This window comes from Mustela putorius, unplaced genomic scaffold, assembly GCF_011764305.1.
Source record: "Mustela putorius furo isolate JIRA1106 unplaced genomic scaffold, ASM1176430v1.1 tig00000929_pilon_pilon_pilon, whole genome shotgun sequence".
NCBI classification, from domain to species: Eukaryota; Metazoa; Chordata; class Mammalia; order Carnivora; family Mustelidae; genus Mustela; species Mustela putorius.
The window spans coordinates 6,551,715-6,622,944 of NW_025421520.1; the positions used below are offsets into that span (position 1 = coordinate 6,551,715).

The 71,230-nt window shown below is 45.0% G+C and overlaps 3 protein-coding genes across 6 annotated transcripts in view; 2 read left to right on the plus strand and 1 right to left on the minus strand.

Moving 5' to 3' along the window:
- Window positions 1-5,548: 5,548 nt before the first annotated feature.
- On the minus strand, window positions 5,549-34,514 carry ZNF398 (zinc finger protein 398). Its single transcript, XM_004765902.3, is given in 8 exon segments — window positions 5,549-9,709; window positions 11,005-11,118; window positions 21,076-21,189; window positions 21,730-21,856; window positions 30,611-30,639; window positions 30,642-30,907; window positions 30,909-30,988; window positions 34,193-34,514. Coding segments are annotated over 8 exon segments (1,902 nt in total). The 5' UTR covers window positions 34,217-34,514; the 3' UTR covers window positions 5,549-8,561.
- An 18,667-nt stretch (window positions 34,515-53,181) lies between these two features.
- ZNF425 (zinc finger protein 425) lies at window positions 53,182-62,012 on the plus strand. The gene is made up of 4 exons (XM_004765901.3): window positions 53,182-53,298; window positions 54,230-54,356; window positions 55,874-56,029; window positions 58,825-62,012. Exons 1-4 carry the CDS (start codon window positions 53,281-53,283, stop codon window positions 60,777-60,779), a joined length of 2,256 nt encoding a protein of 751 aa, XP_004765958.1. The 5' UTR covers window positions 53,182-53,280; the 3' UTR covers window positions 60,780-62,012.
- A 7,128-nt stretch (window positions 62,013-69,140) lies between these two features.
- ZNF786 (zinc finger protein 786) overlaps window positions 69,141-71,230 on the plus strand; it is a 13,717-nt gene continuing 11,627 nt past the window's right edge. Inside the window, exons 1-2 of one of the 4 annotated variants that reach the window (XM_004765898.3) lie at window positions 69,145-69,260; window positions 70,273-70,393. Coding sequence is in view for 1 of the 4 variants with exons in the window: in XM_004765897.2 (XP_004765954.1) it covers window positions 69,243-69,260 (18 nt within the window). In the remaining 3 variants the exon portion in view is untranslated. Of the gene's footprint in view, window positions 69,261-69,331; window positions 69,676-70,272; window positions 70,394-71,230 lie in introns of those variants that run through there. The other 3 variants (XM_004765899.3, XM_004765897.2, XM_004765900.3) reach the window with 3 other exon arrangements.

Here is a 71,230-nt window from a genome sequence, read left to right on the forward strand (position 1 = left end):
TAGGATTCTAGAGCTAGTGCTCTAGACAGGGAATTCGAAGCGATAGATGCTGAACCAGAGTATGCGGGAGAGGCCAAAGGAGAGGGAATACTTGAATTCCTGAAGGTTTATGGGTCGCGATGGCTAATTTTATGCATCAGTTTGACTGGGCCAATGATGACCAGATAGCTGGTAAAACGTTTTTCTGGGTGTGCCCGTGAGGGTGTTTCCTGAAGAAATTAGCATTTGAATCCAAAGACCAGAGAAGAGGCACTCAAAAAAGTGACATCCAATCCACTGAGGGCCCGAGTAGAAAAAGGCAGAGGGGATGCAGATTAGCTGAGACATCCGCCGCCTCCTGCCTCTGGACATTCACTGTCCTGGTTCTTGGGCCTTTGCACTCAGAATGAATTCCACCCCTGGCTTGCCTGGTTACCCAGCTTGCAAATGGTAGATCATGGAACTTCTTGACCTCCCTAATTACAAGAGCTAATTCCTAGAGTAAATGTCAACTCATAGGTGGCTGCATATCCTTTTAGTTCCGTTTCTCTGGAGAACCCCAATACACGTGTCCGTCGTTACCTAAGTCTTCCTGCTGCTCCCGTGCGCTCCAAGCCCCACCAACAGCTCCAAGCTTCATTTCAGAAAGGAAACCTCCAGATTCACGCAGCTAAGTGAACAGTGTAACCAGATTTGCACTGCTGTCTTGCTGTCTCCTCAGGCCTAATTTAACAAGCCAGCTTAGTGACAATAATCCATGGGAAGAGAAAAGCAGAGCAGCTTCAGCTCCCCTCACCCACTGACCTATCTGTGGTTACAACTTGCTGTCTTCACTTGAGGATCTAGTTATGCCAACCTCCAAAGGAAGGGGAACCGGTAGGCGTCCAAGCCATCGGCATCCTAAGTGTGATTAAGAGTCAGAGGCAGGGCTTATAGAGGGGAGGGCACTATTTAGACAAGGGAGAAAGTGTTGATGTGGGGATCACAGTAAAATATTTTGTATCACAGGGGTGCCTGGGTGGCTCAATAGGTTAAAGCCTCTGCTTTCAGCTCAGGTCATGATCCCAGGGTCCTGGATCAAGCCCCGCATCAGGCTCTCTGCTCAGCAGGGAGCCTGCTTCCCCCTCTCTCTCTGCCTGCCTCTCTGCCTACTTGTGATCTGTCTGTCAAATAAATTTAAAAATATATATATTTTGTATCACACAGTTTTTAGGTCTGCTTGCTCTCACTGATGAGTTTTCAACATGCTTGCCTTTTCAGATCCGCCTTTTACCAACATTTTTTATTCAAACTTAAGTTTGCCCATGCACGTGCACATACACACACTTTTTCCCTCTTTCTCACTAACTTCTGAAAATTCCTGCTTTTCAGAAAGTTTAGAGAAATTACTTTTTCTTTCCTGAGTTTATTCTCAGCCTACTTCCAATAGGCATTTCATCACCTTTTTTTACAAGTCTTGACACAGTAGACAAGTGAAGTTTGTTGGCTTTTCTTTGGTTCTTAATGACTGTGTGGTACTTTGCTCCGTTGTAATAAACATGTAATTGTTCGGGTGACTAAGTGAGTTAGCTGCTCAAGGGTTCTATCCCAACAGTACCTAGGGCTTAGAAACCCTGCATAGGCAGGACACAGGTTTCGTGCTGGGAATTAAAAACTGTAGTATGTTCTCTCGAATCTTCTCAATGGGTATCTCTTCAATTTTTGAGTGTGGATTTGATTACTAAAAATGGCCAAAATTCATTCAAAATCAAGACCGGAGCACATACAGAATAATACTGGTTTTTCTAAATGCAACAAAAAGGGTGTGAAACCACGCGTTATTGTTAAATCCGAGCTGGTAATGACATCACCATGGTCCTTCTTCATTCTTCAGCAATCTGCCAGCGTCACCACAACAGAAGTCAGGGTACAGTGCAGGCCCCCGTGCAGTTCCCGGTTTCCGGTTCCCATGTGTGCTCAGGTGGGATCCCACCAGTGTTTCATAGACCAGGTCTCCGGACAGCACGAGTAGTGGGCACGGCTGAAGTGAATGCTGCTTTTCCCACGGCCTCTAGAGGTCCTAACTTAACTATAGAGATCAGTCAGAACTTTTTCCACAGCAATTCTCATAGCCTGATTTCCTACTAAATTACGACGTCCCAAACTGGATTCATCTGCCCTTTATTAATCTGCAGTCCACAGCCCCCCACAGTCCACAGCCTCCAGTTAAGCTGGCTAAGTGGTCACTTCCAGTCCAAGAACTCACTTTCTATGATCTTCTCAACTTGCAGGCACATTAGAATCATGTGGGGGAACTCAAACAAAACACTCAGGCTCTGCCCCAGGCAAATTAGATCCTGCCAGGGTGGGCCCTGGCATAAATATTTTTAAGTTTCCCGATGATTCTAATGTTCAACCAAGAACAAACCAGTGTAACAGTCTCCCTCCCCATGTGCTTGTCCCAGCCTCATGGGCTCACCATGCAGAAATGAACATCCTGAATTATTACTTAGTGGTTATTAAATGTAGGATTGATTTAATTATCGTCCATTGTTTTTATCCTGCTGTTTACTCGGTGAGGTTGGCTTGTAGATACTGTTTCTCTTACACAATTTTTTAAAACTGTAATTCAAAGCCAAGAACTGACTTATATGTACTGCTTTCTGCTTGCTTAACCCAATCTCTCCAGTAACATGCCTGCCTTCCTAACTCGTTATAATTCCTCAGGTCCGTAAACCAGTTATATTGCACAAGTTGCTGTTACAAGTCAACATGTTAAATAGGGCAACCCAACATTTTCTGGAGCACTTAGATTTTAATCTCTCCTCACATGTACTGCTTTTGTCCCATTGCTCCCCAGATTGTAACCTCGGGCTAGCTTCTCCCCAGCACAGGCGAGCAAACTGGGAGTAAAGGAACGATCACTGCCCGGTCTTGAATGAAGAGAAGCATCAGAAACATCCAGGAAATTGTTAAACTGCTCGACAAGTAATTCTGCATCGACTACATCAACACTTTCACTGGCCTGGAATGTTTCAAAGCACTTCTGAAGACCTTTCCTCATTTGAGCATCCCAACACCTACGTAAAGTTGGTCGAGCGGGTATTGTCCTCATGCTAGGAATGAGAAAACGGATGCACAATTAAAACTCTGGCCTCCTGAGTTCGTTTCCAAGAACTTTTCCATTCCAATAATCCTTGTTCTTGTAAAGTACTACAAATGCTGTATAAAAAACATTTCACATTATAAACATGGGAAAAATAACCACCGAATGACCCCAGTACCCTAGAACAATCATTATTTTTTGGTAGGTCTTTTTATTTTCCTATGCTTTAAACAAATGCAATGAAATGCATATTGCGTATTTAAAACAACATTTTATAGTTTCGCTAGAACTTTGTCAGTTTGTGTGGCTTTGGAGTACTGATAAGATTCTAGGGATCATAACTTTCCAAGGCATTTATTCTGCTGCGTCAAAGCAATCTCAATAGGGCAGAAGGTGGGGAGAAACCAGACAAGGAACACAGGACTCAGACATAAAATCTTAAATTCTGTGATTTTAGAGCTGGAAGGGATTGGATATTACCATAGTGTTCCATCTGAATTAGGAAAATGAGATCTACACAAATTCAGTGGCTTGCTCGGTATCAAGTAGGCAGTTAGTGTTCGACAAGGACCGGAACCCAGTTCTTCACTCCCACCCTGGGGGGTCTTCCCACTGGGCGATCATGTGTTGAGCACCCACGTCCCCCCAGCACGGGGCCCAGGAGGGATACAAAACAAGACGTGGCCTCTGTTCTTGGGTAGCTTACTTTTCAGAATAAGATTGTACGGTAAATACTGGCTTCGCTGATAAACAAACACAAAGCCACATAGCTCAATGAGATTTTGTCAGATATTTGAAATGGACCTGGCGATGTCTGAGAGCATGGCAGTGACAGCACACTGCTTTTGAGGTCTCTTGGACTGTGCTCTGTCAATCTGCCTTCTTTAGCAGTTGATTGGTCCCAACGTTTATTACTTTTTTGTTTTGAAGAGGCAACTCGACCAAGTTGACGAAAGTCCTTGTGGATATGTGTTATGATTATGACCAGAGTTACACGCTCAAAAAGAAAACTAGAGAAGGGTCATAAAGGGAGGAGGAACCCTCTAGAAAGTGAGAGATTGCTCTTTTTGCAAGATACATAAATAGTACCTTCCAGGTCCTTTACGCTAAGGACAAGAAGCACTGGTCTCTGAGAGTCCGAATGAAGTAGAAGTCTTTGGAGGAACCCTCTCACAGGCGAAACGAAGACTCTCGCCTATCCTAGTAATACTAGAAGTGCAGTCTGGGCCACCATTTGCTATTCCCAAGTGATTCTACCGGGCCCACGGACGCTGGTGGCGGGAACACAGGCCCTTTCCTCCTTACTATAGTGGACTGAACCAAGGTGCACCTGTAACCAAGGGCAGCCAACCCAAGTGTTGGCTAGAAACTTGTGTGACTTGGTAGAGGAGGAACTGGGCTAGCTCCCTGCTTCAGAATCTGAAGAACAACAAAAGAACCAGAGCCACATGGTGTCCCGGTACACGGGACCTTGTGGGACCCAGCAGGCACAGAGAAGACAGGTTAAACACCAAAGAAGATGGCAGGCAGAAAGCTGAGACATCCGGCAATGGCGTACACGCTTCGGTAGAGCGGTCCGGACCTGGCCGTCTGTCCGGTCGGTCCTGGACACCTTTGGTGACAGCTGCCGTAGTGACACCTTCTGTGGCAGGCTCTGTGCTGAGGACTTCACACTGGCTTCCTTTCCCTCTGAGACACAGACCTTGTTCTCACTTTACAGATAAGGAAACTAGGCTCCTGACGGTTAAGTAACATATGTTACTTGTGATGATGCCAGGACCCGAGAACAGGTCTGACTCAGCGTCTAGGCCCATTTCGCTGTACTCGCCCACGTGTGTCCTCAAGTTAAGTGTCTGTGCACTCCCCCACCCTCCTCCACTCCCTGCCAGTCTGACCTCACTCGAGGTCTTTTAACTGCTAAGAGCCCGACACTTCCCTGGTCTAAGACCGTCTTGTACACAGACCCTGTGAGGAGCGAGTGCTTCCTTTGTAAAGTGAACAGAGCAAATCCACCAAACACACAGGAAAAAACAAATCTGATGGTAAGAGTTCCTCCCCTGTAAGCCATTTGGGGAAAGGCTGGCTTTTAGGCATTGCCACTGAGCAGCGCCCAGATAGCTTTTTGTTGTCCAAGCAGCTGCGACATGGTGACAGGTGGGGAGCAGGCCTGGGCTACCTGACTCTCCTGAGACACAATGTGAGCAGAAACTGGGTTTTCCATCCCGTTTGGAATGGCTAAAGGAACTGCTACTGTGAACATTTATTATTCCTCAGTAAGCCATAGAGTCTGATCCTGGTTGAGCTAGGCATAGGTCATCCAAGTCTCTCCAAAATGCGCCAAAAAGAAGCCCAGAAGAGGCTCCCACCGGGAACTCTGCAGTTATTATTAATGTTGAGAAAGTCATGTAAAGCACTGCTCTAGCCAGAGCCCAGCTATGGTATTTCTAGTATCAAATATCCAGCAAAAAGGATCAGAGACTTCTCTCACTTTCTAGACAGGCAATCAACTTCCATTTATTTTCACATTTGTGGCTGAAACAGAGGCTCATCTAATGGCGAGTGAATCTGGTCATAGTGACATCTTGATCTACTCTGAGGAGAGAGGCCTATTGTGTGAGATGGGCTTCCTTGCTTGGGGGGGGGACACACGATGAGGGGCACGTTTCTGGGTTCTCCTCTCTCCTGTCTCGTCCTGACAACCAACCCTCAATACTTCAACTACAATTAAGCGCACCCGTTCTCCCAGGAGTCCTTGCCGGAACAAGCGTCTCCACACACTGAAACCTTTCCATTGGACTTAACTTTCCCACCGAGCGCATTTTATGTATCTGCCCTTGAATCTGAAGCAAACAAACTCGCGAGCCGGCCTGGAGTTCTACCGGGTGGAGGACGGGTGCAGGAAAAGGAGACCGGAATGCACAGCTGAAAACCCCTGGGGTGCGTGGGGCTGAGGTCTAGAACGCCCACTTCCATCCTTCTGGCCTGGCCCTGCCCATTCCCTTTCACTCAGCTTCACGGCTCTTGCCTCATTGGTATGTGAACCGTGTTCACAGCCTGCCGAAGTCTGGGTCCCTGCTGGCTACAGTTCCTCGCAGAAAGGACTGTGGGATCCATCTGCAGCATTTTAACCCACAGGTCTTTTTCATTAACAAGCTCCATGTCCTCATTCAATCTTCGAGTAAAAAAGAATTTCTGATATTATCTAGACCAACATCACACCTAACATAGGAGCCCTTTTCAAGCATACCCTGGCAAATGTTTACATGCCTCCAGAAAAGGGAGCTCACCACCTAAAGATAGCACTTTGATTCTTCTCCCTTTTAATTAGGAGACCAAGGTGCAATCCAGAGCTGGGTCGCACACCAAGTTCCTAGTGGGTCAGCAGTGAAGCTGGAACCCTGGTTTTGGGAACCCCAGAACCCCCACATTTATGCATGGCATGGGTCCGGATTCTAGCTCTTAATCCCAATATGCCAGGGTTCTGTTCATCAGTCATCTTGAGGGGATATAGCTCAGGAAAGAGCATTTGACTGCATCAGTCATCTTGATTTGCTCTATATTATTTTTTTGTGTTTTTTTGTTTTATGTTGTTTTTATCACCTTTAAACTATAAATTACAGCAGCAGACTAGGTCTCACACCCATTTCTTAGGCCTCCCAGACCCCTGGTGCTGTGACTGTCCCAAGCAGATGTTCCATAAATGTGGTCATTCTAAAGAGCTGCGTGTTCAGACAGAGCCTTCCCAGGAGCAAAGCTAGCTAGGGTAACACTTTTTCTTAGTGTGCTTCGGCAGAGGTAGGCCCGGTGAAGGCTGAGCTAGGTGATAAGGAACAAATGGGTCTCTCCCTTATCATTTCATCAAGAAAGTGTTCTAAGTACTTGTAGACCCGTTTCCAGGCATCTTGGAAGGATCCAGGGGAAACAGAGTATAGGAATAAACAGCTTTACTGCCCAAGACTTAGGGCCATCTCTGTCTCCCAACCCAGGCTCCCAGCAAGTAAAACAAATCTAGTTCAATCAAGTTTCAACAAGAATGTCTCTGCTCTGATTTGGGGGGTCTTATTTGGCTTTGCCTGGATAGAAGCCAGAGATAGAGAATTTTGGCAGAAGAAATGTGTCACGAGTTTTATGATTTTTTTTTTTTTTTTTAAATTTCTAGCAGCTCACTTTAATCCTTCCACCGGCCTCATTATGCAGATGAAAATCTGCAATCTCTAAAGGGAAAGGGACTTATGCCCCACTGCAAAGCCACTGAGGAGGAGGACCACACTCAGATGCTCTCCTCTGACTGAACGTTCCCAACAAAAGAACACATGGTCGCCAAGATCCGTAAAAGCAGAACAAGCAGCAAGAGGCTATCCTTGTCTGTATGTAGTGCTTAGTGCTCAGGGATCTAGAGAGTTCCTCAATCTGCCCAATGCCAATGGGGAGAGTCAGAAGGGGTGAACACATGCCCTGCTGGCTCAGGAAAGCTGCATTATAACACCATCTCACAAATGGGGGAATGAAAGCTGAGAGCCACTGGCATTTTCTGAAGCTCCATCATGCTTCCGGAAAGTGCTGTGATCTTTTCTGCTAAGGACTGTCAAGAACATGAGACACCAGGAACGGAAAAATCAGCTTATTAGCTTGCAAATACAGAAAAATTGGACATAAATGACTCCTTATAAGAAACATGGTTCAGGCACACATTTTAGGCTGATCTGAAATTTCTCTGGGCTCCCTAGATTTTAAAGCTAGTTCGGAGAACACTGCTCCCACTTTTTAAACCAGAACCTCGGAAAATGTTCCCAGTAGTTTAAATGCCAGTAAAAGCCTGAATTCTGCAAATCAAACTATTCGAAGACCTGTTCTCCTTAAGAAGCTTTAAAAGTCAGACTTCTTGCTCTCCACCCAAATTAAACAAAGTGTATCAGAAGAATTAATCTAGGAAACCTAGGAAGGCAGTCTTGCATCACCATTCCGGGAGAGACAGCGCTTGAGCACAGGAGTCGACTTTAAGCTGCTACCAGGGAGAAGCGGTACCACTGCCCGAGGGTCCAACACTCTCTTCTAACCACCATCTTATCATCAGGGAATCAATGAGGTTCAATGAAACACCCTCACGCCTCATGCTGGGCTTCCAAATCTGGAGGCTCCTCCCATGCACCTGTCTCTACCGAGAGCCACAGTCAGTATCAACTTATCACCCTGGGATGGACTAACCCGGGCCAAATCTCGCTTTCCAACCTCTCTGTACCCCTCTTACATAACTTCTGCTTAGGTAATACTTCTGTAAAGATCGGGATGCCGGGCTCCCTTCCAGGTCTTTCCGGATTTCGAAATGTGTTCTTGGGATGTTGTGAAGTTCCAAACTTCCAGCATGTCTCTAGTCAAGTGTCTGCGATCCCCAGTCGCCGGGGAGCCGCAGAGCGATCGCTGCAGGGGGTGGAGGGCGTGGAGGGGCTCTCGGGCGCGGGAAACAGCGGAGCACCGCCAGCCCCCGGAGGAGCGAGGCTCACAGAACGCTCCCTCCGCTCCCGTCGTACCACTGACTGGCCTCCAGCCCCTCGGTGCTCGCGGCCAGGCCCGGAGCCTCGAGCGCCGGGAGGAGGGGTCCCGGGGGGCCAGGCGGCTGCCCGGAGGGGTCGCTGTCGGCCCCGCAGCCCGCGCCATGGCCCGACCGCAGGTGGTCTTTGAGCGTCTGCTTGTAGCGGAAGCTCTTGCCGCAGTCGGCGCAGGGGTAGGGCCGCTCGCCTGTGTGGATGCGCTGGTGCTTCATGAGGTGGTGCTTGCGGATGAAGCTCTTGCCGCAGTGCGCGCAGCTGAAGGGCCGCTCGCCCGTGTGCAGCCGCCGGTGGTTGAGCAGGTGCTCCTTGCGCATGAAGCTCTTGCTGCAGTCCGGGCACGGGTACGGCCGCTCGCCCGTGTGGATCATCTGGTGGCGGATCAGGGCCGAGTGGCCGTTGAAGTCAATGCCGCACTGCGGGCAGGAGAAGGGCCGCTCCTGCGCGTGGCCCCGCTGGTGCAGCAGGAGGCTGATCTTCAGGCTGAAGCTGCGGCCGCACTGCGCGCAGCGGAACGGCCTCTCGCTGGCGTGCGCGCGCCGGTGGCTGCTGAGCCGCGCCTGGTCGGCGAAGCGCTTGGGGCAGTCGGGGCAGGGGAAGGGGCGCTCGGCGCTGTTGTGGACGCGCAGGTGGTAGGTGAGTCTCGACGGGTGCGTGAACGTTCTGGCGCAGTGCGGGCAGGTGGGGGGCGTCTCGCTGGCGTGGGGCTGGGAGCTGCCACCGAGCTCGGCCTGCGGGGGAAAGTGCTTGGGGCACGGGGCGCAGGCTAGGGGGTGCTCCCCGGTGTGGCCGCACTGGTGGGTCAGCAGCATGTCTTGGCTGAGGCTCTTGCCGCACTGGTGGCACGAGAACACCTGCTCCCCGGCGGGAGGGGGCAGGGGGTAGCTGCCCAGCTGAGTAAAGGTCACTTGGCCCTCGGAGGCTTCGGCCAGGTCCGTGGCCGGACGTCCAAAAGGCGCCATGGAGGCGGACGGCTGGCTTTTGAAAGCCACATCCGGAAAAGGATCCTTCGCGGCCGGTGGTGAAGAGAAGGTGACTGGGACCTCTGGGCACAAGGAGGCTCTGGCGAGGCTTTCGGCTTTGATGACGAGATCTTCATCTGAAAGAAAGGACTCAGAGTCACACCTGCTAGCAGCGGTCAGGGCCTCGTGGCGGCTCCCCGCAATGCTACCCGGCTGCCGCAGGCCGCTCTGAGCTGTAAGGGGCCCAGAGAGGAAGTCGGTGGCGATCTGAGACAAGCATCAAGGCCTGGACGGTCCCTGCGGCAAATCATCAGAGAGCTCTCCGCGGTGCCTGTTCCGGCCCGCGCTCGGAAAGGGAGAAACGCCCGCTTCCGCCCTGCCAGCGCTCCTCTCGCTAGGTTTCTCCTCTGCTCCCGGCCTTTGACTCTGTTCCCTTTTGTGACAAGGCCTAAAATTCCGCATTCACCCACTCCTACTCCCCTCGGGTCTGCCAGATAACTCCTTCCTGTGAGCGCTCCCTGCTTTCCCTGAAAACGAAGTCCCTGTTTCTGCCTCTGCATCTCTGCTCAGGCTGCCCTCCCTTTTGTAGCCCGCACCCCTGTCTTCCCGACTTCCCGAAGTACGCCCAGCCTTATCACACCAATCTTGTAGGGCCCAATTCTGGCTTCGCAGCCTGCTGTGGGCCTTATCTGGACATCCAAACTAAAACTGACGTATGTTCTCCAAACTCCTCATTTCTTTTATAGAAGTCACCCGGCCCACTCACCGCGGACACTTAACAGTAGGCATGCCCAGGACTGATGTGTGTGTGCCCGATAAAAATACCCGAGGAACAGAAACAGTTATTTATTTCTGTTTCCTAGAGTCTAAAAGAACATAGGGAATAGATCTTTAAAAATAGCTTCCGTTAAGTCATATAACGGGTTCCTTCTGGCCTCAAGAGTCTCTTCTACAATTCAGAAGGCAAAATTTTGCTGAAGTTCAGGCTCTTAGAAAGAAGCGATTTGCTGCTTCTGCCACCACCGTCTGTCCCGAGGGACAGCACTTCGGCGACACTTGCGCCTCTCCAAGGACACTCTTGCTGCTCTGGCTGGTCTCCTCCCGTTTTGGTTCTTTTCTACATGATCTCCCATGTTCTTGCGTCTTTCCCCGTTCTCGTGCGGTTGGTCCCTCTCAGTGCACTTCTTTTTCTTCCTCTAACAAATCTACTTTGTTTTTATACTTAAAAGAGTGTGTTTTCTCATTTAAAATTCATCTTAGTTTGATTTCATTTTCATCTCTAAATTCCTAGAGCATTTCCCCTGCCCCCATTCTTTTTCCACTTCCTGGCCTCCACAACCCCCCCTCCCACAAGCTCATGACCTGAGCTTCCCCAGCTGGTCCTGGCCACCGAGCAGAGGCTGGGTGTGGGCATCTCAGATTCCTCACTCACCAGCATAGGCGCCCTTGTGCATGTCGCTCTCCTTGGTCTCCTGTGGGGCCCCAACCTGGGGCTCTTCCTCTTGTTTGATCCAAGACAGAATATCTGATGTTGAAATGCCAGGCTCTGTTTGGGGGGAAGAGAATGGCCTTCAGGGCTCGACTCGGAAAGTGAAAATGATCATGTTGGCTTACTGAACACTGTCTTGCCCAAATATTTATCTCTGATTACAAAACCAAAACTGCACCAGCCTTTAAAAAAAAGGCATCCAGCAACTGGAGAACCAGTTCGAAATGAAGACACATGTATGTATTTTTACAGGATATACTCAACTTCAGTGACTATTTTCAGTTTAAAAAAATCATAGGTTTTATTTTGGAGAGGACACCTTGATATACTTCTAGAATCAGTAGTGCCTTCCATTTTGTTAGCACTCTCACTTCCAAAATGTTTTCAATTCCTCTCACAGCTTCAGTTATGAAATTATGAAGCAGGGTCTATTTTCTCCATTTTGGTAGAGAGGGCCCCTAGAGGTTAATACATTGCCAGTAAGGTAGTATTTATGATGAAATGCCACATTATCAAAGGTTTGCTTTAAAATATACAGGAAAGGGGTGCCTGGGTGGCTCAGTGGGTTAAAGCCTCTGCCTTCGGCTCAGGCCATGATCCCAAGGTCCTGGGATCGAGCCCTGCATTGGGCTCTCTGCTCAGTAGGGAGAGCTTGCCTCCTCCTCTCTCTCTGCCTGCCTCTCTGCCTACTTGTGATCTCTGTCTGTCAAATAAATAAATAAAATCTTAAAAAACTTATAAAAAAATAAATAAAAATAAAATATAGAGGAAAAAGGCAGAAGAAACCAAGATTGACCAAAAAGGTTTTCCTTAGATGTTAATTAAAAAAACAAAGGCATCCCCAGAATTACAAAGTCAGGTCTGTTTAAACACAGATCTGACTCCTTAAACATACTTTCCAGGTTCCCAATTCTGGGCTCTAAAAGATTGTATTACTTCTGCCTATTAAGTGATACAGCTCATTGTTTCCTAATCCCCAGGAGAGAGGAGAATAGTCTCCGTGAGTCCCTCCAGCCTGGTGGGGGAAGAGGGGGCGTTCTTTTGGAAAGAAAAAAGAACAGCCTCTAAAAGCTTTGCACATAACATGGCTCATTTGGTCAGTACAGAAACAGCTGTGCGTCTTATCCCAGCGAAGGCCTATTTAGCCTTTTTTGGCCAGAAAGGACAAGCTGGCAAGCTGACAAGGTGCAGAGAGTAAATTCAAACTAGACTATTTCTCCAAAGAGCCTTGTAGGCAGGTTCTGGTTTTATGTGTAACAAGTAGGCAGAACTCACTATTTTTGCCCAGTGCCTTTTAAATCAGAGACCACGGAAATCTAAAGGTGTGTCCAAAGCAGAAATACGAGGTTGACGAGACTGAGGCCCAAAAGACTGGCAGTTGTGTGGCGACACTGGGGGGACGCAGGTTTTGGCGCACGCAGCCAGGCTGCCCTTCCAGCTCCCTCTTTAAACTACAAGATGAAATGTATTAAACACAGTCCAACCTTATTTTTCTTTTCTCCCAGATTTTATACCCACACATGGAGAAAGAGAAAAGCAGGAGAGGACGGACAGGGTTTAAGGAAGAGGATCTTTTTGCAGCTATCCAGAGGAAGAACTTTCTTATTCATCAAAACTATAAGACTTTTAAAATGCACAATTGTTTCTCTTCATTAATTTTCTGAGTGAGTTAGCACACTAAAAACCTTCCAATGTTGGGGTGCCTGGGTGGCTCAGTGGGTTAAAGTCTCTGCTTTCGGCTCATGATCCCAGGGTCCTGGGATTGAGCCCCCATCCAGCTCTCTGCTCCAAGGACAGCCTGCTTCCTCCTCTCTTTGCCTGCCTCTCTGCCTACTTGTGATGTTTGTCTGTTAAATAAATAAACAAAATCTTTAAAAAAAAAAAAAAAAGTAAAAACCTCCCAATGTCATTCAAATGATTTTGACTTTTTTTCTTTTATTGGTTTAGCATTATGAACTCGTAGAATGTTATCTGTTTGATGAGTTTCTTCTTCTTTTTTTTTTTTTTAACATTTTTATTTACTTATTTGACAGAGAGAGATCACAAGTAGGCAGAGAGGCAGGCAGAGAGAGAGGAGAAGGCAGGCTCCCCGCTGAGCAGAGAGCCTGATGCGGGGCTCAATCCCAGGACCCTGGGATCATGACCTGAGCTGAAGGCAGAGGTTTTAATCCACTGAGCCACCCAGGTGCCCCTGTTTGATGAGTTTCAATTCATCGCTCCAATTGTCCCTTCTTTGGCCAGCAGGAGCCTCTTCAGAGCAGCTCTGTCTTTTCACATATCAAACATCTAGTTTCCTTCATTTCTGATGTCACAGACTATCCCAGGTGCATTCTGTACATTTCCGGCTCCATCCACACAATCGCTGATCTGCGAAGTGGAATTTAGAGACTGCGATCTGGATGAGAAGGGTGCTAACTGCTCATAGTTTGCTGTTGCTTCTAGCTTCTTTCCACGGACAGAGCTATTAAAATACGTTATCTTGTAGAAAAAAGTTCATGAATTTATCTTAAAATTTATGATTCATATTTATAGTTACAGGGTTTTAATTAAGTCCTTTTACTTTGTTTTAATTAATTAATAAATTAACTTATTTAAAGATTTTCTTTCTTTATTTGACAGAGAGAGGGGCAGCGAGAGAAGGAATACAAGCAGGGAAGTGAGAGCAGGAGAAGCAGGCTTCCCGCTGAGCATGGAGGCTGATGTGCGGCTCGATCCCAGGACCCTGGGTTCATGACCTGAGCTGAAGGCAGTTGATTAACGACTGAGCCACCCAGGCACCCTTAGAAAAAAGTTCATGAATTTATGTTAAAATTTATGATTCCATATTTAAGATTACAGGGTTTTAAGTCCTTTTACTTTATTTAAATTAATTAACTTAAAGATTTTATTTATTTGACAGAGAGAGAGAGGCAGCAAGAGAGGGAACACAAGCAGGGGGTTTGGGGGAAGGAGAAGCAGGCTCTGCCCTGAGCAGGGAGCCCAATGCGGGGCTTGATTCCAAGTCTCTGGGATCATGACCGGAGCCAAAGGCAGACGCTTAACGACTGAGCCACCCACGTGCCCCAAGTCCTTTGATTTTATATTTGTATATTATCTCCCTTACCCTGAGAGTTTTGGTTTCTCATGACATTACCATAATCTTTGCTTTATCTGAATACTTGTGTCAAAATAATACCAATATGGGCGCCTGGGTGGCTCAGTTGGTTGGACGACTGCCTTTAGCTCAAGTCATGATCCTGGAGTCCCGGGATCGAGTCCCACATTGGGCTCCCAGCTCCATGGGGAGTCTGCTTCTCCCTCTGATCTCCTCACTCATGTTCTCTCTCACTGTCTCTCTCTCAAATAAATAAATAAAATCTTAAAAAAAAAAACAATACCAATATATCAACAAAAATATGAACTCAATTTAAGATTATTTTGTGACCCTTAGTCTTCAGGATCTATCCCTCTAGGGATATACAGTTAAAATATTGTTTTAGTCATTTGAAAGAAATCTGTTCTACATATGTATGTCATGCACATATCATATGGTAATTATTTCAGCCTGTGCCTGATTTTTTTTAATTTTTTAAAATTTTATAAAATATTTATAAGATTCTGAAATCAAAACTATAAAATACAATCAGAGAGGACTAGCTTCCATCTCAAATCTCTCTCTCCTTGTATAGAAGTAACTCTTACTGCTTTTTGTTTTAATTTTCCATTGTTTCTTTGTAAAAATATAAGCAAATATCTATACATCTTCATTTTTTCCCCCCTTTCTATGGCATACTGCTCAAACTGTTCTGTACCCGTTTTTTACTTGACAATATATTCTGGGCATCCGTGCGTAGCAGTACACAGAGATCTTTCTCATTCCTTTTACAGCCGCACTATGTAACAGTCCCATTGTTTCTTCAAGAGTCCCTTACTGATGGGTATTTGGATTCTTTCCAATCTTTTGTTACATTAGTCAGCAGTCAACCATAAAAACTATGGAAGGGTAAAAAAAGTAACTCAGTTCTCCAGAAACGGGTAAACGGCTGTTGTTATTAGAACCGACTGGCTAAGTATATCTTCACCGAACATGAGAACCCCACGAAGCTAACCCTTCCTGTTGAATGATGCTGAAATTTCCTTTGCTCATTTAACTAGATCAGCACAACTAAGGAAATACTGATTTGATAAAATAATTGGGGCTTGGCACTACCGTCACAGAACGCACAGCATACTGTAGTGGCTCCTGTAATTTGGTGGGAGGATAGCGTTAGGACCTTTTGGAAGTGAGAAGAAAGGAGCAGGAGAACTTGAGTACTGTGATGGCCTCCTACAGACACCTGCATGGCGACAGGATACGGCCACTGCTGGTCAGGCCACACAGCAGCTCTCAAACCACAACCCTCACAGGCCTGAGGAACCCCAACAGTGAAGATGTACAGAAACATAGGACGAAAGTAAAATCATTGGTTCACGCCAACAGCAGGCTTTGGAGAAAGCCAGAGAACAGAGAAAAACTGAATACTCATCAGGTAGGAGGAAATGGAAAAATGCTGAGGTTCTAGTTTTGAGAGGAAGTTAATAGTAGAAAAGCTGAGAGGCGTTTGAGTGGCGCCATCAGTTGAGCTTCCACCTCTTGGTTTTGGCCCGGGTCATGACCTCAGGTTTGAGAGATCAAGCCTTGTGTAGGGCTCTGCACTCAGTGGGGAGTCTGCTTGAGATTCTCTCCCTTAGCCGCTTCCCCTGCTCGCACGCTTTCTCTAAAATAAATAAAAACTAAAAAAATAAATAAAAATAGAAAAGCTGATCCCGAGAAAACATAAAAATTTAACGTCCATACTGTTTGAATGTCATTTTAACTATGAGGAAATCTGATGGTGTGTGCTTGTGTGTGTGTCTGTGTATGTGTGTGTAAGGACCCATGCTATCTGCAAAGAAGCTAGAATCTTGAGGTTCTGGGGTATGGACGAAAGTATAAACCAGGTTAAAATGGGGGTGAGATCGGACTTTTTAAGCAGACAACAAACAATACTTGACACGTGAAACAACCACTGGTAAAAATACAGCAACTTTCTTTTAAAACTTTCTGTGAAACAGATGTGGGACTAAAACGCTGCCAGGTGAATGTGTTAAATGTTGGTGTAATAAGTTAAAACCTCCAAGTTCAGGCCGCCTGGGTGGCTCAGTTGGTTGAGTGGCTGCCTTCAGCTCAGGTCATGATCCCAGCGTCCCGGGATCGAGTCCCACATCCTGCTCCTTGCTCAGCGGGAGGCCTGCTTCTCCCTCTGCTTCTGCCTGCCACTCTGTCTGCCTGTGTTCTCTCTCTCTGACAAAAAACAAACAAACAGACAAAAACCCACTTCCAAGTTCTATCATTCCCAGAATGATTCTTGTTCTCCAATACAATAAACTAAAATAAAAGAATTATCTTATTGGGATGTGCCTTAGTCACTGATTTTGTTTAGGAAAAGACAGCCTTGGTGGACCAGAATGAACAGACGCAGACAGGACAGACAGGATCATCGCCATGTACCCGAAACAATGACCCACAAAGTCTCCCCACAGCTGCAAGATTTAGAAATGAATTCACTCTCCTTTTGGGTCATGCTACAGTCTTGGCAGGAGTTCATGGCTTCTGAACCAGAAGAAAGGCAAAGATAAAGGACTTTCAGTAATTATTCCATTTGAACTTCCTGGGTCAAGTATTTCTCCAAAAAATTCTAAAAACTTGGTAGTTCAATATTCAAGTTGTAAGTCACCAAATAGGGGCGCCTGGGTGGTTCAGTGGGTTAAAGCCTCTGCCTTCGGCTCAGGTCATGATCCCAGTGTCCTCGGATCGAGCCCCGCATCAGGCTCTTTGCTCTGCAGGGAGCCTGCTTCCCTTCCTCTCTCTCTGCCTGCCTCTCTGCCTACTTGTGATCTCTGTCAAATAAATAAATAAAATCTTAAAAAAAAAAAAAAGTCACCAAATAATGGCCACACACACACACAGCTGGTCTGCACGTGGCCCTAGTAATACATACAGTTGAAGAAGAATTGCAGAAAACCTCAAGATTATATTTTTCTGCACCCTCCCACTCACTACTGTTCTCCACTAATTATATGCAATTTTATCCAAGACACCAGGCATCAATGACTACTCCTTAGGGAGATATGATAATTTTTCTTTCTCTTCATCAAATTCAGATGATGGGGACAGAGACAGAATGTAAAACTAATTCCAAGATATTTGGACATAAAAGGGAAGGGCTGTCACATTTTACCATCACTATCGTCAAATCCCTCCTACCATTCTACCTATAAACTTAATTATAATGCACAGCTCTTCTAAAGCTCCAAAATGAAATACAATAATAAATTATGAGCTTTATAAGAAATATGGATAAAATCCAAATGTATTTTAGAAAATTAAGGTTTGTTTGTTTGTTTTAAATTAATGTTTCTAGGGGCCCCCGGGTGGCTTCCTTCGGCTCAGGTCATGATCCCAGGGTCCTAGGATCAAGCCCCGCATCAGGCTCCCTGCTTGGCAGGAAGCCTGATTCTCCCTCTGCCCACTCCCTCTGCTCGTATTCCCTCTCTCACGGTCTCTCTCTCTGTCAAATAAATAAAATCTGAGGGGCACCTGGGTGGCTCAGTGGGTTAAGCCTTTGCCTTCAGCTCAGGTCATGATCCCAGGGTCCTGGGATCAAGCCCCACATCAGGCTCTTGGCTCAGCAGTGAGCTTGCCTCCCCACCCCCCACCCCCCGCTTGCCTCTCTGCCTACTTGTGATCTCTGTCAAATAAATACATAAAATCTTAAAAAAATAATAATAATAAGGTTTCTAAAAGTACATCAATATTCCAATATAAACACGCCAGTCTAACAACAAATTACACAGTATGTGAAAATTGATTTTTAAAAACTATGTTATAGAAAAGAGGCTGCTTGCCGAAAAGAAAAAAAAAATTGATTCTTTGGGTAAAGCAATTACTTAAAAAAAGAACCCTAAGTGGAGAACAATCAAAAAGATATTTTATTAGTTATATCACTAACGTGGCCTCGAATTAGTACCTCTACTTAGTATTTGTGTGTGACAATCTATTAGGAACCCTAATAAGCAGACAGTTTATTACTATTCTCCATGGAAAGGAATTGGGAGTTTTTCTGTGTGTTAGGAGAAAGAAAATCTGTAAGAGGCAGCCTGAGACTGCCTATTCTCAAAAGGGCCTGCCTGTAAGGTTTACATCCCTGTGCAGATAGAAAACTTGCCCGCAGTGTTAGGAGTGCTGCACCAGGCCTGACCTGTTTGTGCACTGTCGCTGAAGCTGAGCATCTATCTGTCTGCCTTCCGGAGTCTAGAATTCTGGTGTGAGGCAGAGGAGGCCTACGTGACCAGCTCACGGTGAAACCCCTGGATGCCGAGGCTCTAATGAGCTTCTCTGGGAGAAAACACTCTGCATGTGTTGTCACAACTCATTGCTAGAGGGACAGCAAGTGTCCTGTGAGACTCTATGGCGAGAGGCCTCTGGAAGGTTGCCCTTGGTTCCCTCCAAACTTTGCCCTGAGCGCCTTTTATCTTTGCTGGTTTTCTCTGGGTCCTTTTGTTGTAATAAACGTTAACCCTACGCATGACTTTATGCTGAATCCTGTGTGTCCTCCTAGTAAAGGACCAAACCTGGGGGTGGCCTTGGGGACCCCCAGCACAGCCTAGAGCATGTATATATATATTTAGATTTTATTTTTTTGAGAGAGAAAGAGGGATCATAAGCAGGGGGAGGGGCAGAGTTAGAAGGAGAAGCAGGCTCCCTGCTGAGCAGAGTCCCAGGACCCCAGGATCATGACCTGAGCCAAAGGTAGACGCTTAACTGACCGAGCCACCCAGGTGCCCCTGGAGCATATCTTCAAAGAAAACAAGTACTGAGGCGCCTGGGTGGCACAGTCCGTTAAGTGCCTGACTCTTGATTTTGGCTCAGTTTGTGATTTCAGGGTCATAAGATCGAGCCCTGCGTCAGGCTCCACGCTCAGTGGGGAGTCTGCTTGGGATTCTCTTTCTCCCTCTCCCCCTGCCCCTCACTTATACACACTTTCTCTCCCAAATAAATAAATAAATCTTTAAGAAAAAAAAAAGGGGCACCTGGGTGGCTCAGTCAGTTAAGCATCTGACTCTGGATTTTGGCTCAGGTCGTGATCTTGGACTCATGGGATTGAGCCCCGCATCCGGCTCCCTGCTCAGTGCAGTGTCTGCTTGTCCTTCTGCTCCTCCCCCTACTCTCTTTCTCTCTCTCAAATAAGTAAATAAGTAAATAAAATCTTTTAAAAAATGCTATATATTGATCAGTCCCAATCATTTGAATCCTATCCTCAAGTTCTAGTAAATATCTAGATTGATAATCAGCAATGTAAGCTAAAACTGCACAGAATCTAACCAAAGCATTAAAGAAATCCAATGCTTACACTGTTTGGTTTAATTTTATGTAAATCTGTGCTAACATATATGGTTGACTGCCCAAATGGAGTCTTAACCACGGTAAAAATAAACTGACAAGACGGCAGCTAACTAAAACTTTCACACATCATTACAAAACCAAGTTACACCTCTGCCATTTGTTCCCCAAAATAAAATGACACACTGATTTATACTAGCTGAAAACTGTCAGAGAACTAATAATGTAAACTAAGGAGTAATTTCTAATAATTACTGTAATCAAGTCACCCACCTTTTTGATATGATTTCAGATTATTTATATCTATGACATAAAGTTAATCAAATTCAACCTGTTACATTGCTTAATATAATCACTCACACATTCTTTTCTGTTTGTTTGTTTTTTTTTAAGATTTTATTTATTCATTAGAGAGAAAGCACAAGCTGGGGGAGTAGCAGGCAGAAGGAGAGGGAGAAGCAGGTTCCCCGTCAAGCAGGGAGCCCCACACAGGGCTTGATCCCAAGACCCCAGGATCATGACCTGATTTGAAGGCAGATGCTTAACCAACTGAGCCACCCAGGCGCCCTCACCCATACATTCTTAAAAAGAATATGTGTGGCAGATACATGCATTCCTCAAAAATCAGAGAATGTTAAGATCTGAGCAGTTCACTGTATGTAAAATTTACCAACAAAGAAAAAAAATATTGAACTCTAGGTTAATGATATTCATCCTGAACTATTTATGGGGAAATGTGTTAATGTCTTTATTGATTTGGAAATACATTGAAAATAGGATGGATTGACAGAGATGCAGAGATGGATAAATACTGCTAATGAAGAAAAGTAAAATATTAGCGGCAGAACCTAGGTAGTAGGTATCTAGGTGTTCACTGCAAAATTATTTCAACTTTTCTGTTTGGAAAGTTTCATAATAAGATGTTAGAAAAAAATAACAGTGTATGGGAGAGGGAGTAGGTGGTAAGAAAAGTTCATCTAATAGAGATGTCTGAAGGGTGAACTTTCTATGCAGCAAAGAACGAAACGATGAGCTTTTGCTGACAGCAGAGGCGGGACGTGAGAGAAAGAAAACCGCTGGACTGGGCTGAGCAGTCCTTCCCGCCCAGTGTCAGCCCATGGCCGCCGAATAAACTAGGGAGCGTTCAGCAGCGCTAGCCTCCCCAGCCAAGCGAAATCCACTTGGCCCAGGTGGACATCCTCGGGCTCTGCAGGCTCCGTGCGTCTCCCAGGGACCGGACGGACGCCCAGCCCGCCCCCAGCATTTCTGAACAACTGGGTGTACACTCACTGAAGCCACTTCCCCTCACATGAGCACAACTACTTTCCCTGCCATCTAAGGACATGTTTATTGTACTAAATAATTAGGTCTCAGGACTTTGTCGTGGGATACCATTAATAGCCCCAGATTCGTGGTACTCACGGCAGAAGGCAAAGGACCCGCCGTGTCTAAGTGCTCGCTCCTATTTAAATGCCTGAGGATCCATTCATGGTCTAGCTGCTTTGGCGTGGGAAGCCCCTGGAAGCCCCAAGCCCTGCTTACTCGGCTCCGAGCCGCACGGTCTCGGACCAGAAAAGGCAAACAAGGAGGAGACCATGTCTTCTGCTACTTACCTTCACTGGGGTCTGTGGCGATCTCACTTTCCTCTGGTCCTGGCTGCTCCTCTGTATTGTGTTCTCCTTCCGGCTGAATCTGAGATAAGACATCAGGTTGATTCATGGCATAATCTAGGAGACGAAGGGAAAGGGGGGATGACCAAGAGATCAATGAGGACGACAACGAGTTGCCATTAAGCCTGAGCTACAGGCTCTGAGGTCCATGGTCCCGGGGGATTCCTTCCCCAATCTGTATCACTTGGCCCCACTGATCTACCTCCTGTATGGATGCTATCTCGTTGGAAAGCACGTAAGAGGGGTAGTAACGTGTGGGCAGGTACGCATACCACGTCAGCACTGGCCGCCTGCTGCTTTCACTGAGGGACAGGGACAATGTGCCTCAAGGCGGAGAACAAGCCCCTTTCAAAGTGAAGGACACCCATGGAAACCACCCTGCGGCCCAGCCAGAACCCTGAGCTGCACCCTCCATCCCGCAAATCGGCAGAAGGAGAGCTCGTGATCTCCCACTTAGCAAGGGCAAACTGGAAATCTCTGGTTTGCTATCAAGTGTGAAGTGTGTGAGGACAGAGTGGAAATGAGGACTGCTGGGGACAAGGGCCTGTTCAAAGCCGCCTTGGAGTCACCATTCAAAAGGTGACAGCTCGGCCTCACCCATGGAGATGAGAGACTCGTAGTTGCCCTTCATGATATTCTTGTAAAGTTCTTTCTGCCGTTCTTCCAGTTTGTCCCACTCTGGAGTGGAGAACTGGATGGAGATATCATCAAATGTCACCGGCACCTGGAATGATAATCGCACTGGGCTTAGGTCCCCCCACTGCAGTTCAGTCATTGGGTATCTCGCGGAGTCCCTCCTCGTCACAAAACACTGTGTGAGTCGCTGGAAGGATACAGGAAAAATGTAAGGCACAGACTCAGCCTCCAGAAGTCCAAGAGGTTTTCAGGGAGAAAGGTGATAGATCAGGGCTCCGAGTTTTGGGAGGCTGGAGGACATTACTGTAAACAGTCCCTCACAGAGACAGGCACAAATGCAGAGCAGCTATTAAGTTCTCACAATACAGCATATTCTGAATATCCACTAAGTACAAGGCCTATCCTAATTATCAAGATCATAAAAAATGGTTTCTGCCCAAAACAAGCATATGATTATGTTCAAACTAAAGACATGGACCAGAAATTTTAGGTATTAAGCTACAATGGGTATGGGATGAGTCTAGAAGAGGTGGGGCTCTGGTTAGTCCTAAAAGACGGACAGGTTATAGACAGGCCTGACGGGAACGGGAAAACACGGAAGCACAGAAGACTGCAGAGAACTTTCAGAGGAGAATTCTGAAGCCTGCCTGGCTGGAGTTCAGGCTTCATGTAGGGAATGGTCATTTGCAGAACAGAATCCCCCCATCCTCCGGCATAGTTTTTTCTAAAAAGAGAGGCACTTTCTCCTGGACAAAAAGTGCAAGGTTCTCCTGGAAAGAAATACAAGAGTTGCCTCTCCAGGTACCCAGTGTGGACACTATCACCTCGCACAACGCTTCCCCGTTCTGCTGTTTAGCCGCTCGTCATGAGGCGAGCTCACCCTCCCATCACTGGAGCTTCCTGTCGTTAAACTCTGAAATACAAGCTAAGTACGAAGTCTCAAGGACCAGTTAGGACAGCCTGCCACATGAACAGCAAATGAGGGAGGAGGGATGCCTGCGTAGCTCAGGTCATGATCCCAGGGTCCAGGGTTCGAGTCCTGCATTGGGCTCCTTGCTCAGCGGGGAGCCCGTTTCTCCCCCTGCCTGCCGTGCCCCCTGCTTGTGCTCAGGCTCTTTCTCTCTGACAAATAAATAAAATCTTAAAAATTTTTTTAAAATGAAGGGATAAAATGTGTAAAGAACAGAAATGCCTAGGCAACAGAATTTAAAAAACAAAACCACACTACTGCTACCTCCTAAGTAGTATCCCCACAAAGATCTGAGAGATATTATACCACCCATAAAATAAAACAGGATGCTATGAGAAAAGGAAAATCAGAGAACAAGAAAGACTCCTGGTAACTACTACTACTACTACTACTACAACACACACACGTTTTCTCAAGATTAAAAAATTCAACAAAAAGAATACATACTCGGGGCACCTGGGTGGCTCGGTCAGTTACGCCTCTGCCTTCAGCTCAGGTCATGATCCCAAGGTCCTGGGATCAAGCCCACAACAGGCTCCCTGCTCATTGGAGAGCCTGCTTCTCCCTCTCCTTATACTGCTCCCCCTGCTTGTTCTGTCTCACTCTCTCAAATAAATAAAATCTTAAAAAAAACCTCAGGGTCCTGGGATCAAGCCCTGAATCAGGCTCTCTGCTCAGCAGGGAGCCTGCTTCCCCCACTCTCTCTGCCTGCCTCTCTGCCTACTTGTGATCTCTCTCTCTCTGTCAAATAAATAAAATCTTAAAAAAAAAAAAAAAGAAAAAGAAACAATGGTCTATACAATACTATGAGGCAACTGGCTTTATTTTCCAATTGCTTCATTTGTGGATTTTCCCCCCCAACTAGAAATTTTGTTCTTAGGGACTAGAACGATAATTTGTCATTTTATACTTTGCTCAGCATCTAAAGCCAGGGTGGGGACAAGTATAGATACTCAATAGCATATTTTCATCTAACATCACTACACAAGAGATTTGACAGTACAAGAGAAACATATACAATAAAATCATGATAAAAATAAAGGGTCAGGATGGGCTTCTGGGTCAAGACTATGAACTAAGTGGGGCACCTGGGTGGCTCAGTGGTTTAGGCTGCTGCCTTTGGCTCGGGTCATGATCTCAGGGTCCTGGGATCGAGCCCCGCATCGGGCTCCCTGCTCCGCAGGAAGCCTGCTTCCCTCTCTCTCTCTCTCTCCCTGCCTGCCTCTCTGCCTGCTTGTGATCTCTGTCTGTCAAATAAATAAATAAAATCTTTAAAAAAAAAAAAAAAGACTATGAACTAAGCCCATACGTATTTCCCTTCCCTCCCAGAGCACTCCTGAAATGCCAGTAAATTAGATCAGCAGGGCCCAAATCTAAAGCAATGCCAAGAATGGGGAGAAGCCATCGTCCAGCCAGAGTTTTTGAAGAGCTTCTCACTGTGACACAGAGGACAGGCATGTGCTGGGCCCCAAGGTGCTCGAGGGAGTTGCCACTCTGACCACGCACAGGAAGGCCTACAGTTGAGGAATCCAGAGAATTCCAAGCTCAAAGCTCACAGAGACACGGAGCAGGAATGAAGGCGATTAGAGACTGCAGTTTGAAGGTCTGTCTTCAGAATAGCAGGGACCCTTCCCCTGCCATCTTGGCAGGCCTAGCAGAGTGACCGAGCAGCAGCACTGACCCTGAAGCCGACACCGCAGATATCACCTCTAAGGAAATGGAACAGCACGCCTGGAGTCGGCCACTGCCTTACTCCTGGCCTCTGGGTGGTCCTCGCACTCCCTATCTGCTCCTTGCCACAGCACCTCAAAGCGAAGTCCACCGAGCTCTAGCATCAGTGGAGATAGTTCTCTCCTGTAAAAGAAAGATCTTTTGGCTAAAGAGACTCACATGGGGGTGGCTAGGTCGCTCAGTTGGTTAAGTGTCTGCCTTTGGCTCAGGTCATGATCGCAGGGTCCTGGGATCGAGCCCCTGCTCAGGGGGGAGTCTGCTTCTCCCTCTCCTGTTCCCCCTGCTTGTGCTCTCTGTCTGATAAATAAATAAATAAAATCTTTACAAAAATAAAACCTTTTAAACAGACTCACGTGGTGGCAGAGAAAACAGGCCAGCTTCCTATAGTTAACCTATTAATCAGTCAAATCCTTACACATATACAACCTAGCATCATTCAATATTTAAAAAAAAAAATACAGCACAAGGATGAACAAACACTAAGAACTATCCTAGAAGAAAAAAAATACCAACAAATCAAACAAACCTCTAACACGTATTTCCAGGGAAATTCATATATTGCATTCATTTAAGAAAATTCAGGTTGGGGCGCCTGGGTGGCTCAGTTGTTAAGTGTCTGCCTTCGGCTCAGGTCATGATCCCGGGGTCCTGGGATCGAGCCCCGCATCAGGTTCCCTGCTCAGCAGGAAGTCTGCTTCTCCCTCTCCCTGTCCCCCTGCTTGTGTTCCCTCTCTCACTGTCTCTCTCTGTCAAATTAAAAAAAAAAATAAAAATTCAGGTTGCTTCCAAAAAAGGAGCTAGAAATAAATATCCTTGAAAATTAAGTTGTTAAAATAAAAATGAGAAGGGCTGGAAAAAATGGTCAGGGAATTCCACTAATCATGAAGAAGAAGAAGAGAAACTCCGAGACAAAGATGATGATCCATCCTTCCTGAAAGAACAGGAGAAATGGGGATGAGATGATATAAAAATAGAATTATGGAAGAAAAGTTTCCAGAGCTGTAAAGACACCCATTTTCTGACTAAAAGCTCATACCAATTGCCTGACACAAATATTAAAAGACCTACCTCAGACACAATTCCAACACACTATAGAAAAACAAGTACAAATGGACGATGAAAACTTCTAGAGAGAAGAAAATACATTTCTTACACATGGATTTTGTATTTATTCGGAATACCAAAATACTAATTTGGAATTGATTTGACACTATAGTTTTCATCAATGGCATTTGATGTTGAGACAAAGGACCAATGCCTTTAAAGTTCTGAGAGAAATGGAGTGTTACTCAGCCTTAAAAAGGAAATGCTGGGGCGCCTGGGTGGCTCAGTTAAGCGTCTGCCTTCGGCCCAGGTCATGATCCCAGGCTCCTGGGGTTGAGCCCTGCATCGGGCTCCCTGCTCATTGGGGAGCCTGCTTCTCCTTCTCCCTTTGCTGCTCTACCTGCTTGTGCTCTCTCACTTTCTCTGTCAAACAAATAAATTTTAAAATCTTAAAAAAAAAAAAAAAAAGGGGAACACTGACACAGTATAACATGGGTGAACCTGGAAGGTGTTATGCTGTGTGAAATAAGCCAGTCACGAAAGGACCAAGAGTGGATGATTTCACTCATATGAGATCCCCAGAATAGTCAAATTCACAGAGACAGAAAGCAGAATGGTGGGTGCCAGGGGTAGGACAGGAGGGCTGGGGTGTTTAATGGGGATAGAGTTCCAGTTTGGAAGGTTCTAGAGATGGACGGTAGCGAAGATCACACAGTAATGTGAATGTACTTAATGCCACTAAACTACATTAAACATGGTTAAAATGGTAAATTTTATGTTGTATTTATTTCATCATGATTTTTTTTTAAGGATTTTATTTATTTATTTGACAGAGAGAGAGAGAGCACAAATAGGCAGAGCAGCAGGCAGAGGGAAAGGGAGAAGCAGGCTCTCTGCTGAGCAGGGAGCCCAATGTGGGACTCTATCCCAGGACCCTGGGATCATGACCTGAGCCAAAGGCAGCCGCTTAACTGACTGAGCCACTAAGGCGCCCCTATTCACAAATTTTTTTTTTTAAAGATTTTATTTATTTGACAGAGAGAAATTACAAGTACACTGAGAGGCAGGCAGAGAGAGAGAGAGAAGGAAGCAGGCTCCCTGCTGAGCAGAGAGCCCGATGCGGGACTCGATCCCAGGACCCTGAGATCATGACCTGAGCCGAAGGCAGCGGCTTAACCCACTGAGCCACCCAGGCACCCCAATTCACGAATTTTTTTAAAGCTTTTATTTACTTGAGAGAGAGAGAGCAGGAGCAACAGAAGGGGGGGTGGTGGCAGGCAGAGGGAAAGGGAGAAGCAGACTCCTCACTGAGCAGGGAGCCTGATATGGGGCTCAATCCCAGGACCGTGGGATCATGGCCTGAGCGAAAGGTAGACACTAAACCAATGGAGTCACCCAGGTGCCCCTATTTTACCACAATTAAAAAAATTGAAACTAAGAAGAACACCATGGGAAAATTATTCTGAACTCAGGGGCCCTCAAAAGTAAGGACAGAATAAGAGCATTTTCAACAAAGACAGATTTTATTTCCCGTATTTAAAGCTAGTAAATCAACAGTATATTCTAATTTCATGAAGAAATCTTTAAGAAAAATCCCATTATTTTATGTATGATTTTGGAGTTTAAGATGGAGAGTTCACATTTTTTTTTAAAAGATTTTATTTATTTGGGGAGGGAGGGGCAGCGAGGGTGGGAACTCAAGCAGACTCCCTGCTGTGCACGGCCCTGACATGGGGCTCCACCTCACAACCCTGAGATCATGACCTAAGCCAAAGCCAAGTCATGTGCCACCCAGGCACCCTAAGAGTTTAACTGTTACCCATTTCTCCAGGTAAGACAACGGATATACACTTTAACTTAGCTTTTCTGCTAATCTCCAGGAGAGGCTGTGGACACACATGTGAACCACAGTGGGGAAGGCTCTCTGTCAGATGTGGACTGATGTCCCTCTCTGCAAGCTTGCACAGAGGCATTGGTCATCAGTCTCTCTTCCCCACTCACTCTTCAACCGGCCCCCTTTCAGATTTCTATCCCTCCCCCAAATCCCACCCCCAACACATGCACGGGGCCAAGAGAACTCTTGGCAAGGCCACGGGTTAGGTCTGTGTTGCCAAAGCATACTCTGTCATGGTCTTTCTGGACCTCTCGGTCACATGCAACCCAAAGGACCCTGGAATGGGTCCTCCTGGAATGGGTCCTCCTGGAATGCCTGTTCTCCTTGTCCTGTGACCCCACAGACTTTCCCCTCTTGTTCCCACCTCACTGGCCCCTCCTCTTCAGCCTCCTCTGCTGGCTCTGCTGCTCCTGGAGATGATCCTGGGTCTCTTCTCCCTGCTTCTCCACTTTCTCTCCTGAGGCAATGACCTCCAGCCTCATGACTTACAGTGTGATCTGTGCACCAGTGACTGCCAAATACTCCTCATCTTTGAGCCGCAGAGACCACTTAACATCTCTCCTGAATGCGTCACGAGCGTCTCAAACCCAGTATTGCCAGAAGTCCTCATTCCTTCCCACCTCTCAAGATAGTCCCCATCTCAGTAAAGGCCACCACCTCCCATCCGGGAGCCTACGGGTCAGTGAACCTACGGTGGGTCAGAGCACATGCTCTGGAGCCACCTGGGTTACGATATCACTCTATTATTTGCATTTCCCACCTATGTGATCTTGCACAAGTTAGGGTTGTTCTAAGTGCTTCAATAATTTTCATAAGAACCCCAGGGGCTCCTGGGTGGCTCAGTCAGTTAAGCGGCTGCCTTCAGATCAGGTCATGAACCCAGGGTCCTGGGATCGAGCCCCTCATCAGGCTCCCCGCGCACTGGGGAGTCTGCTTCTCCCCCTGCCTCTCCCTGGCCACACGTGTGCACTCTCCCTTTTTCTCTCTCTCGAAAAATAAATTAAATCTTTAAAATAAAAAAACCCAAGTTCTAAGTGCATTATCACCCAGCAAATTAACAATGATCACTGTTCTTCACTCCTCATTCCCAATTCCCATCAGTGACCCCCACCCATCAATTCCACCAAACATCCTGCATCTGTCCACTGTCCATCTCCCCCACTGCTACCTTTGCCCAAGCCATGCTCATCGCCCCCCCCCCCCGTTACAGCTGCCTACTGTGTTTCTCCCTGCTTCTGTTCCTACCACCCTGACCCGTCCTCCACAGAGGAGCCAAAGCGATTCGTTCAAAATATAAACAGATATAACTCCTCTGCTTAAAACCCTCAATTTCTTTCCATTACACCCAAGATAAAACCAGTTCCTTACCTTGGTCTCCAGACCCCTATGTCAGTGACTCATAGTCCCAGTTGCATATTAGACTCCACTAATGGAGCTGTAAGAATTATTAATGTCGGGGCACTTGGATGGCTCAGTTGGTTAAGTGTCTGCCTTCAGCTCAGGTCATGGTCCCAGAGTCCTGGGATCCAGCCCTGCATCAGGCTCCCTGCTCAGCGGGGAGTCTGCTTCTCCCCCCGCCCCCCCCCCACCCATGTCTCATGCTTGGGGCGCTCTCTCTCTCTCTGAAATCAATTAATCAGTTAAAAAAAAAAAAAAGCAAGCAAGCATTATTAATGTTTAGGCCCTATCTGGGACCCACTCAATCAGAATCTCTAGCTGTGGTGTCCACAAAATGTAAGAAGTCAGGGCTGAAAAACTGCCCTGCATGACCTGACTGAGCCCTACATCCCCCTCCAGTCACCACACACCTGCTGATGGGCCTTTTCCCTTGCCCCGAGTGCTCCTCGTTTGTCCGTGTCTCTGGGACTCCGCACTGGGCACTCTCCCCGCCTAGACAGCGCTTCCTCAGACCTTCACAGCCAGGTCCTTCCTGTCGTTCAGTCTCAGCCTAAACATCAGCACCTTTACGAGGGCTTCTCTGAAAATCCCATCTAAAATAAGTCACCAATGGGGCTCCTGGGTGGCTCAGGTCATGATCCCAGGGTCCTGGGATCGAGCCCTGCATCGGGCTCTCTGCTTGGCAGGGAGCCTGCTTCCTCTCTCTCTCTCTGCCTACTTGTGATCTCTGTCTGTCAAATAAATAAAATCTTTAAAAATAAATAAAAAAATAAAATAAGCCACCAAACAGCACTTTTATTTTTATCTATGCACTTAAATGGATTTATTTTCTTGTTTGTTTATATTCTTTTTCTTTCTCCACTAATATTTAAGCTCCAGAGACCCTTACATGAATTGTTCAATGCTGTGCCTTCAGGATATAGATATGGAGCAAACAGTTCTTCCTCCAGGAAACTAGCCACCTCAAGGCTGTAGTCCGTGGCTTATTAAGAAGGATGTTCATCTTCTTTTGCTTTATGGGCTACTCCCTCCAGCAGGGCTGGTCCTAACACAGCACACTTCTGTAAAGGATGCTAAAGGTCCAACCTCTGTAAGTCCAGACCTAGAGGGCCTCGAACCCTTATATTAACCATTTACCCTACAGCTCTTCCCTCAGCCTCTTTTTCGCCAGAACCACCAACAGATTCAAACAGGCTGATTTAAATAATTAATTAATTAATTTTTTAAAAAGATTTTATTTCTTTATGTATTTGTCAGAGAGGAAGAAAGAGAGAGAGCACAAGCAGGTAGAGGCAGAGAGAGAAGTAGACGCTCTGCTGAGCAAGGAGCCTGATGTGGGACTTGATCCCAGGACCCTGGGATTATGACCTGAGCCAAAGGCAGCGGCTTAACCAACTGAGCCACCAGGCATCCCTTAAATATTTAATTTAGTTTCCACACCAAGTTTGAGGCAAACGGGTAAACAAAAAGAAAAGAAAAGAAAGTGAGTCAGAAAGAGAGGGTAGGAAAAAGCATAAGAGAAAAAAAAAATCTATCTGCCAAGTAGTCAACTGTGAACTGGAAAGAGTTTGCCAATCCTTAAGTTTGACACTTCAAATCACTGCTAAATAGGACATAAAATGCTTCCCAAATATATTATATGTTTATAAAAAATAAAAAATTTTAAAAAATCATTAAAAAAAAATGCTTCTCAAAGGGATAAACAAAGAAAATCTTCATCTTTCCTTTAGCCTGATTGGCCAACAGGCTTCCTCCTTGTCAATGGACCAGGGGCCCCACTTTCCATCTAGAAGGGAGGGCATTACCTTTGGGATATCTCCTTTAATGCCCGGGGCAGCCGCAGGATCCAGAAGTTCCTGTTCCTCAGCAGGTTCTCCAGGTTCTCCAGCCGCCTCTGCAGCAGCCCGTACTCCTGCAGCAGGGTCCCCAGCACGGCCCACTTGCCCTCCAGCTGGTTCCCAAGGTCAGCCACTGTTTTTTCACAGCTGGCTAGCTTCTTCTCTGCTGTCCCTGTCCGTCCTTCTAGGTGTAGGAGTCGCCGGCTGTGGACCTCCACCTTTCTCTCGATGGCCTGCACGGCTGCCACCACCGTCCACAGGGAGATGCGCCTCATTTGCTGCTGGGGGCGTGGGAAGAGGAAGGGGCTGCAGGGATGTAAGGCATTCAGAGTCCCATTCAGAAGTCTACATGCAGTGGAGAGACGAGACAAGACATTGAGTGTTGGAAGGAGCCCTGCGCCAAACTGAAATCAAAGGACTGGTTAACTGGCTGACCAGCTGATATGAATCTAGATCTCGTTTTCACACTGTCTGCATAAGCCTCATCTTTGTGGAGCTCATCAGCATCGAAAGCCAAGAGAATTGCTTTGGTGGGTCAGAGATGAATTAAGTAAGACAGTGAATGAGTGAAACCAGGTGGAGAACCAACTTGGCATATTACCTGGGACGCTAGGCCCTACAGCCAACCGTCCAGAGCTCAGGTTGCTGATGTACCCTCTATTTCTGGAAAAGGCCTAAGTGCATCAGATCTCTCCAGCTTTCACTGAACTCACTGCCTTCTGATAAACCCTTTACTGACATGCTCTGGCCCTGCCCATCACCCTGCTTACAAATCACAACCATACCATTCAGTAATAGCTAATTAAAGCTGAGAATGTGAGCATAGAGAAAACATGATGGCTACTGTCAAATATTTGATGGCTATAAAACAGAAGGCAGAACACACTTGTTCAATATTATACTGCATTCACACCAGAGGGCAGAACTAGAACCAACGTGGAATTCTTAGGCAGGCAAACCCTGGCCTATATGAATAATTTTTGAAACTAGATCTCTCCAAGAAAATAACAGGCTGCCTAGTCACTGAAAATGCTGCAAGACCAAAAGTGTCAAAAAAAAAACAAACATGCTGACAACAAATAGGAGTGGACCAGAACGACCTCTACAAAGCCCTCCAACTCCATGAATCTGATAATGCCCTCCCCGGCCACAACCTCCCAACTCTCCAGCTCACTGGCTACTTGCTCTTCAATCCTACTAACCCCCTGACCATGCCTTTTGCTCCTGGCTTACTAGCCTGTTCCTGTCTTTGTTTTTTTTCCTCGGTTGGTCATTTCAACCACGTCCAACCCTTTCTCTGCCTCACCGGCTCCAGCTCTGAATCTGTCTAATTGTTCCTTCTCTCTTCCTATAAGCAAGCTGGTAAACCCGACTAAAGGAAGTCACACAACAGGGAAAACTGGTGTCACCACACACCAATGGTCTCTAAGCAAAGAGGCAGGAATTCAGTGCTGCCTGATGCCCTCCCCCTCACCCCCCAGGGCTTCTCTTCCCATTCCATAAAGTGGCCACTACAAACCCCCAGCACACTCCTGAAACTAATGTGCCTAAGAAGCATTTGGAGAGCTTGTTACAATGCAGACTTTGATTCAGGAGGTCTGGGAGGAAAACCCCGATTCTGCATTTTGATTCTGATGCTGATGCCGCTGGTGCTGGTGCAGGGAGAATGTGACCAGCACTAAGACTCTGGTCCGCTGCAGGCCCCCTCAATCTCAGGGGACAACATGGCCTCCTACTTTGAGAAAAAAATTAGTAATGACACTGAAACTCTTTCAACTTTCTCCTTTTTTCCACATTCCTTCCCACTTCAAACTTATCAGTAGCTTAACCCATGCTTTCTCCATTCCCACAGGAAAAAAGTTTCCTCTTTAAAACTAATCACTCCGGGGCACCTGGATGGCTCAGTGGTTAAAGCCTCTGCCTTCCGCTCGCTGGGGTCATGATCCCAGAGTCCTGGGATCAAGCCTCACAACTGGCTCCCTGCTCACAACCGGGCTCTCTGCTCAGCAGGGAGCCTGCCTCCTCCTCTTCCTCTCTGCCTACTTGTGATCTGTCAAATAAATAAAAATCTTAAAAAAACAACAACAACAACAACTAATCACTCCACTTAGGCTCTAAAAGCCAAACTCTTGCCACATTTTGAGGAACATTTCTCTTTTTTTCTTTTCTCTTCTTTTCTAGCTCTCTCTCTCTCTCTTTTTTAATGGTCAGTATCTCAATCTCTCCTGATTCTTTTCTCTGAAAGACAGACCTGCACTATTCAGTACAGTAGCCACATGTGGCTACTGAGCCCTTGAAACGTGGTTATTGTGATTGGGATGTGCCGTAAGTATAAAATACACACCAGATTTTGCACACTCAGTATGGGGGAAAAATGTAAAACTTAATTGTTAATATTGGTTATGCACTGAAATATTCTGTAGGCACAATTATATTAAAATTAATTTCATTGATTTGTTACTTTTTGAATGTGACTACTAGAAAATGTAATGTTAAATCTGTAGTTTCCATCCTATTTCTTAGATATGGTTGGCCTTAGAGACATAATCATCTTTACCGCATTAAAAAATATGTATATATTTACAGTTAAAAGGAAAATAGATCCCAGGGCCGAAACTGCACTCCTATCTGCGCTACGGTTCCCTCTCTCCCTTCCCGTCTCACTTTCCAGGTAGTCCTCGATTGCTCATCCTGGCCCCTGGCCCATAAAACAGCGCTCCTTGGGGGTGACCAAAGGCTTCTTAGCTGACAAACCCAAGGCATATTTCAGTGCTATGCCACTGGACCCGTCCCCGTTCGTCCTACGTGGCTCTTGTGCGCAAGGACTCTCTCGGTCATCTCTGCAGCTATAGCAACCGGGAGGCGGCTTGGCCCGCGGCGCGCCTGCGGTAAACACCCGCGGAATGAATAAACACGTCAAAGCTCATCCCGTCTGTCCTCGGAACCCGCACGAGTCAGTCCGTCATTGAGCAGTCCTGACCGAGGGGGCCTCCTGCGCGGCGGGCATTGTCAGATACTGGGCACTGGGGGTCCCCGTGTCACGCAGCCCTTCCTCCCGCCTAGCAGCTCCCGTCGCCGCCGCATCTGCGGCTGTGCGAGGCTCAGGTGGCCTGCACCGAGGTGATTTTGTGCCGACGGCTCCCGAAGCCGAGAATGGCTGATGGCCCCCAAGTCTGGCGGGCTGTAGGGGGGCTGACACCAAGCGCGAGGAGCCCCTCTTCACTCACGCGTCTTTCACTAGCGGAAGAGGCGCTCGCCGCCACGAACGTCCAGATGGGAAGGGGGAGCCCTGGGCCTCGCACCCCGGCCGCGGGGGCTTCGCCATGGGGGAGGGGGCGCGCCCTCCCAGCCCGGAGCTCGGCGTCGGCGTCCCACCGGCCCCTCCGGCCTCTCCCCGCCAGCGGGGCCCCGGGAGCGCCTGTGCTCCGGGGCCCGGCGCCTGACAGGCCGGCCGCCCCGTCCTGCTCCCCTCCCTCGGGTGTGCGGCGCAGAGCCCCAGACGCCCCGACCGTCCCGGGCTCGAGCGCTCGGCGCGCGGGCCGCCCTTACCGGAGCCGGCGCCGCCTCGGCCATGGCCCTGCGCCGTGTCCGGCCCGGCCCGCAGTCGCCGGAGTCGCCGCCGCCGCCGCGCGGTCCCACGCAGGCCGGCCCCCGGCCTCTCCGCAGGCGGCGCCCGCCCGGTCCTGCCTTCCCCGCCCGGGCTCGCGCGGCTGCTCGGGGCGCGAGGACGCAGCGGAGGCGGTGCGGCCGGCGGGCGAGGCTGGGAGACGGCGGGCAGGCTCAGCGGCGTTCGGCCCGCAGCGGCCCCTCAGCTGGCGCTTTGTGGACACCGAGCGCACCCTGGGAACGGCTCCGGCCTAGACGCGCCGCCCGCCCGCCCGCCGCCGCAGCGCGCCCCCTGCCGGCCCCCGCGGCCACTTCCGCCCCGGCGGCGGCGGAGCGGCGCCCGCGGGTGGTTTGCTCGCTTACCCCGGAGGCTTTCGCACGGAAGGGTCAGGGCCCAGCCCCACAGTCGGGCTCTCTCTGGGGCGCGCTTTTCTTCCCGAAGCCCCACTTAGCGGGCCCCGCCCGAAGGGAGGCGGGAGGGCAGCCCCACTTGGAACGGCGGCGGTGGGCGGGGTGCGAGAGCGAAACCGGCCCGAGGGAGCCGGTGCGTTGCACGGAGCAGCCCGAAACCGTGATGGGCGGACGTTCCTCGTTTGCAAAACAGCAAATGCGGCGAGCGCGGCCCCTGTTCCGACCCAAACTGAAGTCTACAGTCGTCTTGACCTCTCGGATTATTGGGGTTGTCGTTTGCGGGGTCTGTACCAGAGGACGGGGAGAGCCCGGCGTTGTCTGCGGAGGTTGTGTGTTTCGGGTTGACAGGAGTGTGAGTCGCGGTTAGGATAAACGCGTAACCCTGAGTTTCCAGCTCAGTCCTCATTTCAAACATGCCCAGAATGATTGAAGATCTTCCCAAACCCGGATTTCTACTAATGAATCAAGTCAATGTCCGTAACAAAGTACCAGATCACTCAAGTGTGAGACCGTCCCGTTGGGACACCTGCTCTGGCGCGCACGAGCTATTCTCACAGTGTGGTCACACCTGCAGTATGAAGTCGGCCGGAAAATCTATTTTGGTCAAATGGTGAATGTTTGATAGTTAAAAATCGCTATTCTCTCAATGAGAATGTCGCTATAACAGAGTGAACTTGTAGAAAGTAAAGAAAAAATGCGAACTTTCTTGGAAAGGAAATTCATTTTTCTGATCATTAAAAACGTAGTAGTTGGGCTCCTGGGTGGCTCAGTTGGTTGAGCGACTGCCTCCAGCTCAGGTCATGATCCTGGAGTCCCAGAATTGCGTCCCCCATGGGGCTCCCAGCTCAGCAGGGAGTCAGCTTCTCCCACTGATCCTCACCCGTCTCATGCTCTCTCTCTCTCTCTCTTTCTCGTTCTCTCTCTCTCTCTCAAATAAATAAATAAACAAACAATTTTTTTTTTTTTAAGTGGTAGCTAAAACGTTAAAGTTTGACCTTACAAGACTAGAACATTCATTTCTCAGTCCTGGAGACTGCTGGATGTTCTTATGGCCAACAAAGAGGAACATTTGCATTACTAAATAAGACACTTCTAACTGAGCTTCATGGAGTAACAAAGGCTACTTCTGCCAGTAATATGGTAATACTGCCACCAGTTTATTTTGTTTCTTCCTCTAACAGAAAATGATTATGGTAAAGACCTTGGTCCTTTTTAATTATTGGCCTTGATAATTTCTTGGGCAATGACCTGATTCCATGGAAACAATTTCACAGACTGCAGTTTTGTGTATTTTCAAGAAGATGCATGATATTTTCAGAAGCAGATTTAAGATGGTTGTATTCATATTTTAATGTCTAATTTCTACTATTCTGGTCCGTTCTTGCGCTATGCACAATCACTAGAGAAAAATTTGTCCTTAAAGTTTGGGTGGATCTAGAAATATGACAATGAAGCAATTTAATTACTCTCAAGAAAATAATCAAAGTTTCCATCTGTATCTTGGCTTTCCTTTCATGCACACCGATTTCAGCTTCTTCCCTGGAGTAGAATCAAAGAGAGATCTTTTCAGCAGGTAATCATCATGCAGGAAATACACTCTTAAGGCACATAAATTTATTCAGCAAGTTACAATAAACTGCTCTCTATGTAACCAACCATTGGTTATTAGTATGTTGGTAATATTGGTAATGTTCCTTGGGAAATACAAAATTAAGGCCTTATTGATTAGCCTTTGAAAGACATAATAGCTGCTGTTCCACCTTGGTTAAATATCTTGTATATGTATGTGACAAGACAATTTCACAATCTCTTTTGTATTGTATAATTTGTTATGGGGTGAAGAAAAATTATGGAAGGGGTCTAAAATCTTTCTGCTTGCAGCCAGTCATCTTTTATTATGTCTTTTAAAGTTATAACGATTTTTCTGAATATAAAACTGAAAGTGTGAACAAATTACAGTATGTTTGTGCTCAGAGCCTTTACCAAATTTGTTGTATAGTCAATGATAATTTTGTATACTTGTCTTTACTGATTTTAGATTCCAAAAATATTTCTCAAAGTCAGGTTCACTGTGAGACACAAAAATCTTCCATAAAGTGAGGAAAGTAATCCTTTATGTTGTCAAATCTAAAAATAAATTAAAGCTGATTCTTCCAACCTCGTGTGCAGATGTCATACCATATAACTTGGGAGCACAATCAGCGTTTTCATTAACCTTTTTGTACATAACAAAATATAAATCAGGAAAAGGTTTTTAGGAATGTTTTCTAAAATGAAACAATATTTAGAATCCATAGCTTAAGGTAACCCTTTCGGATTCCTTCCCTCTTTGGGAGCTCTGTACTATCACTCAATAAACCTTGCTTTGATGCCCACCAAAAAAGAAAAAAATAGAATGCATAGCTTCAGCAAATCTCAAGTATCCTTTCTCTCCCACTCCTGAAATGTTCTGTTTGGTTTTTGTTCTTTGTTTTTTGTTTTTTGTTTTAAGATTTCATTTGGGTGGCTCAGTCCGTTAAGTGTCTACCTTCAGCTCAGGTCATGATCTCAGGATCCTGGTGATGAGGGAGCAGGAGGCTGGCTGAAGACAAAGCAAAAAAAGCTGGCGCTTTGCAGCCGCCTCTCCACCCGCTTCCCTCCGTAATATGTGTAGCATTCCTCAGGCACCCTTGACTGCCATGAACGATAATAGTTGACTTGCAGAGATCACAATCCTGCAGGACAGGAATCTCCCTTGCTCTACAGATGTCCTAGAGATCTACAAACAGGGACGTTACCTTATCAACAGCACAAATTTCCAGAGGCAAATAACTCTCAGTTCCTCAAGCCCTAATGTCTCCCTGCCCACCATAAACGAAACTGGAGGAGGCTGAGGTAGAAGGGAATGTAAATGATAGCAGGATCATAACACCCCACCAAGAATCTCCCAACTATCTTGATGTTAATGGCTGGCCTAAAGACGACATTGATCACGCCACAAGGGCAAGGCCTCCCCACCCCCCCACCCCACACACCCCCCCACCCCGCACCTTGTAGGCCCTCTTTAACATATGAAAACTCTGTTGAAACCTCCCATCCCTTCACCACCACCCCCCCACCGCAAGGTATATAATCTGCCATCCCTCAAAACCCGGGGCAGCAGCTCTTCCTGCCCACGGGTCCTGTTCCCGTGCTTTAATAAACCACCATTTTGCACCAAAGATGTCTCAAGAATTCTTTCTTGGTCATCGGCTCTGGACCTCAGCCCACCGAACCTCACCTAGGTTCTAGAACTTCATCACTGGGATCAAGTCCCCCATTGTCTCCCTGCTCAGTGGGGAGCCTGCTTCTCCTTCTTGCTCTGGCCTGCCCAATCATACCCCTCATTCCCTCTCTCCTCTGTCTCAAATAAATAAGCAAAATATTTATTTACTTAGTTGCTTAAATTTTATTTATTTATTTGTTAGAGAGAGACACAGAGAGGGAACACAAGCTTGGGGAGTGGGAGAGGAAGAAGCAGGCTTCCTGCAGATCAGGGGGCCTAATGCAGGGCTCGATCCCAGGACCCTGGGACAATGATCTGAACCTAAGGCAGACACCCAATGGCTGAGCCACCCAGGCACCCTTAAATAACTCTTAAAAAAAAAAAAATAAAGATTTTATTTATTTATGAGCGAGAGAGAGCATGATCGAGGGAGAGAGAAAGTATAAACAGGGGGCGGGGGAGAAGCAGAGAGAGAAGCAGGGAGTCATGGTGAGCAGTGAGCCCTTGTGGAGCTGATCCCAGGACCCCAGGATCATGACCTGAACCAAAGGTGGACAGTTAAGTAACAGAGTCACCCAGGCACCCCTGCTGAAATGGTTATTAATCCATTGCAACTATTTCTACAAGCCTTGAAAAGGCTTCACAGATACCATTAGGTATTGTCTTATTAAAAGCATTCCCAGGGCGTCTGGGTGGCTCAGTGGGTTAAAGCCTCTGCCTTCCGCTCAGGTCATGGTCTCAGGGTCCTGGGATTGAGCCCTGCATCAGGCTCTCTGCTCAGCAGGGAGCCTACTTCCCCCTTTCTCTCTGCCTATGTGTGATCTTGTTAGGGTCCATGTTCAAAGGAGCGAGACTGATAAAAAGCGAAGGTCAAGCGAAGGTCAAGCAAAGCTTTATTTCACGCTAAGCATCCAGAATCAAACCCACGGTTTGGGACAGCCTCTTACAGAGAGGGCGACCACTCCCAGCCTTATAGACTAACTTTTATAGAGCAGAGGCCATGTGGTTGAGCCTGGCCTCACACAGGTGGCCAGTGAGAAAGTTGCGTAGTCATGCTAGGTCACACACGGGTGTGAATTACAATTCAGCCTATAGTAGCTATTTTTTTTAAAGATTTTATTTATTTATTTGACAGAGATCACACGTAGGCAGAGAAGCAGGCAGAGGGAAAGGAGGAAGCAGGCTCCCTGCTGAGCAGAGACCCCCCCCCCCCCATGCGGGGCTTGATCCCAGGAGCCTGGGATCATGACCTGAGCCGAAGGCAGAGGCTTTAACCCACTGAGCCACCCAGGAGCCCCTATAGTAGCTATTTGAACTAGCCTATCACCTTGGTCAGAATTGGCGCCCAAAAGGCGGGGCCCACATTCTTTACAGAGAGAGTGATTGGATGTCTCCACCTGGCCTGACTCATCCTTGCATTGGGGCTCTGGTTTCTCCACTTAACCTGACCCGCCCTTGTATTTGGGCTCTGTTATCGGGGACTGGTCGACCATATTTTACTGCATAAACAACAAAATGGCTGTTTAATCCGAAATGGGATCGTTCTGGCTAAGTAGGCTCTCACAATCTTTCTCTGTCAAATAAATAAATAAAATCTTAAAAAAAAAAAAAAAGCATTCTCGAAAAGTTCATTGTTTGGAGAGAACAAATGTATTTTGGGTGTCTGATTTTATCTACATGTGCTTCTTTTTAAATACTGTCTCTATACTTTTAATCATGACTCAAAGATGATTTATCATATATGTGTTGTACATGAGTGTTTTTGTCTTTGGGAAATTTTGGGGTAGCCAAGTTGACATTTTGCTGTTAATTTATCCTCCTAATATGTGAAAAATTATGAAATAGGGCTTTTTAAGATTCACAGACTAAATGGAATTAAGTAACTAAAAAATAAAATAAATATTTTATACAAAATACATAGAAACTAATGTTTAAATAAGCTGTATGCCCAACATGGGGCTCAACCTCATGACTCTGAGATCAAGAGTCACATGCTCTACCTACCCAACAAGCCCAGTGCCCCCCTACAGAGTTTATTTAGTGTTATGAATGCGGTTGCATCAGAGAATTCTATGGTAATTAGAGTTATGATATAATCTAATCTTTATTATTTTGCCCCATGCTAGTATTTATATGTTTATAAATATCTGAAGGCTCAGAAAATATTCTTTCTAAAGTTATCTGGGGCATCTGAGTGGCCCAGTTTGTTAAGCCTCTGCTGTTGACTTCCCTACTGAGAGCGAGTCTGGCCCTCCCACTCCCTCACCCCTCTCTCTGGCTTATGCTCTCTCTTGCTCATTTTCTGTCTCAAATAAATAAATAAATAAATAAATAATTTTTAAAAAATAAAGTTATTTGGATAGTATTCTTTCAATATTAACATTAACTGCATTAACATATTTATTTAATAATTTGAAAGTTTTGTTTATTACATAGAACCACTATCTTTTATAATCCTCAATAATTATTGCAGCATTTTCCCTTTTTTTTTTTTTAAAGATTTTATTTATCCATTTGAGAGAGAGAGATGAGAGAGAGTATGAGAGGGGAGAAGGTCAGAGGGAGAAGCAGGTTTCCCATGGAGATTCCAGGATCATGACCTGAGCTGAAGGCAGTGGCTTAACCAACTCAGCCACCCAGGTGTCCCCAGCATTTTACTTTTGCAATATATTTTTTAAAGGTTTTATTTATTTATTTGAGAGAGAGAGAGAGACAAAGTGAGAGAGCATGAGAGGGGAGGTCAGAGGGAGAAGCAGACTCCCCATGGAGCTGGGAGCCTGATGTAGGGCTCCCGGGATCATGACCTGAGTTGAAGGCAGTCGCTTAACCAACTGAGACACCCAGGCACCCTTACTTTTGTGATATTAAACATACAATCATATATACTTCAACCGACTATTAGCAGTTCAACAGAGAAAGCACATCGTCAAATTTAACATTTCAAGTTACCAAGTTATCTGGAATTTAGAATACCTACACTTGAAAGTAGATATTCGGATATCAACAAGAACTATGAATGACACGCTACGTTTATGTTGTTGAAGATTGATGCACTGATGGGATGCGATAGAAATCTACCCAACCGCACAGCCGTCACTCTTGGACAGGACTAAGAACACCAGCAAGGACACTGAGCGAGCATTCAGCTACTCCACTTTGCAACAGCAGTGCAATCTTAAAATGTGGAAACATGGGGCAGAGAGCACAGGTGCACAGGATTAGAGAGGTTGGCAAGCTAAATGAATTCATAGAAGCTTGACAAAAGGGGTTTTGAAAGAATTAAAAACAACAAGTACCAGTCAGGTAGTAAACTAACATTGAACCGGTGAATAACATTTATCGAGCACTTCATACCATCACCTAATTGAATCCCTACATCAGCTACATCAGGTGGATGCCGCCAGTTTTTTCGTGGGTTTTTTTTTTTTTTTTTACACTTTAGTTAATGTGAAATTTTGCTGGGCAATTCTCCATGGTGTTTCTACATGTGTTGTGACAGCTTTTATCTTGGACAAGCTTTTCAAGGATATTTGTTTGGCAAACAGTCTGAGAAAACAGAGGTAGTGTCTCCCTCTGGGGGAGAAGGCAGATTTGTTTCTTCACCAGGATAATAAAGATATCACCTTCCTCCAGGTCAGAGGTTGAACATGTATGCTATCATCACCCTACTAAGATCGGGACAGGACTGCCAGCTTAAATATTGGATACCTAGTTAAATTTGAATTTCAGATAAACAACAAGTATGCCCTATACAATAATTTTTTAAAAAATTTTATTTACTGGGGCGCCTGGGTGGCTCAGTCAGTTAGGCAGTGGCCTTTGGATCAAGTCATGATCCCAGGATCCTGGGATCGAGCCCGGCATCAGGCTCTCCGCTGAGCAGGGGGCCTGCTTCTCCCTCTCCCTCTGCCTGCTACTCTGCCTACTTGTGTTCTTTAAAAAAAAAAAGTATTTATTTATTTATTTGAGAGAGAAAATGAGTGAGCAAAAGCAGGGGGAGCAGCAGAGGGACAGAGAGAGAGGGAAAAGCATGCTCTCTGCTTAGCAGGGACCCAGAGGCGGGACTTGATCCCAGGACCCCCAAATCATGACCTGAACTGAAAGCAGCCACTTAACTGACTGAGCCACCCAGGTGCGCCTTCCCTATACAATACTTAACACTAAAAATTATTTCTTGTCTATTTGAAATTCAAACTTAACTCTATTTAATTTTTAAATTTGAGTTAAACTCAAATTTAACATCAGTATTTCTACTTGCTAAATCTGGCAACTCCATATCGGGAGTTTCCTAAGCTTGCTATCCCTTTATTGTGACACAGATCCTTTGTGTGTGAAACAGACACCTGGGCCATATTACATTGTCCTTATGAGCAAATTGATGGGAACATGAAGTTCATGCTGCCTGCTGGTCTGGGAGTAATAAAGTCCTTTGTCTCTGACCCAGGAGTCTCCTGCCTTCTCCAGCATCTCTAGAAACTATTGCAGGCTAACTAGTAAATTTTTGTTAAAGATTTTATTTATTTATTTGACAGCAATCACAAGTAGGCAGAGAGGCAGGCAGAGAGAGGAGGAAGCAGGCTCCCCGCCGAGCAGAGAGCCCAATTCGGGGCTTGATCCCAGGACCCTGGGATCATGACCTGAGCTGAAGGCAGAGGCTTTAACCCACTGAGCTATCCAGGCACCCCTAACTAGTGACTTTTTAAGTAGAGTAAAACTTCAGAGCCCATAGTTCCTACTTGAAACTAACCCCAGAGGAACACTGAGATTATTTCTAATCTTATTAGATAATATTACTATTATAAGCAATATTGTTATAAGTATCCTGGAACAAAGTTCTCTGTACAAAGGTACAAAAATATCCACCGGAAAATTTCCTGGAAGTGGAAATGCTGGGTCAAATGGTATGTACACTTAAAATGTTGAAACATATCAACAAATAGTTCTTCATAGAGGTCATACCCGTAAACCCTCACCAAGGATGCCTTAGAGTATCTGTTTCATTCCCCACTCGAGGGGACTATATTCTAAAGTTGTTTGATCTTTGGCAACTTAATAAGTAAAAAAGTGGGAATTCATTTAGTATTACTTTGTATTTCTCTTATTATGAGTCAAGCTGAACATCTTAAGCTTAAAAGTCTTGTGAATTTCCTTTTCTGTGAACTGTTTACATTTTAAGCATTTTTCTGATGAGTTGTTGATATATTCTTTTAAGTTTTTATTTTATTTTTAAGGTTTTATTTATTTATTTGAGAGAGAAACAGTGAGAGAGAGCATGAGAGAGGAGAGGGTCAGAGGGAGAAGCAGACTCCCCGTGGAGCTGGGAGCCCGATGGGGGACTTGATCCTGGGACTCTGGGATCACGACCTAAGCCAAAGGCAGCTGCTTAACCAACTGAGCCACCCAGGTGCCCCTAAGTTTTTATTTTAATCACCCAGTGCTCATCATAACAAGTACCTTTCTTAATCCCCATCACCTATTTTACCCATCTCCCCCCCCCCCACCCACCGCACCCAGTGCGCCAATAACTCCCATCTGGTAACCATCAGTTTGTTTTCTATAGTTAGGACTCTGTTTCTTGGTTTGTATCTCTCTCTTTTTTCCCTACTTCACTTGTTTGTTTTGTTTCTTAAATCCCATATGAGTGGAGAGAAAAACAACAACAACAACACAAGAAACAATAGGTGTTGGCAAATATATGGAGAAAAAGGAACCCTCTTGGTCTGTTGTTGGAAATGCAAGCTGGTGCAGCCACTCTGGAAAACAGTATGAAGGTTCCTCAGAAGGTTAAAAATTGCATTGTATTGCTATAAATTTTCCTCTTAGAACTGCTTCTGTTGCATCCCAGAGGTTTTGAAACATTGTTTTCATTTTCATTTGTTTCCGTGTACTTTTTTATTTCTTCTTTTATTTCCTGCTTGATCCATTCATTGTTTAACAGCGTGTTATTTAATCTCGTGTATTTGTGATCTTTCCAGATTTTTTTCTTGTGGTTGATTACTAGTCTCATAGCATTGTGGTCAGAAAAGATACACATATGACTTTTATCTTTTTTTAATTTGTTGAGGCATGGTTTGTGGCCTAATATGTGATCTGATCTATTCAGGAGAACGTTCCATGTGCACCTGAAAATAATATGTATTCTGTTTTAGGATGGAATTTTCTTAATACATCTGTTTAAAACATCTGTTCCAGTGTGTCATTCAAAGCCATTGTTCCCGTGTTAATTTTCAGTTTGGATAATCTGTCCATTGCTGTAAGATGGGTGGTAAAGTCCCCTACTACTGAATTATTTTTGATTAGTTCCTTATGTTTGTTAACTTTTATTGTATTTTGGTGCTTCCAAGTTGGGTGCATAAATATTTATAATTGTTATATCTTCTTATTGGAGTTTTCCCTTCATTATTGTATAGTGTCCTTCTTCGTCTCTTATCATAGTTTTTGTTTTATTTATTTGTTTATTATTATTATTATTTTAAAAGATTTTATTTATTTGACAGAGAGAGACACAGCGAGAGAGAGAGAGAGAGAGAGAGAGAGAGAGAACACAAGCAGGGAGAGTGGGGAAGGGAGAAACAAGCTTTCCACCAAGTGGAGAGCCCAGTGTGGGGTTCTATCCCAGGACCCTGAGATCTTGACCCAAGTCAAAGGCAGATGCTTAACAACTGGGCCACCCAGGCACCCCTATTTTTATTTTTAAAGTAGGCTTTATGCCCCATGTGGAGCCACAGAGGGCTTGAACTCACAACTATGAGATCAAGACCTGAGCTGATATCAAGAGTTGGGACACTTCACTGACTGAGCCACCCAGGCACCCATTTAGTCTTCGTTTTAAAGTCTATTTCATCCAAAAAAAATATTGCTACTCCAGCTTTCTTTTGACATCCACTTGCATGAAAAATATTTATCCATCCCCTCACTTTGAATCTGCAGGTATCTTTAGGTCTAAAATGATCTCTTGCAGGTAGCATAGAGATGGATCTTTTTTTTTCTTTTCCATTCTGTCATCCCATGTCTCTTGATCCAAGTATTTAGTCCATTTATACTCAAAGTAATGATTGATAGATAAGTATTTATTACCTTTTTTTTTTTTTATTTGACAGAGAGAGACCACAAGTAGGCAGAGAGGCAGGCAGAGAGAGAGAGGAGGAAGCAGGCTCCCTGCTGAGCAGAGAGCCCGATGCGGGACTCGATCCCAGGACCCTGAGATCATGACCTGAGCCGAAGGCAGCGGCCTAACCCACTGAGCCACCCAGGTGCCCCTTTATTACCTTTTTATTACTGGTTGTGGTTGCTTTTGAAGATTTTCTCTGATCTCTTCTTGTCTCTCTTTCATGGTTTGTTGGTTTTCTTTAGTGATAAATTTGGATTTCTTTCTCTTTATTCTTTGCATATGGTCACTTAAGTTTAAACCCATTCTTTACTCCTCTTCTCCCCACATCTTAGGTGTATGGTGTCATATATTATATCCTTTTATATTGTGAGTTCCCTGAATGATTTTTTACAGAAATTCATATTTACCGCTTTTGTGTTTTTACCTTCCTTCCTATCATTTTTTGGTCTTTCCTTTTCACTCAGAGTCCCCTTTAATATTTCTGGCAGGGCTGGTATAATTCATGAACTCCTTTAGTGTTTGTTTGTATGGGAAACCCTTTATCTATCCATTTATTCTGAATGATAACTTTGTTAGAGTATTGTTGGCTGCAGATTTTTCTTATTCAGCACTTCGAATATATCATGCCACTCCTTTCTGGCTTGGAAAGTTTCCACTGAAAAATCTGCTAATATTCTTACATGGTTTTCGTTCATGTAACTGTCTTTTGTCTTGTTGCTTTTACGATTTTTTCTTTATCACTATATTTGCCATTTTAATTACAATGTGTTTTGGCATGGATCTGTTTTTGTCGATTTTGTTAGGGATTCTCTGTGCATCCTGAATCTGGATATCTGTTTCCTGCCCTAGATTAGGGAAATTTTCAGCCATTATTTCTTCAGATAAATTCTGTGCTCCCTTTTCTCTTCTTCTTCTGGGTCTCCTATAATATGAATGTTTTTACATTTGATGGAATCACTAAATTCCCTAAGTCTATTCCCATTTTACATAATTCTTTTTTCTGTCTTTTGTTCAGCTTGATTATTTTCCATTACACTGTCTTCTCGGTCATTAATTCATTCCTCTTTTTCTTCCAGACTGCAGTTCATTCCATCAAGTGTGTATCTCATTTTGTTTATTGAGCCCCTTATCTCCACTATGTTATTCCTTATCTCTGTGTTAACAGTCTCACTGATGTCCTCCACTCTTTTCTCAAGTCCAGGGATCAAGCATGTCACTTGTATCTGTTTTGGTTAGATCTCCTGCCATGGTCTTGTTTTATTCTTTCATCTGGGACAAATTACTCAGTCTTCTCATTTTGTCTAAGTCTTCGTGCCTGGTTCTCTGTGTTAGGAAAGTCAGCTATGTCTCCTGTCCTTAAGGTTAATTGCTTTATGAAGAAGAGGTCCCGTAGTGCCCTGCTATGTAATGTCCTCTGTTCCTCAGGGCCTGGCGCTTCTGGGAGCATCTCCAAAGTGTGCTGTGTAGGCTCTGCTGTTGTGTCCTGGCTGCTTTCTCTTTCAGGCCGGTCATCTGCCGAGGCTCTCTTTGCCTGTGGTGGGCAGTATTTTGTCCTTGGCCGAAATGTTTCATGTTTTGCACTAGGTGTGCTTGTGAAATGAGACTTATTGCCACGGCCACCAGAACCAAGGCACTGCAAAACTCCCTGGTTGGGAGACACAGTGTTGGCAGGGGTTTGGGCTGGTCCTCTGAGGAAAGCGGCCACTGTAATGGGCCTGGGAAGGGTGGTTCCACCAGAGCATGGGGGGAGGCGGGGGGGGGGGGAGGGGTTGGTATAAGCAAGTTAAGTAGTGAGTGTTGGCTCTGTGCCTTGTGTTTATAATGAGGGCTGGGGAGGGAAATGGCTCCTGACAGTTTCTTTGTTCCTGGAGGGGTTTCTCATGAATGCTGCCTCTTTGGGGCATTCTTTGAGAAGAGCAACTAACCTCCCCACTGTGTGCCCCATGCGATCTTCAGATTGCTGTTTCCATACTGTAGGTCTGTTGGCTGTTTGCCCTGCCTTCTCTCTAAAAGTAGCCCCAATGTCCTCTAAGTTCTCCCACAGTCAAGCAGGCTGACCTTTAAAACTCCAGGCTCTAAGGCTCTCTTGCTTTCCAAGCCAATTGCTGCAGGGATTCATTTTCCCCACGGGCTCCCTGTGTGCTAGCTCATCTCTAGGGCTTCTTTCTCGAAGACTGCAGATCCCTCCTCACTGCAGCAACCAGGATCCATTTCTTTCCCAAGTCAGTTCCTGTATTTCCTACCTTCTTCTATGTGGCCTCTGGTCTACCTTCAGCTGTGGACTTTGTTCTGACAGTCTTCAGATCAATTCCTGGGGTATCTGGGATGATTTGATACTTATCTAGTTGCATTGATGGGATAAGATGAGCCTAGGATCCCCCCCCCCGCTCCACCACCATCTTCCCCTCCACTATGCATTGATATTTTCGAGTTGCATGAGCTCTTTATACAGTACATAAATTAAACACTTGTTTTTCATGTCGTATATACTTTACCTAGTAAAGACATCTGCCATTTGGCATCTTGCCAAATAGAAATTTAAAATTTTTATGTGAACATTTTCAGTGTTTTATGACTTTTGGTTTTGGCACCTTGCTTAGAAAGGCCTTCCCCTCTCTCAGTTTTTTGGTTTTGTTTTTTAAATCCTTCTGTTTTTGAATTCTTCATGAGTAAAGCAATGACTCAAAACTTCAGCCTGGCTTTGGAAGCATTTTGTATCTCTCTAAGATATTTTTGGTTCAATGGCATTTTGACAGCACGAGGTACTTAATAAATCGGCACACTTGGATTTCTCAGCATTGGCACAGCAGAGGCTGTTTTGAGATTTATCAGAGGAAACTCTTGACCATGTCTGGGGTATTAAAGTCCCAAGGAAGCCCTCTTTGTTACTTCCAAAATGAGACTTTGACACTGGATTTCTCCAAGTTTCACTACGCAAGAAATAGAAATTTTTTAAAAAAGATTTTATTTATTTATTTGACAGACAGAGATCACAAGTAGGCAGAGAGGCAGGCAGAGAGAGAGGAAGCAGGCTCCCAGCTGAGCAGAGACCCTGATGTGGGGCTCAATCCCAGGACCCTGGGATCATGACCTGAGCCGAAGGCAGAGGCTTCAACCCACTGAGCCACCCAGGCACTCCAGCACTGTAGCTTTTAGTCCTCATAGTCGCCGCATGTGATAGATATTTCTGAAGTCATCTCCTGTGTGTTTAGTGGAGTAACCCTTTCACTAAAAAAGTCTATTTACTATGTTAAGGTTATAAAGATTTAATGTTAATGTGGAATGGAGGACATCCAATAGGCCTGCAGCAGCACTTTCAATTTCTCCATCTGTTGCTTCACTACCTCCAAAGACCTAATGACTATCTTAGAGGCAGAATGGTTTGAATACATAGACCTCTATCAATGGACTTCTATTTTCTTCTTCCTTTGATCTAAGCGAGTGGTTCTAAAACATTAATGCATGTAAGAATTGCTGTACAGAGTTGTATCAAACCATTTTTACTGTAGTTTATATGTTAGGAGCAATTTAAGAGATGTTCAAGGTGATTCTGAATATAAATGATTTTTGCCTAATATGTTGGCGTTAGGCTGAATCATCTGCAGGGAAATGACACAGGACCAAGAGATTCAGGCTAGGAAAGAAAAGAAGACTTGAGAGAAGAGAAGGAAGAGACTTCTAGGTAAGGTGAGAGAGTGCCTATCCGGATACTAGACAATCTGAGGTCGAGGGAGGTGGGAAGGAAGCAAGGCCAGGAAGAATGAAGGCCAGATACTGTGGTGAAAGTGCTTTATCTGTACTGTCTCGATTATTATAGTAACCCTTTGGATATGGAAACTAAAGTGATGGGTGTTCAAATGACTTGCCTGGTGCCACAAAGATGGCAGATGGTTGAGCCAACATCCAAACCCAACATCCCAACCCAAAACCCAAAGACCTTTCTCACTCTAAAGTTCAAGGTCTTCCTACCATTGCTGGCTTCCTTATAGGTTAGGACTTCCTGAAGTCAGTCAGAAAGAACTCTCGGGAATGGAGATATGTTGGCTTGGGATGACCTAACGCTTGGGGCAAGATTCCTATAAGGCCGTGTAGGGAAATATTTTCATTCCTCATGGAGAACAGACAGGCTCACCTGGGATGGATAGTTTAGGAAACTGAACAGAATTTTACAAAAATAGCTGCGCCCTTGCCTATTCATGATTTCTTTCCTTCTGAAAACATAGAAGAGGCATCAAGACAGTGGGCTCTCATGTACACAGCAAGTGTGTAACACGTGGTGGTGTCCTTCAGGTGCTCACATCTCTGGTCCCCTGGGAATATAATTTTAGTGTCCCAGTAAAAGATATTGTAAACCCAGAAGCCAGACCTTAGTTAGGCTGAAAACTGAAATCACTCTAGAAAAAATCATGCCCCCCAACTTTGAGGACCTGCTAGCAGCTTTAGAAGAAATAGCCATGGGCTACAAGGACAACAGTGGAGATGTGTAGTCAACCCTGCCATGCTCATTGGCAGCAGGAGAGGGCAGAACACTAGAGAAATATAAGAACCACTAAAGAAGGGGCGCCTGCATGGCTCAGTGGGTTGAAGCCTCTGCCTTTGGCTCAGGTCATGGTCTCAGGGTCCTGGGATTGAGCCCCACATCAGGCTCTCTGCTCAGCAAGGAACCTGCTTCCTGCTCTCTCTCTGCCTGCCTCTCTCCTACTTGTAATCTCTATCAAATAAATAAATAAAATCTTAAAAAAAAAAAAGAACCACTAAAGAAGTCAGGGAGTGCCCCAGACACTCATAAAAAAGAAGGGGCCCCATTGGCTTCGAAGGCTCATGAACACTACTAGCTAAGAGTGTAAAGTGAATTTCACTGTAATAGAACAAAGGCTGTCCATGTAGTAAAACTGGATTTCAGAATAGCTAAGAACTACTTTGCATTCACAACTAACACCATATACTGCTATAATTATACATAGCCAATGGCTTTACTCAAAGAAAATAAATGTGATATGATATTTATATAAATATGTTAGTCCATTTTCTAGGATCCATCAGCGAATTATCAAATAGGAAATAAAGAGTTTATGATGAAGGAAAAAGGAATTAATGCATAATCTATAACTTCATAAAACTAAACACACACACACACACATACACAAGTACCAGTAAAATGTGGGCTCTCTCTGTATTATTTCTTTTTTTTTTTTTAATATATTTTTTTAAAGATTTTATTTATTTATTTGACAGACAGAGATCACAAGTAGGCAGAGAGGCAGGCAGAGAGAGAGAGAGGAGGAAGCAGGCTCCCTGCTGAGCAGAGAGCCCGATGTGGGGCTCGATCCCAGGACCCTGGGATCATGACCTGAGCCGAAGGCAGAGGCTTTAACCCACTGAGCCACCCAGGCGCCCCTCTCTGTATTATTTCTTATAATTCCAGTTGAATCTACAATTATATGAATAAATTTTTCTATTTAGAAAAGTCTACAGCCTCAATAGTAATTAAGTGAATACAAATCGAAATAAAATTAAGTTCTGGTTATATAACGTGGATGCTAGAACAAATGAAAAAAGTTGGCAGGACATCCTGGTTGGCTCCTGATCTTGGGGTTGTGAGTTCAAGCCCCATGTTGGGTGTAGAGATTAATTAAAGATAAAATATTTTGCGGGCACCTGGGTGGCTCATATGGGTAAGCGTCTGCCTTTGGCTCAGGTCATGATCCCCAGCTCCTGGGATTGAGTCCCATGTTGGGCTCCCAGCTCAGCTGGGAGTCTGCTTCTCCCCCTGCTTGTGCTCTCTCTCTGTCTCTGTATCTCTCTCAAATGAATTTTTAAAAATCTAAAAAAAAATAAATTATATATATACATATATATTTAAAGATTATTTATTTATTTATTTGACAGACAGGGATCTCAAGTAGGCAAAGAGCCAGGCAGAGAAGAGAGTGCGGAAGCAGGCTCCCTGCTGAGTGGAAGGCACGATGCGGCGCTCAATCCCAGGACTGGAGATCATGACCTGAGCCCAAGGCAGAGACTTAACTCACTGAGCTACCCATCCGTCCCTAAAATACATTTTTTAAATGTTTCAAAAAAGGTGGGAGACATGTTACCCTCTTACATTGTTAATAATATTGCAAGTCAGTTCAATCAGTTCTGAAACAATCAGAGTTTAGCATTTTCTACAGTTAGAATTTTATACAGGTCATTGTATAGTTCTTTTTCCTTGGATTTTTAAATTTTGAAAATCCTGCATGCTTCTTTTAATATGGGTAAGAAAGGGAAGATAAAAGAGTAATGAGAACTCTCCAAACTTAACACACATTTTTCTGTAAATTTAAAACTGATCAAAATAAGCCTATTAATTAAAAAAGAAAGAGGGATGTCTGGCTGGCTCAATCGTTTGAGTGTCTACCTTCAGCTCAGGTCATGATCCTGGGGTCCTGGGATCGAGTCCAGCTCCTCGGGGAGTCTGCTTCTTTTCCTCCGCATGCCACTCCCTCTGCTTGTGCTCTCTTCCTCTCTGACAAATAAATAAATAAAATCTTTTAAAAAAGAAAAAAAAAAGAAGGCAAAATACATGAAAAGTCATTAAACTGTATGCTTTAAATCAGGGAATTGTTTGGTATATTAATTAGATCCCAATAAAGCTGCTTCTTTAAAAAGTAAAAGGAAATGAAATGTGTATTTTGTAGTTCCTAAAGCAACCACAAAATAAAATATAAAAAGATATAGTAAAAATTATAATAAGTAAATTAAAATGTAATACTAAAATAGGTTCCCCAGAAAAAGGAACAGAGAAATGAAAAACAGAAAGGAAAAGCAGATGATTAATAATAAAATGATAGATGTAGGGGCACCAGGGTGGCTCAGTGGGTTAAAGCCTCTGCCTTCCGCTGGGGTAGTGATCCCAGGGTCCTGGGATTGAGCCCGGAATTGGGCTCTCCGCTCTGCGGGCAGTCTGCTTCCTCCTCTCTCTGCCTGCCTCTCAGCCTACTTGTGATATCTATCTGTCAAATAAATAAATAAAATCTTTAAAAAATAATAATAAAATGATAGATATAAATCCAGATCTACCAATAACTACACTTATTGTACATATAAAATAAAAGAGACTATCAGAGTAGTTGAGCAGATTGCTAGCAGCTCTATTGTAAGAGTGGGAATTCTAAGCTTTGGGCTCCTCATCTGTGACACAAACCCATCATAGGTGTAGTGCGCACCTGGTCACCCCTTATCATTCCCATGGGACTTGGAGGCAAGCAAAAGACATGAATTTAAAACTCATGCTACTTATGACCCAGGAGCCTTGTGTTTTGCCAAAATGAATGAAACTATGGCAGGTGGATCTGTTAGCTTGTTCGAGGGGTTGCATTTCAGACGCTCCAGTACAGCAGGAATGCAAGGCTGGTTCAATGCTCAGAAATCAGTCCTAATCTACCATATTAATCGCTTAAGGGAGAAAAACTATGCAATAATAGAAATTTATGCATTAAAAGCATTGGGCAAAAAAAGATTCCACTCACAATACACAATCCCAGCAAACTAGGAATAGAAGAGAACGTCCTCAACCTGCGAAGACGTATCTACAAAAACCTACAGTTAAATATCAGCTCGGCCTGAGTCCAAGGTAGACCAGAAGTGCCCTCGCTGAAGCAGGGCCGGACTGGGTGGATGGATACATTCCCAGCCTCCAGGGCCCTGGCCCCTGGCGGGAGGATTGGGCAGATGCGCACACTCTCAGAGTGCCTGGCGCCACAGACTCCGCATTTGCCCACGGTGGGGACCGGCTCCCTGACCCCCTTGGCTGGCTCAGGTCCCTCACAGTGATCCTGCCCTCGCCTGGGGTCCGCTTCAGGGAGGAACCAACCCCCGTACCCGCTTTCCGTCCAGCGCTCAGTGAAGAGCGAGTTTCCTCCCTACTTGAAGCTCACTCTGCACGTCCACCTCTCCGTCTCCCTCTCTCCAGCGCCTTTTAGCGCGTCTGGGTCTCGGTCCTCGTCGTTTGGAGACCCCCGGCAGAGCAAGACGACCTGCCACCCACGGTGCCACAGCCGCTGCGGCCAGCCGTGCCCTTGCGGCTCCCGCGGACGACGCTGTCTCCTCCGGCCCGCAGGGGGCGCTGTGGGGCAGGGATCAGGCTCGAGTCCCAGCGTGCACCGCGCGGGGCTGGGCCTGCGGGGCTGGGCGGGGCAGGAGGCCGCGCGCAGAGGGAGGTGCTGCGGAGCCGCTTAGGGTCTCGGCGTGTGTCGGGCGGAGGACTCGGCGGGGTCACCAAGGGCCATGGCGGAGGCGGGTCCGGTAAGTGAGGTCGTGGAGGGTGCGGCCCGTATCGAAATGCGTCCCGTTCGTGGTCTGGAGTGGGGTCCCGAGCCGGGGAGTGAGGTAGCGGGGGACTGTCCGTGACCCGGGACTGAGCTCCGAGCCCGCGGCCGGCGAAGGAGGTGCGGGAGTTGCTCTGCAGGGGGGCGGGAAGAGAGGGGCCGGGGGCAGAAATCCAGGGTCGTCCCCTCAGGTCACTCGTCTTTTCCCCGCCGTGTGTCGCGGCTCTTTGCACGTCGGGGTTTCTCTCGGGCTCTTGCTCCGTGCTCTGCTGGTGGAGGTAGCCTCTGCGGCCACGTCTGTATAAACGGATGAAAAAAGTTGCGGGAAGGAAGAGTGGGCATGAGAGGACCTGCAGACCTGCAGAAAATGTGAAACCAGTGGGGCTGTTAATGGAAAATGTGAACACGTTTTAGAGTTTAAAACGCATATCCTGAGCTTAATCCGTGAAACTGTTGAGTTCAATTAAGTATAGTCCGCCTACCTATGCAAGTTTTTCTTCTACCCTTCCTGAAATTTCTTATCTAATAATCTTACTAATGTAATGCATTTTCTTCCCTTCTGCTTCTCACCCCTTCCCGCAACAGGTGTAGGAGGACACAGGGAACCCTTCTGGACTAGGATCTTTGCAACTTCCTTTGAGTCTGTAATTACTTCAAAATAAAAAGGTTTTAAAAGTCTTGCATAGCAGTAATTGCTTGTAGAGGGTACAGGTCCTCAAAGGTCTGCTAGTCATTCATTCACTCTCTGGGCCCCGTGGACTTCTGTGACCCCTCTATTCCATCGTTCATGGCACCAACCGGAGAGAAGGAAACCTTAGCGTAGTTTCCTCTTGTCTGTTAAAGACGCGGACATTGAACGACAGTAGCTTGAACGTGAAGACATATGCATGTACTGTTTGTGATTCCAGGTAACGATGACTTTTGATGATGTGGCCTTATACTTTTCGGAGCAAGAGTGGGAGATCCTGGAGCAGTGGCAGAAGGAAATGTATCAGCAAGTGATGAAGACCAATTATGAGACTCTTGATTCGCTGGGTAAGATGGCTTCAGAGGAATCATTTTTGGGGAAGCTGCCTACTATCAACAGGCTTTCTGTTCTGTGTGAGCTCTTGCTGGTTGAATATGATTCTTTGCCTAATTTACACTCGGAATATGTCATTAACGTCTATTACGGCCTGGGAATATTTAACTTGTCCCTTTTTATCTAGTGGCATCTGCACTCCTTAGTCTTGTTAATTCTGCAGTTTCTTTCACCCAAACACTCCCTTGTTTCTCCCACAGTTAGAATTACTAAATAAAATAACCATCTCTCTCTCTTTTTAAGTGTACTCTTTTATTTTTTTTTAACTGATACTTTGATGCCTACTTATGTTGCCTAGATATGATGAATTTTCTATCCTCATAAGAACTGGGAAAATAGCTCTCTGGTAAAGGGAGAAAGAGCAGTGGCATGGGACATATAGGTATCCCTAGAGAAATACTGAGGGAGCAGATTGGAAGAGAAATTTGTGGAGATTATACCTTGCTCTTTATCCAGCTTGCTCTAATGCATTCATGTATCATTAAAACCATTTCTACTGTTTTCACTTTAATAGGTGATCTCACTGTAACCTGTAGCATTCTCTCCCTCCTTTGGCGTTTATAACCTCTTCCATCTGAGACACCAAGGACAAGATGAGTCAATTGTGTGAAATCAGGGGGAAGAGAATTTAAGCAGAGGAAGGACTAGTGCAGAAATTCGAGGGTTGGAATGTATGTGGTCAGTGTGTGGTGGGAGCCACAGTTAGGCTCCCGGAGCGCATGTGTAGAAGGCTAGGAGAAGGGGACAGTGGTATACCAAAAGAGGAAGGGGCCTCTAGGATTTTATTCTAGACAAAGGGAAGGTAAGATGATGAGAGGATTTACACAGGAGTAATATGTCAACATTTGTTTAAATGTTGAGTAATTTAAGTAATTAACTCTTGTTAATTACTTGAGTTGCTATGTGGAGAATGAAAGGCAGTGCACAGCAATGAAAAGAAAGACACCAGGGGCGCCTGGGTGGCTCAGTGGGTTAAAGCCTGTGCTCAGGTCATAATCCCAGGGTCCTGGGATTGAGCTCCACATCAGGCTCTCTGCTCAGCAGGCAGGCTCTCTCTCTGCCTGTCTCTCTGCCTACTTGTGATCTCTGTCAGATAAATAAATAAAGTCTTTAAAAAAAAAAAAGTGTTTAGTGATTGGTCTCCCTCCCTGACCCCCTGTGATTTTGCTTTTTATTGTTCTCATAATGATCATTTATTTGTTAATGGTTTCTGCCTTGATCTGTGGGCCTTTTAAAAATCATCACCCTTCACTTCTCTTTCCTTTAATTTTGTGAAATATTGCAGAGGCCATTTAAGCTAAACAGTTTTGCTTAGGCTAAAATTTATTGTCATTCACGTAATTTCAAGGGTTTTGATCTTTTTAACCTAACTTTGATGATGTATCACAGGAATCAAATTTAACTGTGAAAATCACGTTTAGTAAAATACTCAGATAAACCCAGACTGAGTCTGCGTGGACTGTCCTTGCAGGTGGCATTTTCTCCAAGCCGAATTTGATCACCTGGATAGAACAAGGGAGAATGCTGTTAATCAGAGACCGGGGACCCTTGGAGAAAAACATGACATTTAGCCCTTCTACTGATGAGCAGTGGGACTTGCAGAAGACTGGAAAGTTGCTGTATTTTGGTGAGTATGATGGATTTAGGGTCATGTCTCATTTCATTTTCCTGAATCTTCCTGGATAGGCAGCTGGACATAGTGACTAAGAAACATTGTTTTGGTGGAGAATATTGGGTTTTTTTACTCAAGTGGGAAACAAACACAAGAATGTATTACTTTTTTTTTTTTTTTAAGATTTTATTTATTTATTTGACAGAGATCACAAGTAGGTAGAGAGGCAGGCAGAGAGAGTGAGGAAGGGAAGCAGGCTCCCTGCTGAGCAGAGAGCCCAATGTGGGGCTCGATCCCAGGACTCTGGGATCATGACTTGAGCCAAAGGCAGAGGCTTTACCCCACTGAGCCACCCAGGCGCCCCAAGAATGTATTACTTTTTATAAAGAGGGACGTGTGTATGTTTCATTCAAATAAAAGAAAAAAATTTATGACCCTGGAAAGAAGTACCCATAAAAGAGCAAGTAAAGGACACACTTGCTGAGCCCTGAGGAACAACCACCTTCTCCATCACACCGTTGTGTCCGTTTTAAGTTCCTTTTGAAAGATTCCTTTTTGAATTCCTTGTAAGAAAAACATTGGAAATACTTTTTAACACTTTAAATACTTAAGGGAATATGTCATTTTTTAGACTATGCTAATGTTTTATTAAATGGAGACCTTCTAAGTCCCTGGTAGTCAAGGGATTCTCTTGAAGAGAAGGGGATTTGAACCCAGGGAATATATGATGAGGTCCATCAAAAGAATAAAAGAATGCCCAAGGATGTTATTTCATTGCCATCGTCTCTTATTTCATTCATCTAACGAGTATATAGTCCCTACCGTGTTCATAGGACTGTCAGTTATCACTTAGGCTGGCGTGGGTCGGAGAGATCTACATATCTGTATGTATACTTTCCTGGAGGAGTTGACTATCTTCCTGACCCGACGTTAAGTGGCAGTTAAATTAGTCAATTCTGTTGAACTGTTGAACTAGTCCTCTATGAAATAGGACTGTATTACAAGTTAATAAAATAAGTGGCAGTGGTAGTAGAGTTATAGGGATTTAGAGGAGAATGAGTGAAGTAGAATAGCAGTTTCCCAAGAGGACTTCTAAGGAATTAGGATTTTAAATATATATTTTTTAAAGATTTTATTTATTTATTTGACAGACAGAGATCACAAGCAGGCAGACAGGCAGGCAGAGAGAGGGAGAGGAGGAAGCAGGCTCCCTGCAGAGCAGAGAGCCTGATGCGGGACTCGATCCCAGGACCCTGAGATCATGACCCGAGCCGAAGGCAGCGGCACAACCCACTGAGCCACCCAGGCGCCCAGGAATTAGGATTTAAAAACAAAGAATGTATAGATTTGGTCAGACAGAGAAGATCAGCGAGGATCATACATGAGCTGAGACTCAGAGGTGGGAATAAGCCCATCGTATTTAGAAAATGTATAGCCGAATGTTATTCTTGGGATGGTATGGGACATGGAGAAGGGGAAACATAAAGTAATGTCAGATTATCTGAGGCTAGGAAAGCCGAGGCAGAAGTTTGACTTCATCCTATAGAAAGGTAGGACCTAGAAAGGTTTCTGAGTACCAAAGAATGAACAACTTTAGTGGCTATCCCTAAAAACTCATGTTCCCTTTGTACCAAGTGGCACTTATCCAATAATCAGAACTGCTCCTCTGTCTGGAATAAGTAGTAAAGTGGTAAGAAATAGAGGAGTCAAGGAGGGAGGGAAGAATGTTCTAGACGTCAGCTGTGGAGCGCTTACTAAATGACATCACCCAGTTGGAAGATTACCTGTGTTGTTGTTAAGATGACCACAGAGCATAATCAGAGTCCTTTTCTGGGGGCAGGCCCCATCCTTCCAGACAGATGAATTTTCCTCCTGTGTTAAGAGACTTAAAAAAGAAGAGCCCTTGGGGCACCTGGGTGGCTCAGTGGGTTAAGCCGCTGCCTTCGGCTCGGGTCATGATCTCGGGGTCCTGGGATCGAGTCCCGCATTGGGCTCTCTGCTCAGCAGGGAGCCTGCTTCTCTCTCTCTCTCTCTCTGCCTGCCTCTCTGTCTACTTGTGATCTCTCTCTCTCTGTCAAATAAATAAATAAATAAATAAATCTTTTAAAAGAAAAAAAAAAGAAGAGCCCTAGGACTCAGTTCAACAGGTGGGAGAAAAAGCAGTTCTGAAATACAGAGGCTGCAATTGTTCTCTCTGGTTTTTGTGGATGAAAATAAGGTCCCAACTCGTTAGCTCCCTGATTCTTGTCATCATGGCTTTTCCTTTGGGAACAGCGCTGACTGTGCTCATATTAATACCTTTCTGATAACGAGGTGTTCCTTGAAAAAGGGAATTATTTCTATCATGTTCTTTCTGAATTTAATCACTTGCCATTTGACATTCCTAAGAAAGATGCTTTCTGTGAGCATTTCTTCCAGAAAGCTTTTCCTAAAATCTGTGGTAGAAGGGGCAAGAATATGAGGCAAAGCCTTATTTCACAAATTTCAGGAAACAGAATGGTCATATTCTCAGACTTTCTCTTTATTTTCTCTCAACTTCTGCTTACCCTCTGAGGGTCATCCTTAAGTTCACAAGATATAGTTCCCTGCAGGTTTTTTTTTCCCCCACACGAAGCCATTTCTTAACACATAATGGAAGGATTTGCATATCACAGTTAACCTTAAATGTAATTTACTTGTGGAGGCAGATGCATAGTCATGAATCAATGAGATTCCTTTTCCCGTGCTGTTAGAGATGTGAAGACAATTCTTGAGGCTGCCATAACCCAGGGACATGACTGGTAAGGGTGGTCTTCTTTTTTTCTCTCCAGGTGACCAAGGAACTCTCGGGGCAAAAGAGGAGGAAGGCCATTTAAATGGTCTAAAGCCGGGTTCATGTGCTACCTTAGCAGGGCAGGAAAGAAAGATCTTATCAGATCAAAGAGCTGCGTTACAGCATCCAAGTCTCCAAGACATAGGGATTGTACATAGGAACCTCGACCTCGGAGCATCTGGTCAGGATAAGAACAATCCAGGGCGTAAGCGGACAGGTACTCCAGACCACCTGGAAATTCCACCAGGACCCAGATGTTATTCCTGCTTTGTCTGTGGGAAGGTTTTTCAGCTAAAGAGGGACTTAGAAAAGCACAAAAGAAGCCACTCTAAGAGCCAGCCCTGTAAATACTCCAAGTACAAAAACAAATCCAGAGGGAACCCCGAGCTCAGGTGGCACCGGATGATCCTACGTAAGAAGCAGCGTTTCCAGTGTGGCAAGTGCGAGAAGAGGTACTGTCTCAGATGCAGCCTGGTCACTCACCACTGGGTGGTTCACTCAGGGCAGCAGCGCTATCCATGCCCGGAGTGTGACAAGACCTTCCAGTGTAAAGCCACTTTGAAGAAGCATCTGTGTTTGCATAAAAGGGAGAAGCCATTTTCCTGTGAGCAGTGTGGCAAGGGTTTCATCCAGCGACGCAAGCTCACAGAGCACCACAGGGTGCACACTGGGGAGAAGCCTTTCCAGTGTCCAGAGTGCCACAGAAGCTTCCGCCTACAGAAGAGTTTGAAGGCCCATCTTTGCCAACACAACGAGAAGAAGCCCTTCCATTGTCCAGAATGTGGCAGAAGCTTCTCCCGGAAGGCTGCCGTGAAGGCCCACCAGAGAACGCACAGTGGAGAGAAGCCGTTCTCTTGTGACGAGTGTGGTAGGAAGTTCACACACAAGACAAAACTCACTGAACATATCAGAGTCCATACCGGAGAGAAGCCCTTCCAGTGTCCTGAGTGTAAGAAAAGTTTCCGCCTGAAGAGAAGCCTAAAAGCCCATCTGTTTCAGCACAGTGGGAAGAAGCCCTTCCAGTGTCCCGAGTGTGACCGGAGCTTCTCTTGGAAGAATGCCATGAAGGCCCATCAGCGTTTACATAGTGAGGAGAAGCCGTTCTCCTGTGGCGAGTGTGGCAAGAGGTTCACCCGGCCCTCTAAGCTCACTCGCCACGGCAGAGTCCACAGCAGGCAAAAGGAATTCTCCTGTGGTGAGTGCAAAAAGACCTTTCCTCGGCAGTCGAGACTCACGGAGCACCTCAAAGTCCACACCAGAGAAAAGCCCTTCTCCTGTTCTGAGTGCCCTCGGAGCTTTAGCCGACACTCGCACCTCACTGAGCACATGAGACTTCACAGTGGGGAGGATCCTTTCCAGTGTCCCGAGTGTGACAAGAGCTTCTTCTGGAAGGCCTCCATGAAATTCCACCAGCGGATACACAGGGGTGAGAAGCCCTTTGCTTGCGGTGAGTGTGGTAAGACCTACACTCAACAGTCTCAGCTCACGGAACACAAGAGAATCCACAGTGGAGAGAAACCCTTCCAGTGTCCTGAGTGCCACAAAAGTTTCCGTCTCAAAGGAAATCTGAAAAGCCACCTGCTCCAGCACAGTGACAAAAAGCCATTCTCCTGCGTTAAATGTGGCAAAAGTTTCACTCAGCAGTACAGGCTCACCGAACACATTCGAGTCCATAGTGGGGAGAAGCCCTTCCAGTGTCCTGAGTGTGACAAGAGCTACTGCATAAGGGGAAGCTTGAAGGTCCATTTGCATACGCATAGTGGAGAGAAGCCCTTCAGGTGCTCGGAATGTGGCAAGGGGTTCCTCCAGAAGAGAAGTCTGAAGACCCATCTGCACCATCACAGAGGGGAGAGGCCTTTTTCTTGTGATGAATGTGGAAGGAGCTTTACGTACATGGGGGCCCTGAACACTCATGTTGGAGTGCACGCTAAGGAGGAGCCCTGCGGTGTCTAGGTCAGGCGGTGCAGAAAGGAGGCGACAGCTTTCAGGCGGAACTAGCAGCTCGTGGATCCACAGTATCAGCTGGATGAGGAATCCACAGCATGGGGGCCTCAGATACGCTGGCCAGCTGCGCAGCAGGGAGGGCGTGACGGCTGCTTGACGGAGACTCCGATGGGCCAGACATCCCCGCTCCGCAATCCCCATGGGCCAGGCCTGCCAGTCAGGGAAGGAGCATTTTCTCTCCACTTTCTGTTCCCAGGCCTCCTTACTTAAGTTTGTGTTGAGATTTTCAGTGTTTTTTCTCCCGCGTGCTGAGAGAGCATCTGTGTTTAGGCAGGATTTCTCTCTATTGCCAAAAATAAATGTCATCTCCCATCTCCTTCGTTAACAGTGGCGCACATATGTGTCATTTCCCCTCTGGATTAATTTAAATCACCTAAAAGTCCACGATTGCAAATCACAAAGTCTTATATCTAACCCCTCTGCATTTTCAACAGTGTATGTCAATTCACCAAGAAACAGACTTGCCTTAATATTGGGGTCTCTTAGGTAAATACCAAAGGGAAAGATACTGCCAGTCCAGGACATCTCTCCATTTTTTTGTTCTGTGGCTTAATCTATCATCATAAGGTGATTTTCCAGCAGTTCTAGCAAACCTTTGTCTGTCTTTTGGACTGTCTTTTAATATCATTCCTACAAAAATGTATAGATTAGCTTCCTTAGGGAATCCTTGGAGCCTATGTAAATTTTCCATTTTTGTAATATGTGGTGGTTGCAGATTACCTGAATCGGCCGGAACCAAGGGCACCCCACAAATCAGCGTTTGTACGAAAAGGAGAGATGCCACCTCCGGTTGGTCCATCCCTGTAGGTGCAAGCATCTGTGAATCAATGGTGTCTTTGTGCGAAGAAAAAGACATTTTCCCTAACCCATGCCAGAGCACGTGTGGGCTGGATGTCCACCCTGCTGGCCTCTTCACCAGCGTTCCTCAGGACAACTCTGTGCCTGCCTGGGAGACATGTTGAAAATACAGGCCCTGCGGACCCTCCCCAGATGTACTGAGAGACAGTCTTTTCAAGTGAGGTTGTTTGAAAAGTTTCAGAACATATGATGTAGCGAGTGGCGAAACCAGAAGAGGGAAAGTTCTGTTTGAAAGCATTTTAGTCATCCTGTGAAGTTAAGGTTAGGTCTTTTCCTTTAAGCCTTTTCTCTCCTCTGTTTTGTAATAAAGCTGCTCATGATGAAGGTTTCTTACATTATGGATGTATTAGCTCAGGCTATAACAAAATGCTACAGACTGGGGGGCTTAAACCACAGAGAATTATCTCAGTTCTGAAGGCTAGAGGTCCAAGATCAAGGTGCCAGCAGGGTTCTGATGAGAACTGGCTTCCCAGGTCCTCATATGGCTTTTTCTTTGGGTACGGGCGAATCTCAGGTGTTCCTTTCTCTTATTAGGAGGACACCAATCCTATTGGATTAGGGCCTCTTAGCCTTAGCTAATTGATATTGGAAAACCAAATGATGTGCACTAGACCTGAACAAAGTGAATGAGGAGGCACAGAGATTAGGAGTGCTGTGCTTTCCTAAATGGGAAAAAAATACCAAGAATGGTGAAGAAGCACCCCCTCCCCCCAAAAAAAACCCTCAAACTAATAACTAGCTCTTTGTGTCTGCCCATCTCTCTTCTGAGCCACAGCTTGGGTAGTGATGTGATGTGTTCTCTCTTAGGTGTGGATGACTTTCAAGTCTATAGATCCATATCCATAGTTGACCTTCCTCCGGAGTATTTCTGACTTCCATAGGCATCTCACACACAAAATGCCCAGGATAGGACTCCTCATCCATATCAGCCCTCACTCTGCACCTCCTCATATACTCTTGTGTTTTCCGCTTCCAAAGTCACACTAACTAGTTCCCAGATCTGTTAATGATCTAGGTTTTCCTGTCTCCTAAATTCCTGTCTCCTAAATTCCTCCCAAACACCCTCCTTTATCTCTACCATCACCCCTAACTGAAGCCAACTTTTAAAAATTGTTTAGTGTTAAAAAAAATTGTTTAGTGTTTATATTAACAGTTTTTTCGGGCAGTGCGTTCATCCCCCTAGTAACAGATTGGTTTTCCTAAAATGCAACTCAAATGTTATTCTCCAAATAATATTTTTAGAAGTTTGTGATTTTATTATAAATGCAAACTCTAACATGACATTTAGGAAAAAACCTCCAAGCTGACCCAGACCTGCCTTTTCAGCTGAAGCTTGTTACCTCTTTACCTTATGAACTTCACTCTTACCAAACGACTGCTCTCTTTCCCAAGTGCATCCTGTCCTCTTAACTGCTCCTTCATCTTCCTAACTCCTTGCTCCAGCATTCAGTCTCAACACCAGGAACATTTGGGATATGTGCACAGTGTCAGCACATCCTCTAAACTTCTTTCTCTAATAGCACTCTTCGCATCCACCTGAAACCTGCCTGCTTCCCTCATACACTGAACCCCTGCCAGGGCTGGAATTTGATCTCGCTTTTGCATTTTCTCCATCCAGATCAAGCTGTTCTGTGGCTTAATACTTGGATCTATGCTACACCCACTAACACTGGGCGGGGTGGGGTGAAAGAGCACCGAACCACATAGGACTTGATTATGGACTTGAGGGCTCTAGGTAGGGAATCAGGTAGACACAACTACAAAGCAGCTAGCAGGAATAGTTGGATGTGCGCATGTTCTCACATATACACAGAAACTCTACCAACCACCTTCTGATCTATAGACTAATTTCAGAACCTATAAAGAGATCTAAGTTTAAGTGGCCCAACAAGACAAAATCAGAAGATGAATTCACTCCATATAAATTTAAGTAATAGAGAATTCTGGAAGATACCTTAAAATCAGTACACTTCATTCACCAAAATATAAATGGATTCTAACATTTAAAAATACTAGTAAATAAAAAGTGAAGAAGTGATATACAAAAAAGGGTATGAAAAAGAGCCTTGGAAACGAGAAGGTAAAGTTACTGACTCACCTGAGACCCAGAATAGAGCAAACTTTAGGAATCTACCCAGAATGAAGAAGAGAGAGAAGAAATATGAAAAAGTATGAAAGCAGTGAAGATACACAGAAAATTGAGAGCTTCCAATATATAACTAACAGCTCCAGAAGGAAAAAAAAAAGGCGGGGGGGGGGTGGGAGTGGCTGAGTAGCAATACTTGAAAATGGCAGAGAGGTTTCCAAAGTTCTCAACTGAGAAGTGTACTTCCCTTTCATAGGAGGATGGCAAAAATTAATCCATACCCACAGTGATGGTGAAACTAGCTTCAGGAATACGGAGAAAAATTGGGGCATTTGGGTGGCTCAGTGAGTTAGGCATCTGTCTTCAGCTGAGGTCATGACCTCAGGATCCTGGGATCAAGCCCCAAGTCAGTCTCCCTGCTCAGCAGGGAGTCTGCTCCTTCCCCCTGTTCATGCTCACTCTCTTGCTCTCTCTCAAATAAATAAATATTTGAAAAGAATAAAGAAAAACATGAAGGGCATGGAGAATTTAGGGGATTATAGGTATGTTTATTATCGTGATTCTAAGGATGTTTTGTGAACTTACACATATGGCAAAACAGCAAATTACAAGTTTTAAATATATACAGTTGGTGGTATATCAATTGTACCTCAATGAAGCTGTTAAAAAAATCAAGATTGATCACTAATATGTTAATATATAGTTTCTGAGGGGCACCTGGGTAGCTCAGTGGGTTAAAGCCTCTGCCTTCGGCTCAGGTCATGATCTCAGGGTCCTGGGATTGAGCCCCACATAAGGTTCTCTGCTCAGCAGGGAGCGTGCTTCCTCCTCTCTCTCTGCCTGCCTCTCTGCCTACTTATGATCTCTGTCTGTCAAGTAAATAAATAAAATCTTAAAAATATATATATATATATATATATAGTTTTTGAAACAGCAGAAGAAAAAAGGAATACAGAGAAGTTTCAGTCCACCTGAAGGCAGGAAAAGAAGAAAATAACTTCCAGCGTGTTGAAAATAATAAAGTAATGAGTTAAGTACACAGAAGACTCATATATTTTAAAACTTCATACTTACTATACAAAGCTTACAAGAACGATGACTACAGACAGTAAAGAATGAAAATAAAATAATAGAAAAAGATTTACTGAATGAAGTCCAGTAAAAATGTATGAGAACAAGTTAGAATTCATGGCAAAATCCGTAAAAATCCACTAAGAAGATCTAAGAATCATGAACTTGTTTGGGGAAAAAAAAAAAAAAAAAGAATCATGAACTGTAAACACCTAACAATGTGGATTTGTAATATGAAAAGCAAAAGTTATGGGGTGCCCGTTTGGCTTAGTCAGTTAGGTGTCTGCTCTCCACTCAGAGCTAAATCTGCTTCTCTCTCTTCCTCTGTGAGTTCTCTCTCTTTCACTCACTCTCAAATACTTAATATCTTTAAAAAAAACCCTAAAGTTAACAAAATGACCAAAATAAACGTACTATAATTTTAGTTGGATAGTTAGCATAGCTTTCATAAATGTGTGCATCAGACAATAAACTTAAGAAGAATTAATCTGATATGAACAGCAAAAAATTTACTAGTTTTGCCCAACTGAAAACCCTGTATAGGAAATAACATCGGTTTTAAACACATACAGAGGACTTATGAAAATGAACTATGTAGTAGGTTACAGTGAAGTATCCACATATTTTTAAAAGACCATTTCATGGAGATCAAATTTCTCCTACCATGAAGTGTTAATTTAGGAGTAAGAACAAAATCTTTAAACTAAAAACAAAACTTGCTAGGCTTAGAAACTTTAAAAATACCCCTCCTAAGGAACTAATAGGTTAAAGAGGAAATCACAATGCAACTTTAGAATAAATGTTAGAAGTTATATATTACCGTATTTGTGAACTGAAGTTAGAATGATAGATAAATTGTGATTTGTGCACATATGTATTGTAAAATTTTGTGAAAAAAGTTTCATAGTCAAAAAGCAGGACAAAGGGGGACGCCTGGGTGGCTCAGTTGGTTAAGCCGCTGCCTTCGGCTCAAGTCATGATCCCAGCGTCCTGGAATCTAGTCCCACATCAGGCTCCTTGCTCCGCAGGGAGCCCGCTTCTCCCTCTGACTCTGCCTTCCACTCTGTCTGCCTGTGCTCGCTCTCGCTCGCTCTCTCTCTGACAAATAAATAAATAAAATCTTTAAAGATTTTATTTATTTATTTGACAGATAGAGATCACAAGTAGGTAGAGAGGCAAGCAGAGAGAGAGAGAGGAGGAAGCAGGCTCCCTGCCGAGCAGAGAGCCCAATTAAATAAAATCTTTAAAAAAAAAAAAAAAAGCAGGACAAAGGGAGTTTTCAATGAACTTTCCTCTGGAGATTCCTTCTTTAATCCCTTCTTTAATGTTCCCATAGCACTTCATACTTCCCTCTGTTAATAGTATTACTGAATATTGTTTTGACATTGTTTTTTCACAAGCCTGAGATGAGATGGCAAAACTCAGTGATGACTTGATTATTTACATGTACCTTGCAATGTTAAAGATATTTCGAAGGCATCTGGGTGGCTCAGTCGGTTAAGTGTCTGCCTTCAGCTTAGGTCTTGATCCTGGGATCGAGCCCCACTGTTGGGATCCCTGCTCAGCAGCGAGCTTCTTCTCCCTCTGTCTCATCTTTCTGCTTGTGCTCCCTCTCTCTCTCTCTCTCTAATAAATAAATAAGATCTTTTTTTATAAAAAGATATTCAGATGATTCAGATGGTATAAAGAATGTTCACTTGTGAGCCATTGGCTCAGCTTGAGTAATAAGTCCTTAGCAGTACAGATCTGTGACTTACAATGGGGTTGTGTCACAGTAAACCCGTCATAAGTTGAAAATACTGTTTAAAACACCTGAACCTACTGAGCATCATAGCTTAACCCAGCCTACCTTGAATGTGCTCAGAGCACATTAACCTACAGTGTAAACCACAGGACACAAAGTCTATTTTATAATAGTGTCAACTAGCTCATGTAATGTACTGAATAGTGTATTAAAAGTGACAGACAATGGCTGTGTAGGTACTGATGGTTGTAAGCTTATAGGATTTCGCTCCTTGTGATCGCATGGCTGATTGGGAGCTGCAGCTGCCCACGATCACGAGAGAGGATCCTCCAGCACTCACTAGCCAGGAAAAGATCAAAATTCAAAATATAGTTTCTACTGAATTCATATTGCTTTCACACCATTGTAAAGCTGAGAAATTGTAAGTGGTACCATCACAAATCAGGGGACCATCTGTACTGATGGAGCACCTGTGTAACCTTGGTTTTCCTTCTCTCCTCACCACCTCTTTCTCATCCCAGCTCCCAGAGGTAGCTACTATCCCACTGAGTATTCATGTACATGTCTGTATGCTTTTCCTACATGTGTATTACTCCTAAATCATATATAGTGCTATTTTATATGTTCTAAAGTTTCTTTAAGTACCATATTGTATGTAATCTGTAGCATGCCTTTTCACTCAACATTATGTTAATTCTATGCATGTATGCTGTTTTTAGCTATAGTTCATTAGTTTTTGTTGCTAGACATTTAAATTGCTTACCTGTTTTTGCTCTTAAAACAATGCTGCTAGAGATTCTTAAATATAGCTCCTATGTAAATGGCCAAAAATAGCACCAAGGTGAGACTTGCTGGGCATAGGATATGCACATATTCATAAGCAGATACTGCATTTTGCTAACTAACAAGATGGAACATTTTTGTGTTTTTATTGCCATTTCTTTCTTCTTTTTTTTTTTTTTTTTTTTTTTTTTTTTGCCTTTCTGTGAATTCACTGTTCATAATTTTGCACATTTTCCTCCAGGCAGTCTTTTGATTTTTAGAAGTTATTTCTATTCTCTGGATGCTTTTCCTTGTTGTAAATATCTTTTCCCAGTCTGACCTAATTTTGGCTGTGCTATTGTGTTTTTTGATGTAAAAAAAAGTTTTAAATCTTAATCTAATTTAATGTATTGTTCTATCCTTTGCACTTTGTACTTTCTGTATTTTAAGACTGTGTATATGAAAATACTCAAGCAGCATTATTTGTGGCCACATTTTTTTTAACTGCCCCTAAATATTTAATACTACCCTACCTTCTGTGGGCTGAATTGTATTCTCCGAAAATCCCTGTGTTGAAGTTCTAATCCCCAGTACGTCAGAACAGATCTGTATTTGGACACAGGGCCTTTAAAGAGGCAATTAAGGTAGAATGAGGTCATTGTGGGTGGGCCCTAGTCCAATATGGAGAGATTAGGAAACCCACTGAGGAACAACCTTGGCAGGACACAGCAAGGACATGCCCATCTGCAAACCAAGGAGTGTTGAGAGGAAAGCAACCCTGCTGACACCTTGATCTCAGACTTCTGGCTTCCCGAACTGTGAGAACAGTTTTCTTTAAACTGCCCAGTCTGTGGTACTTTGTTATGGCAACGCTAGCAAATTAATATATTGCCTTGAATTACATCCATTTAAGAGTATAATTAATAAGATTATGAGGAACATGGAAAAACTTCGATGTGGTAACTGAAAAAATGATACGTGTCTCAGAACCATATAAAAAGTACATGTCTGGGCGCCTGGGTGGCTCAGTGGGTTAAGCCGCTGCCTTCGGCTCGGGTCATGATCTCAGGGTCCTGGGATCGAGTTCCGCGTCGGGCTCTCTGCTCGGCAGGGAGTCGGCTTCCTCCTCTCTCTCTCTCTGCCTGCCTCTCTGCCTACTTGTGATCTCTGTCAAATATATAAATAAAATCTTAAAAAAAAAAAAAGTACATGTCTGTGGACAGAGACTGGAAATTTATATGAAGAAATAGAGCATTTCATGAGACCATCAGAATTATAAACAACTTTTACTTAAGTTTGTTTATTGTTAAATTTCATATATTTTTAATTTTTTTTTTTTTTTAAGAAAACCTTTAAGGTGGGGATAGCGATTACATGTATCTCAACACTTCACCCACGCTGGGTGGTTAAGACTCTTAAATTTAAGGTCCATTTCATATTTAGGTTATAAGACAGTTTTTTTTATTTTGTAGACTGTAAGTCATGTTCCTAATTTAAGTCCATGGGGTCAGCGATGCCATATGAATTCCCACCATCTGTCTCGCCCTCTCCGTTTGGAGTCCCGTGACACCACCCCCCCCCCCCCCCCCCCCCCCCCCCCCCACCCCCCCCCCCCCCCCCCCCCCCCGGCAGAGCGAGATGACCCGCTACCGACACCGCAGCGGCCAGTGCGCCCAGTTCTGCGAGGACGACTCCTGCGGCCGACGCTGTCTCCTCCGGGCCGCAGGGGGCGCTGTGGAGAGGATGGGGGGAAATCGGGCTCGAGTCCCAGCGTGCACCGCGCGGGGGCTGGGCCTGCAGGGCTGGGCGGGGCGGGAAGCCGCGAGCCGAGGTAGGTTCCGCCGGCCCCCCCAGAACTCGACGTCTCCCGGGCCGCGGGAGCGCGAGGGCCATGGCCGAACCGGCTCCGGTAAGAAAGGCTCTCCGCGCGGACGTCCGGGGGCGGGGCTCGGGGCGGGCTCCGGGCTGCGGCTTGGCGGGTGCCCATTCGGGTTTCATTCCGGGCGGCTGCAGAGGACGGGTGGAGCGGAGTCCGGGGGTCGCTCGAGGCTCGGAGTGGCCGGCGACCGCCACTTCTGGGACTCGTCCGTGGCCGCCCTCGCGAACAGACCGAGCGTGGACCAGGCCTCCTCAGCAGCGGGCCCAGCCTGGGCCGGCGCCCGGGAGTGGCGGAGGCGGGCAAGGGAAAGCAGAGGAATGGTCTGGTGCCGGCGGTGCGTGTTCGAGCTCAGCCGGTGTTACATCCGTTACTGAGTTCAGAACAAGAGTTTTAAAAGACCAGATTTTGAGGGTTGAAGCGATTGTCTGGCAGCGGCTTGAATAAGGTAATTTAGCCGTTAGGGCGTTGGAGTTTGTGTTGAGTGTAAGGAAGGAAGGAAGACCAGTTGGAAGGAATAGAATAGGATATAAAAACTTAAACAGAATATACATTATTTAATTATTTAATGTTTTGTTGTAATCGAGATTTAGAGGGAATGGCCATTATTTTTTTAAAAATAGCGTATAAATTTTCATTCTGACCATTTTTCCTGATGACTAAATGAGTTCATGAGGTTATTGATTTCCAAATAACGTTAACAGCCTCCGCTAAGAAAAATGTAATTTCTAGGATTAAATATTTAAAAGATAGGCAACACCTTTATGGAGAAACTATAAATAAATGAGAGATAACCAGGCCTATAAATGGAAGACTAAATACAGCAAAAATGATACTTTTCTTCCAACCTCATATATACATTTACTGCGGTTGTATTAAAATGGTAGTAAGATTTTTGTGAATTTAGACAAACAGATTCTAAATTTCATTTGAAAAAATAAAGGTCAAGATATCATTCTGAAAAAAGAACAACGAAAGGGGAATTGCACTAGCGGACAAAAGTTACTACAAGCCCATCAAATTACTACCGTGCTGTTTTTTGTAGGGACAGACAGAGCAGTGGAAATGGAAAGAAAACCCAGATGCAGACTGTGCTGTGTTGAATAGTGTCTCCCCCAAATTCATGTCCTTTCTGGAACCTCAAGATTGTGTGACCTTACTTAGAAGTAAGTTGATGCAGATTTAATTGGTTAAAATGAGATCACAAGGGAATAGGGTAGGTTCTTAATCCACCATGACTGGTATCTTTATAAGAAGAGGTACAGAGACCCAGACACAGAAAGGGGGAACACCCTGTTACAGTGGAGACAGAGATTGGAGTTATTCACCCTTAAGAAGTACCAGGGATCGCCAGCCACTGCCAGAAGCTAAGGGAAAGGCATGGAAAGGATTCTCCCCTGGAGACTTCAGAGATAGCATGGCCCTGCTGACACTTGATACCAGACTTCTAGCCACTGGAACTATAAGAGAATACACTTTTATTGTTTTAAAGCACCCAGTTAGGGTACTTCATTATAGCAGTTTTAGGAAAGTAATACAGAGACCTTCAAAAGCAGTATTGGGACAGTTGCCTTTTCCAGTTGGAAAATAACATTGAGGTAAATCACGACTGTATATAATATATAAAATATACATTGAGGTAAATCACCACTCTATATAATACATAAAATAAATTTTAAAAATTATGTTCCAGATAAATTTAAAATCTAAATATGAAAAGTAAAACTTAAGCCATCTGGATGAAAATTTAGTGTATCTTTCCAACCTCCATATAGAAATTTTTTTAAAAACAGAGAAAGCAAAATGACCTAAGACTGATACATTTGCATTGAAACTGAAAATATATATACAATATAAGCATAAATAAAATTAAAAGATAAGACATACTCGAGGAGAAATTTTTTTTTTTTTTTAAGAGTTTATTTATTTATTTGACAGCGAGAGAGACCGCAAGAGAGGGAACACAAGCAGGGGGAGTGGGAGAGGGCCAGGCTTCCCACTGA

Excerpts from the sequence above, each read along its gene's own strand:
- ZNF425 (XM_004765901.3), top strand. Across the intron at positions 54,357-55,873 it reads TGAGACTCTTGATTCGCTGG|GTGGCATTTTCTCCAAGCCG; the intron begins GTAAGATGGCTT and ends CTGTCCTTGCAG. Across the intron at positions 56,030-58,824 it reads TGGAAAGTTGCTGTATTTTG|GTGACCAAGGAACTCTCGGG; the intron begins GTGAGTATGATG and ends TTTTCTCTCCAG.